Source organism: Pleurodeles waltl, chromosome 12 (assembly GCF_031143425.1).
Source record: "Pleurodeles waltl isolate 20211129_DDA chromosome 12, aPleWal1.hap1.20221129, whole genome shotgun sequence".
Lineage (NCBI taxonomy): Eukaryota > Metazoa > Chordata > Amphibia > Caudata > Salamandridae > Pleurodeles > Pleurodeles waltl.
In genome coordinates, this window is record NC_090451.1 from 118,420,087 (window position 1) to 118,481,943 (window position 61,857).

Sequence of the window (61,857 nt, forward strand, 5' to 3'; positions counted from 1 at the left end):
ATGTGCCCTCTGGGAAAGAGAGGTGGTGTATTAGTCTGAACTGACCAGGTGCTTTCTTTGGCACCACCCCTAGTGGTGAGATAATTAGGTCTGTAGGGAAAGGGGGGGAAAGAGGGCCCTCGATGCGCCCCAACTTCAATTCTTTGCTGATTTTTTGCCGGATAACCAGGGGATGCTCAGCGGCTGATTTCAAGTTCTTTGTGTTCCCCCCAGCTATCTGCCCCGTTATTGGGATAGGGAAACCTTCCTCAAAACCCTTCACAAGCGTGATTGCGTCGCATTTGTTGTGGTATGCGTTGGCTAGCTTCCTCAGGGTGGTTGTATTGATTGGTGATTTGGCTAATTTGAAATTCAACTGGTTGGTCAGCGCTCTGAGGGGGGGGGTGGTCATTAATGCTTCTTTTTCCTATCTTTTTTGTCTGACTTGTGTCTTCTCTTTCTACAAGTGGAAGCTGGGTGATCCCCCCCGCAGGTGGAGCAGCAGTGTTTAAATTTGCAGTTCTGCCCCCAGGAACACTCCTCTGTGTCAAATTTCCAACATATAGCCTGTGATCCCTTTTCGCCTTGTGGTTTCACGCTATGCCAGGTTCTATTCTTCTGGGGCGCTTTAAATTTCTCGTGTCTCCCTTTGCTAAAGCCATTCCGAAAGGGCTGGTCCCCTCTTCCCGCCCATGCGTTAACTTCCCTTGCGACCATCATTTTGTGGATGTAGCTCAATACATCCTCCTGGTTCCACTCCATTTCTGGGTGGGCTTGCATTTTTAGTCTAAAACTTTTATCGTATTCTAGCCAGGCATCCCCGGGGAATTGGCGATGTGCCTCGTGAATCTTGGACTCGTAAAGCCAGAGGTCCGCTGCGCAGTGAGGGAATTTCTCTACTATGACGCAGGCCATTATCCTAAATGCGTCTAGCCAGTTCTCAAAGTTTCTCTCTTTTCTAGCCCTCTTCCTTTCTCTTCTATCATCGTCTTTCTTATCGCATACCGTGAGGTCTATGCCCTCCAGCTGGATTTCTAGCAGTGTAAAAATATCTATGAACTCTTTTCGCATATTCTTTCTTTCACTGGGAATGGGATAGCAGTCGCAAGGCCTGCTGCTTTGGTTGTCATGGAGGCGGGGCCCAATGAGGGCCTTGCGTATGATTCAGGTGGGTTACCTGTATTGGGCGCAGTGGTTCTCGCTGGCGCTCCCCAAGCCGACAAGGGATCGCTTGGGGCGGGGGGCTCTACTGTATTTATTGGGGTGTTTGGATGTCTGCCCATGGGTTGGGTCCTGTCTACATTTGACCCTGCCCCGTCCCCCCGCAACAGCAGTGGCGCCAGTGACTTAAAACATTCTTTGATAATTGCGCTTATATGCTCACCCTCTGCTGGTGCGCTCGTTCCGCCCTCCGTCGGTGACGCCGCTGCCTCGACCTCTGCGTTCTGGATCACGACCCTTGCTTTCTTGGTTGGGTTGCTTGCTTGCTTCCCCTCCGCTCTTCGCCGCCTGCTTGGTTTCTGTGGTGGGAGAGCTGCTCTCTCTGGTGTCTTCTCCGGCGGCGATGTGGTGTCCTCAGTGGGTTCCCTGCTCTCGTCCTCCATCTTGGCGCAAAGCCAATCTTTGCCTCGCTTCAGCGCTTCTGCCCTCATGTGCGCTATCATGCTTTCCAAATCGTCCTGCTGCTCTGCTGCGTGGTCCTCCTCCATTTCGCTTAACTCAGGTCAAACAGATATGTGCTGGTTTTGGCCCCAGGCTGGGATTCAGCTAATTACTTCTTCTTTGCGTTGCCTTGATACTGGGAAAGTGAGTGCTCGTGCTGCAGGGTCACGTCGCGCTTGTGCGCGGTCCCCTGCAGGCCCTGAAGAGTAAATTTGCCGAGTTTTCCGGCCCCTGGCGTTGTTGTTAGTGCTTGCCGGCACGCTGGGGGTGTGTCCGCTTTTCCGGCCCCTGGCGTTGCTATAGTGATTGCCGGCACGTTGGGGGTGTGATCTTGCCGCTGAGCTAACGCTCCTTGAGCCCGGGGTCGCGTCGCGTTAATACACGCGGTCCCCCGAGGCGAAGGTATTGCTATGTAGTGAGAGCCGTGCGCTCTCTGACAGCCCAAACCGCTTTGAGTCGCGGGTAACCGGTCCTCCTGCTGCCGCTTCGGCCGAAACCTCTTCCGGGGCGCGTTGCAGTTGCGAACGCTGTCCCCCAATGCAATGCTCTTGGTGCCGGGCCGTGCGCTCTCCGCTGGTCTGAACCGCTCTGTTCAGGGGTCGCGTCGCGTCACGACGCTTGGTCTCCCTATGCGATGGTGCTGTCCTGTGGTGCGTGCTGAGCGCACGGTGCCGGCTCTGCACGAGTCTGGCCGCGGACGCGTCACGTACCGTGGTAGGTTCCCCCCAATGCCACACAGCGATGGCGAAGTCCTTCGATGCGAGCCGCGCGCTCGTTGGCGGCTCGGTCGCAACTGCCCGGGGTCGCGTCGCGTTAAAAAACGCGGTCCCCCACGCAGTTGCTGGCGCTGTTCGATAGCGCTGTGCGGTCGGTCTGGCTCGGACTAGCCACCCACCGGGCGTCGCGTCGCGCTGCTGGCGCGGTCCGCCTCGGCAGGGACTCTGGGGTGTAAATGTACCGATTACCGTGGGCTACGATCTGGACGAGGACGCCGGATCTGGGAAGCGAACCCGCGGTGCAACCCTTCGTCCGACTGGCAGAGTTGCGCTTATCCTCGTGGAAAGCAGGTAAGGGGGGGGTGTAACGGCTGCAAGTCACCTCGATGCTTCTTTCTTTGGTGGCGCGCGTCGTCCTGGACCAGCTGGTCCTGAATTTGGGAGGACCTGTAGGGCGCGCTCCTTAAATCCCCATTCTTGACCCCCCCCTCACCTCCCTAGGGAGGTTTCATTGGGGGGTTTGAAAGTTGCAACCCCCCTGCTATTGGAGGGGTCGTACCTGGCCCACTCCCCACTTTATGGTCATCCTGGGGGGGAAGGGGGGTGCGACGCTCCTTTGTTGGGCGCGCCCTCCCCAAACCGGTTAGACCGGTCCCTTTCGGGCCAAGGCGGCCGTTAAGGCGCCGGCCCTTCATGCCCCCTGCGGGGGCGGCCTCTGCACATCCACCTACTCAGAGTCATAAAAGTCACCTTCTTGTCTTTTCCAGGCTGTCCAAAAGTCACAAACAAGGAGTCGGTTTTCTTGAACTGCAGAGGCCTGGTGACATAAATGAAAAGAGCTCTTTAAACATCAAGTGTATTCAACAAATGTTCCTCAGGAGAGGAAGGAGAGGGAATGAAAGAAGGAAGAATTATTTCATAAGATCTATCAAAAATAGACTTAACCTTTGCAGCAAAGGTAGGGCTAGGCCTTAAAGTTACCCCATCTTCCAAAGTATCAAATGAAGAGAGGACAGCATTTTAAGGCTCCCAGCTCCCCAATTGTTCTCAGCAAGGCGATAGCAAATAGGAAAATAACTTTATAGGAGACAATCTTTAATTGTACAGTATCCAGACCTTCAAAGAGATAAAATTGCAAAGCCTATAAAAGAGTAGGAAGATTCTGAGTTGGAGAAAAGGGATTTTTCATTGTTCTTACCATTGACAAAAGATCATAACAGTCTAGACACCAAAGAGTGTAACATCGATGAAAGTTCAGAAAAGTCCCTAAAAGCCTTAATCTCAAACCAATGAGCTTTCAGAGTGGAAAGAGATTCAAGTGAAACCCATTCAGAAGAAAATGCAAAATAGCAGACAAACTACAGGTAGGTGCCAAAAGATCATGAGCAGAACATCACGTCTGAAAGGACTTCCAGTTCTTTGAGTAAGACTTCGAAGTAGAAGGCCTGCTGGAGTGCTGAATTAACTCCACTAAGGAAGAGGAAAGACCCTTTGCTAGCAGTCCAGACTTCTCAACCTCCAAAGCGATAGAGTGAGTTGGAGCAAGAAGGTCAGGGACGACGTTCTGAGAAGAGACACACTTGAGCAGTACCCAAGGAGGTAGAAGAGCCAGGGGTTCAGAAGAGGAAACCATGACATCTCTGGCCAATCAGGGCCAACAAGAATCAAGTTCCCTGCCCCCTGCTGAGACTTGAAGAGGACCATCTGGATCAATAAAAAGGGGGGGAATGTATAAAGGAGACTTCTCAGCCACTTTATCACCAATACGTCCACTACCTAGGCTCCTTGTTCCGGAAACCTGGATCAGAATCGACAAAGATGAGCATTGTCGTTGTTTGAAAAGAGATCCAGAAAGGGTTTCACAAACTCTCGGCATATCTCTCAAAACAACGACCTGGATAACGTCAACTCCAGCAAATTTGGAAACCTCCAGCTGTCTGCCATCACATTGTCGGTGCCCTTGATGTGTACTGCCGACGTATGCAACAGGTTGATCTCTGCCCAATAGCCCAATTGTTCTGCTATTGCATTGAGGGATTTTGAATGCATGCTTCACTGCTGGTTAATATAAAAGACCGCTACCTTATTCTCTGTCTTTACTAGCACATTTTTCTGAGACAGATGATGATGGGAAAACTTCAAAGCCCTGAAGCTTACCATCAACTCCATCTACTTCCATGACCTCCGACTCTCTAGGAAAGACCACTTGAATCGACAGGATCAGTCCAACACAGTAGCTCTCCAGCCAGGTTTGCTGGCATCTGTTGCGAGGAATTCAGGAGGATCCAGGTGTATTAGTGTCCACTTAGACCAGTGGTCTTCAAACTCTTTAATGCCACATCCACCCAAAGGGAAAAAAAACATTGATGCCTACCCTCTGAATTTTCCAGAATTCTTCTATCAAATTGACACTGTTTAAATATGTCTAGACCTATTTAAACATTGCAGTTAAGTTCTGTTACTGTTTTAAAAATGCAATCAAATACATGACCCCAAATATACTATTCTGGTCAGGCAGGCCTTACTAACCAATTGCAGAGTCATGCTCTGCTGAGTAAACTGATCTCACGGCAGTGAGGAATGCACAGGCCGGGTGGTGCCCGGCGCACGAAAGCGCGCCTTCTTGTGTTGTACGTCTCTTTGCGCAAATGCAAACTCAAATTTCCTGCACTGTGGTCGGCAGGAGAGACATGGGAAGGTGCAGTAGGGAAGGCTTGAGCAACAAACCGTTGGCTATGTTTTGTTGTTACTTTGTTGACATGAGCTAGAGTAATTTAAAGCAGAAGGAACGGCCAGACGTAAAAAACAACTCTCTTACCTCCAACGCCGAATAACTACTATAATTAGAATATCTCAAAAGCAGCTGGCCTTGTAAACTTAAGGAGCAAGCAAGCCGGTGCATTTTGGGTTTTGTCGTAAAAGAATACAAATCCTATCCATCCTTTCCTTTTCTTCCGGCAACAACCAATGTTACAAAGGTATCACAGCACACAGTGACATTGACTGAAAGAAGAGGCGCTGAGGCTGGCGTGCAGCACTCAACAGCTCTTGTTATTGCAATCCAGACAGGGGACGGAAGGCGAAAAGTATGAAGGAATTGCGATAGTGAGACCGACTCTTCTGTGTATCTGCATCTCATGGAAAAAGGACAACTCTGTCATTCATGGCTGGTTAGCTCAGTTGGTTAGAGTGTGGTGCTAATAACGCCAAGGTTGCGGGTTCGATCCCCGTACGGGCCAAGTTAATCTTTTTCTCTCAAGTAAACTCTTTTTTTCTCATTTAATCAAACGCTTGTAAATCCATACACTCTGTTGCTCCAGTACATGTTCACTTTCCATTAGTCCTTCTTTTGCCACTTCTGACCAAAGCTCAAGCCGGCAGCGCCAGTAGAACAACAGAAGTGCAAGAGATTGTCTCTCCAAGATGGAGACACTGGCTCAGACTATGTCACGTGAGAGGTGGAGGGAGACCAAGAGCTGATTATTAGATGCGTGGGGATAAGAGGAACATAACTCAGGTGAACAGATTCTGGATAGTCATGCTATAGCTAGGATCAGCAACGTTACAGTGGAAAGGATAGGAAAATAATTAGGTGACAGAAGTATAGAAGTGGCTACAAGGGGGCGTGTCTCTTAACAGGGCCGAAAGATACACTGAAGGCGAAGGTGAAGTGAAAGAAGAAAGAAAGATCAAAGGAAATCAACAGTGATTGAGAGAAAACTCACAAAGGCAAATTGAGCAAAAGACAGGACCTGGGGAGTTAGACTACTTCAATGCAAATTTACGCCGCAGATGAGCATGACAACTGACCCTTGTCCAGTGGTGCTGAAACAATTTTCAGTGTGGGGGTGCTGCCATCAAAGGGCTTCTGAAAATCCAGGAATCATACAAAGAACAAGTCCTGCAGAATGAGCCACGCACATTCAGAAAGAGTGGTGATGCGTTGGTTACTTATTGGTAATCTTCATTAGCCTTAGTCCATTGCGTCCTTGTGACAGTCATTACAAAGTAAAGTGATGTCACCCTCCAAGAGGAAGAAAGAACAGGAGGATTCTTAAATGCTAGCGCCAATCACCCAACCTGGCTGCCAAGCCCTTGCCAAAGGACTGATGGGAAGGTGGGCAGGATGTAATGTTTGTGACAAGGACAAGATGGACTTAGGGTAATGCAGAGTTCAAAACATTGGTACTCAAATGCAAAACAGAAAATTTATTAAGCGATAATGCTTGACAAATGTATGCCCTGATGCCCAAGTAACCACCCTAGGAATTTCCTAGATTGTTACTCACTGGAATTCAACCCAGGAGGTGCCCATTCCTCTCGTAGACCATCCCTGACCTGGAAAATTTTCTAAAAAGCCTTGCAAAGCCAGAAAAATTGACAACTTAATCCACCTACTCAGAGTCATAAAAGTCACCTTCTTGTCTTTTCCAGGCTGTCCAAAAGTCACAAACAAGGAGTCGGTTTTCCTGAACTGCAGAGGCCTGGTGACATAAATGAAAAGAGCTCTTTAAACATCAAGTGTATTCAACAAATGTTCATCCGGAGAGGAAGGAGAGGGAATGAAAGAAGGAAGAATTATTTCCTAAGATCTATCAAAAATAGACTTAACCTTTGCAGCAAAGGTAGGGCTAGGCCTTAAAGTTACCCCATCTTCCAAAGTATCAAATGAAGAGAGGACAGCATTTTAAGGCTCCCAGCTCCCCAATTGTTCTCAGCAAGGTGATAGCAAATAGGAAAATAACTTTATAGAAGACAATCTTTAATTGTACAGTATCCAGATCCTCAAAGAGATAAAATTGCAAAGCCTATAAAAGAGTAGGAAGATTCTGAGTTGGAGAAAAGGGATTTTTCATTGTTCTTACCATTGACAAAAGATCATAACAGTCTAGACACCAAAGAGTGTAACATCGATGAAAGTTCAGAAAAGTCCCTAAAAGCCTTTATCGCAAACCAATGAGCTTTCAGAGTGGAAAGAGATTCAAGTGAAACCCATTCAGAAGAAAATGCAAAATAGCAGACAAACTACAGGTAGGTGCCAAAAGATCATGAGCAGAACATCACGTCTGAAAGGACTTCCAGTTCCTTGAGTAAGACTTCGAAGTAGAAGGCCTGCTGGAGTGCTGAATTAACTCCACTAAGGAAGAGGAAAGACCCTTTGCTAGCAGTCCAGACTTCTCAACCTCCAAAGCGATAGAGTGAGTTGGAGCAAGAAGGTCAGGGACGATGTTCTGAGAAGAGACACACTTGAGCAGTACCCAAGGAGGTAGAAGAGCCAGGGGTTCAGAAGAGGAAACCATGACATCTCTGGCCAATCAGGGCCAACAAGAATCAAGTTCCCTCCCCCTGCTGAGACTTGAAGAGAACCATCTGGATCAATAAAAAGGGGGGGAATGTATAAAGGAGACTTCTCAGCCACTTTATCACCAATACGTCCACTACCTAGGCTCCTTGTTCCGGAAACCTGGATCAGAATCGACAAAGATGAGCATTGTCCTTGTTTGAAAAGAAATCCAGAAAGGGTTTCACAAACTCTCGGCATATCTCTCAAAACAACGACCTGGATAACGTCAACTCCAGCAAATTTGGAAACCTCCAGCTGTCTGCCATCACATTGTCGGTGCCCTTGATGTGTACTGCCGACGTATGCAACAGGTTGATCTCTGCCCAATAGCCCAATTGTTCTGCTATTGCATTGAGGGATTTTGAATGCATGCTTCACTGCTGGTTAATGTAAAAGACCGCTACCTTATTCTCTGTCTTTACTAGCACATTTTTCTGAGACAGATGATGATGGGAAAACTTCAAAGCCCTGAAGCTTACCATCAACTCCATCTACTTCCATGACCTCCGACTCTCTAGGAAAGACCACTTGAATCGACAGGATCAGTCCAACACAGTAGCTCTCCAGCCAGGTTTGCTGGCATCTGTTGCGAGGAATTCAGGAGGATCCAGGTGTATTAGTGTCCACTTAGACCAGTGGTCTTCAAACTCTTTAATGCCACATCCACCCAAAGGGAAAAAAAAACATTGATGCCTACCCTCTAAATTTTCCAGAATTCTTCTATCAAATTGACACTGTTTAAATATGTCTAGACCTATTTAAACATTGCAGTTAAGTTCTGTTACTGTTTTAAAAATGCAATCAAATACATGACCCAAAATATACTATTCTGGTCAGGCAGGCCTTACTAACCAATTGCAGAGTCATGCTCTGCTGAGTAAACTGATCTCACGGCAGTGAGGAATGCACAGGCCGGGTGGTGCCCGGCGCACGAAAGCGCGCCTTCTTGTGTTGTACGTCTCTTTGCGCAAGTGCAAACTCAAATTTCCTGCACTGTGGTCGGCAGGAGAGACATGGGAAGGTGCAGTAGGGAAGGCTTGAGCAACAAACCGTTGGCTATGTTTTGTTGTTACTTTGTTGACATGAGCTAGAGTAATTTAAAGCAGAAGGAACGGCCAGACCTAAAAACAACTCTCTTACCTCCAACGCCGAATAACTACTATAATTAGAATATCTCAAAAGCAGCTGGCCTTGTAAACTTAAGGAGCAAGCAAGCCGGTGCATTTTGGGTTTTGTCGTAAAAGAATACAAATCCTATCCATCCTTTCCTTTTCTTCCGGCAACAACCAATGTTACAAAGATATCACAGCACACAGTGACATTGACTGAAAGAAGAGGCGCTGAGGCTGGCGTGCAGCACTCAACAGCTCTTGTTATTGCAATCCAGACAGGGGACGGAAGGAGAAAAGTCTGAAGGAATTGCGATAGTGAGACCGACTCTTCTGTGTATCTGCATGTCATGGAAAAAGGACAACTCTGTCATTCATGGCCGGTTAGCTCAGTTGGTTAGAGTGTGGTGCTAATAACGCCAAGGTTGCGGGTTCGATCCCCGTACGGGTCAAGTTAATTTTTTTCTCTCAAGTAAACTCTTTTTTTCTCATTTAATCAAACGCTTGTAAATCCATACACTCTGTTGCTCCAGTACACGTTCACTTTCCATTAGTCCTTCTTTTGCCACTTCTGACCAAAGCTCAAGCCGGCAGCGCCAGTAGAACAACAGAAGTGCAAGAGATTGTCTCTCCAAGATGGTGACACTGGCTCAGACTATGTCACGTGAGAGGTGGAGGGAGACCAAGAGCTGATTATTAGATGCGTGGGGATAAGAGGAACATAACTCAGGTGAACAGATTCTGGATAGTCATGCTATAGCTAGGATCAGCAACGTTACAGGGGAAAGGATAGGAAAATAATTAGGTGACAGAAGTATAGAAGTGGCTACAAGGGGGCGTGTCTCTTAACAGGGCCGAAAGATACACTGAAGGCGAAGGTGAAGTGAAAGAAGAAAGAAAGATCAAAGGAAATCAACAGTGATTGAGAGAAAACTCACAAAGGCAAATTGAGCAAAAGACAGGACCTGGGGAGTTAGACTACTTCAATGCAAATTTACGCCGCAGATGAGCATGACAACTGACCCTTGTCCAGTGGTGCTGAAACAATTTTCAGTGTGGGGGTGCTGCCATCAAAGGGCTTCTGAAAATCCAGGAATCATACAAAGAACAAGTCCTGCAGAATGAGCCACGCACATTCAGAAAGAGTGGTGATGCGTTGGTTACTTATTGGTAATCTTCATTAGCCTTAGTCCATTGCGTCCTTGTGACAGTCATTACAAAGTAAAGTGATGTCACCCTCCAAGAGGAAGAAAGAACAGGAGGATTCTTAAATGCTAGCGCCAATCACCCAACCTGGCTGCCAAGCCCTTGCCAAAGGACTGATGGGAAGGTGGGCAGGATGTAATGTTTGTGACAAGGACAAGATGGACTTAGGGTAATGCAGAGTTCAAAACATTGGTACTCAAATGCAAAACAGAAAATTTATTAAGCGATAATGCTTGACAAATGTATGCCCTGAGGCCCAAGTAACCACCCTAGGAATTTCCTAGATTGTTACTCACTGGAATTCAACCCAGGAGGTGGCCATTCCTCTCGTAGACCATCCCTGACCTGGAAGATTTTCTAAAAAGCCTTGCAAAGCCAGAAAAATTGACAACTTAATCCACCTACTCAGAGTCATAAAAGTCACCTTCTTGTCTTTTCCAGGCTGTCCAAAAGTCACAAACAAGGAGTCGGTTTTCCTGAACTGCAGAGGCCTGGTGACATAAATGAAAAGAGCTCTTTAAACATCAAGTGTATTCAACAAATGTTCCTCCGGAGAGGAAGGAGAGGGAATGAAAGAAGGAAGAATTATATCCTAAGATCTATCAAAATTAGACTTAACCTTTGCAGCAAAGGTAGGGCTAGGCCTTAAAGTTACCCCATCTTCCAAAGTATCAAATGAAGAGAGGACAGCATTTAAAGGCTCCCAGCTCCCCAATTGTTCTCAGCAAGGTGATAGCAAATAGGAAAATAACTTTATAGAAGACAATCTTTAATTGTACAGTATCCAGATCCTCAAAGAGATAAAATTGCAAAGCCTATAAAAGAGTAGGAAGATTCTGAGTTGGAGAAAAGGGATTTTTCATTGTTCTTACCATTGACAAAAGATCATAACAGTCTAGACACCAAAGAGTGTAACATCGATGAAAGTTCAGAAAAGTCCCTAAAAGCCTTTATCGCAAACCAATGAGCTTTCAGAGTGGAAAGAGATTCAAGTGAAACCCATTCAGAAGAAAATGCAAAATAGCAGACAAACTACAGGTAGGTGCCAAAAGATCATGAGCAGAACATCACGTCTGAAAGGACTTCCAGTTCTTTGAGTAAGACTTCGAAGTAGAAGGCCTGCTGGAGTGCTGAATTAACTCCACTAAGGAAGAGGAAAGACCCTTTGCTAGCAGTCCAGACTTCTCAACCTCCAAAGCGATAGAGTGAGTTGGAGCAAGAAGGTCAGGGACGATGTTCTGAGAAGAGACACACTTGAGCAGTACCCAAGGAGGTAGAAGAGCCAGGGGTTCAGAAGAGGAAACCATGACATCTCTGGCCAATCAGGGCCAACAAGAATCAAGTTCCCTCCCCCTGCTGAGACTTGAAGAGAACCATCTGGATCAATAAAAAGGGGGGGAATGTATAAAGGAGACTTCTCAGCCACTTTATCACCAATACGTCCACTACCTAGGCTCCTTGTTCCGGAAACCTGGATCAGAATCGACAAAGATGAGCATTGTCCTTGTTTGAAAAGAGATCCAGAAAGGGTTTCACAAACTCTCGGCATATCTCTCAAAACAACGACCTGGATAACGTCAACTCCAGCAAATTTGGAAACCTCCAGCTGTCTGCCATCACATTGTCGGTGCCCTTGGTGTGTACTGCCGACGTATGCAACAGGTTGATCTCTGCCCAATAGCCCAATTGTTCTGCTATTGCATTGAGGGATTTTGAATGCATGCTTCATTGCTGGTTAATGTAAAAGACCGCTACCTTATTCTCTGTCTTTACTAGCACATTTTTCTGAGACAGATGATGATGGGAAAACTTCAAAGCCCTGAAGCTTACCATCAACTCCATCTACTTCCATGACCTCCGACTCTCTAGGAAAGACCACTTGAATCGACAGGATCAGTCCAACACAGTAGCTCTCCAGCCAGGTTTGCTGGCATCTGTTGCGAGGAATTCAGGAGGATCCAGGTGTATTAGTGTCCACTTAGACCAGTTGTCTTCAAACTCTTTAATGCCACATCCACCCAAAGGGAAAAAAAAACATTGATGCCTACCCTCTGAATTTTCCAGAATTCTTCTATCAAATTGACACTGTTTAAATATGTCTAGACCTATTTAAACATTGCAGTTAAGTTCTGTTACTGTTTTAAAAATGCAATCAAATACATGACCCCAAATATACTATTCTGGTCAGGCAGGCCTTACTAACCAATTGCAGAGTCATGCTCTGCTGAGTAAACTGATCTCACGGCAGTGAGGAATGCACAGGCCGGGTGGTGCCCGGCGCACGAAAGCGCGCCTTCTTGTGTTGTACGTCTCTTTGCGCAAATGCAAACTCAAATTTCCTGCACTGTGGCCGGCAGGAGAGACATGGGAAGGTGCAGTAGGGAAGGCTTGAGCAACAAACCGTTGGCTATGTTTTGTTGTTACTTTGTTGACATGAGCTAGAGTAATTTAAAGCAGAAGGAACGGCCAGACCTAAAAATAACTCTCTTACCTCCAACGCCGAATAACTACTATAATTAGAATATCTCAAAAGCAGCTGGCCTTGTAAACTTAAGGAGCAAGCAAACCGGTGCATTTTGGGTTTTGTCGTAAAAGAATACAAATCCTATCCATCCTTTCCTTTTCTTCCGGCAACAACCAATGTTACAAAGATATCACAGCACACAGTGACATTGACTGAAAGAAGAGGCGCTGAGGCTGGCGTGCAGCACTCAACAGCTCTTGTTATTGCAATCCAGACAGGGGACGGAAGGAGAAAAGTATGAAGGAATTGCGATAGTGAGACCGACTCTTCTGTGTATCTGCATGTCATGGAAAAAGGACAACTCTGTCATTCATGGCCGGTTAGCTCAGTTGGTTAGAGTGTGGTGCTAATAACGCCAAGGTTGCGGTTTCGATCCCCGTACGGGCCAAGTTAATTTTTTTCTCTCAAGTAAACTCTTTTTTTCTCATTTAATCAAACGCTTGTAAATCCATACACTCTGTTGCTCCAGTACACGTTCACTTTCCATTAGTCCTTCTTTTGCCACTTCTGACCAAAGCTCAAGCCGGCAGCGCCAGTAGAACAACAGAAGTGCAAGAGATTGTCTCTCCAAGATGGAGACACTGGCTCAGACTATGTCACGTGAGAGGTGGAGGGAGACCAAGAGCTGATTATTAGATGCGTGGGGATAAGAGGAACATAACTCAGGTGATCAGATTCTGGATAGTCATGCTATAGCTAGGATCAGCAACGTTACAGGGGAAAGGATAGGAAAATAATTAGGTGACAGAAGTATAGAAGTGGCTACAAGGGGGCGTGTCTCTTAACAGGGCCGAAAGATACACTGAAGGCGAAGGTGAAGTGAAAGAAGAAAGAAAGATCAAAGGAAATCAACAGTGATTGAGAGAAAACTCACAAAGGCAAATTGAGCAAAAGACAGGACCTGGGGAGTTAGACTACTTCAATGCAAATTTACGCCGCAGATGAGCATGACAACTGACCCTTGTCCAGTGGTGCTGAAACAATTTTCAGTGTGGGGGTGCTGCCATCAAAGGGCTTCTGAAAATCCAGGAATCATACAAAGAACAAGTCCTGCAGAATGAGCCACGCACATTCAGAAAGAGTGGTGATGCGTTGGTTACTTATTGGTAATCTTCATTAGCCTTAGTCCATTGCGTCCTTGTGACAGTCATTACAAAGTAAAGTGATGTCACCCTCCAAGAGGAAGAAAGAACAGGAGGATTCTTAAATGCTAGCGCCAATCACCCAACCTGGGTGCCAAGCCCTTGCCAAAGGACTGATGGGAAGGTGGGCAGGATGTAATGTTTGTGACAAGGACAAGATGGACTTAGGGTAATGCAGAGTTCAAAACATTGGTACTCAAATGCAAAACAGAAAATTTATTAAGCGATAATGCTTGACAAATGTATGCCCTGAGGCCCAAGTAACCACCCTAGGAATTTCCTAGATTGTTACTCACTGGAATTCAACCCAGGAGGTGCCCATTCCTCTCGTAGACCATCCCTGACCTGGAAGATTTTCTAAAAAGCCTTGCAAAGCCAGAAAAATTGACAACTTAATCCACCTACTCAGAGTCATAAAAGTCACCTTCTTGTCTTTTCCAGGCTGTCCAAAAGTCACAAACAAGGAGTCGGTTTTCCTGAACTGCAGAGGCCTGGTGACATAAATGAAAAGAGCTCTTTAAACATCAAGTGTATTCAACAAATGTTCCTCCGGAGAGGAAGGAGAGGGAATGAAAGAAGGAAGAATTATTTCCTAAGATCTATCAAAAATAGACTTAACCTTTGCAGCAAAGGTAGGGCTAGGCCTTAAAGTTACCCCATCTTCCAAAGTATCAAATGAAGAGAGGACAGCATTTTAAGGCTCCCAGCTCCCCAATTGTTCTCAGCAAGGTGATAGCAAATAGGAAAATAACTTTATAGAAGACAATCTTTAATTGTACAGTATCCAGATCCTCAAAGAGATAAAATTGCAAAGCCTATAAAAGAGTAGGAAGATTCTGAGTTGGAGAAAAGGGATTTTTCATTGTTCTTACCATTGACAAAAGATCATAACAGTCTAGACACCAAAGAGTGTAACATCGATGAAAGTTCAGAAAAGTCCCTAAAAGCCTTTATCGCAAACCAATGAGCTTTCAGAGTGGAAAGAGATTCAAATGAAACCCATTCAGAAGAAAATGCACAATAGCAGACAAACTACAGGTAGGTGCCAAAAGATCATGAGCAGAACATCACGTCTGAAAGGACTTCCAGTTCCTTGAGTAAGACTTCGAAGTAGAAGGCCTGCTGGAGTGCTGAATTAACTCCACTAAGGAAGAGGAAAGACCCTTTGCTAGCAGTCCAGACTTCTCAACCTCCAAAGCGATAGAGTGAGTTGGAGCAAGAAGGTCAGGGACGATGTTCTGAGAAGAGACACACTTGAGCAGTACCCAAGGAGGTAGAAGAGCCAGGGGTTCAGAAGAGGAAACCATGACATCTCTGGCCAATCAGGGCCAACAAGAATCAAGTTCCCTCCCCCTGCTGAGACTTGAAGAGAACCATCTGGATCAATAAAAAGGGGGGGAATGTATAAAGGAGACTTCTCAGCCACTTTATCACCAATACGTCCACTACCTAGGCTCCTTGTTCCGGAAACCTGGATCCGAATCGACAAAGATGAGCATTGTCCTTGTTTGAAAAGAGATCCAGAAAGGGTTTCACAAACTCTCGGCATATCTCTCAAAACAACGACCTGGATAACGTCAACTCCAGCAAATTTGGAAACCTCCAGCTGTCTGCCATCACATTGTCGGTGCCCTTGATGTGTACTGCCGACGTATGCAACAGGTTGATCTCTGCCCAATAGCCCAATTGTTCTGCTATTGCATTGAGTGATTTTGAATGCATGCTTCACTGCTGGTTAATGTAAAAGACCGCTACCTTATTCTCTGTCTTTACTAGCACATTTTTCTGAGACAGATGATGATGGGAAAACTTCAAAGCCCTGAAGCTTACCATCAACTCCATCTACTTCCATGACCTCCGACTCTCTAGGAAAGACCACTTGAATCGACAGGATCAGTCCAACACAGTAGCTCTCCAGCCAGGTTTGCTGGCATCTGTTGCGAGGAATTCAAGAGGATCCAGGTGTATTAGTGTCCACTTAGACCAGTGGTCTTCAAACTCTTTAATGCCACATCCACCCAAAGGGAAAAAAAAACATTGATGCCTACCCTCTGAATTTTCCAGAATTCTTCTATCAAATTGACACTGTTTAAATATGTCTAGACCTATTTAAACATTGCAGTTAAGTTCTGTTACTGTTTTAAAAATGCAATCAAATACATGACCCCAAATATACTATTCTGGTCAGGCAGGCCTTACTAACCAATTGCAGAGTCATGCTCTGCTGAGTAAACTGATCTCACGGCAGTGAGGAATGCACAGGCCGAGTGGTACCCGGCGCACGAAAGCGCGCCTTCTTGTGTTGTACGTCTCTTTGCGCAAATGCAAACTCAAATTTCCTGCACTGTGGTCGGCAGGAGAGACATGGGAAGGTGCAGTAGGGAAGGCTTGAGCAACAAACCGTTGGCTATGTTTTGTTGTTACTTTGTTGACATGAGCTAGAGTAATTTAAAGCAGAAGGAACGGCCAGACCTAAAAACAACTCTCTTACCTCCAACGCCGAATAACTACTATAATTAGAATATCTCAAAAGCAGCTGGCCTTGTAAACTTAAGGAGCAAGCAAGCCGGTGCATTTTGGGTTTTGTCGTAAAAGAATACAAATCCTATTCATCCTTTCCTTTTCTTCCGGCAACAACCAATGTTACAAAGATATCACAGCACACAGTGACATTGACTGAAAGAAGAGGCGCTGAGGCTGGCGTGCAGCACTCAACAGCTCTTGTTATTGCAATCCAGACTGGGGACGGAAGGAGAAAAGTATGAAGGAATTGCGATAGTGAGACCGACTCTTCTGTGTATCTGCATGTCATGGAAAAAGGACAACTCTGTCATTCATGGCCGGTTAGCTCAGTTGGTTAGAGTGTGGTGCTAATAACGCCAAGGTTGTGGGTTCGATCCCCGTACGGGCCACGTTAATTTTTTTCTCTCAAGTAAACTCTTTTTTTCTCATTTAATCAAACGCTTGTAAATCCATACACTCTGTTGCTCCAGTACACGTTCACTTTCCATTAGTCCTTCTTTTGCCACTTCTGACCAAAGCTCAAGCCGGCAGCGCCAGTAGAACAACAGAAGTGCAAGAGATTGTCTCTCCAAGATGGAGACACTGTCTCAGACTATGTCACGTGAGAGGTGGAGGGAGACCAAGAGCTGATTATTAGATGCGTGGGGATAAGAGGAACATAACTCAGGTGAACAGATTCTGGATAGTCATGCTATAGCTAGGATCAGCAACGTTACAGGGGAAAGGATAGGAAAATAATTAGGTGACAGAAGTATAGAAGTGGCTACAAGGGGGCGTGTCTCTTAACAGGGCCGAAAGATACACTGAAGGCGAAGGTGAAGTGAAAGAAGAAAGAAAGATCAAAGGAAATCAACAGTGATTGAGAGAAAACTCACAAAGGCAAATTGAGCAAAAGACAGGACCTGGGGAGTTAGACTACTTCAATGCAAATTTACGCCGCAGATGAGCATGACAACTGACCCTTGTCCAGTGGTGCTGAAACAATTTTCAGTGTGGGGGTGCTGCCATCAAAGGGCTTCTGAAAATCCAGGAATCATACAAAGAACAAGTCCTGCAGAATGAGCCACGCACATTCAGAAAGAGTGGTGATGCGTTGGTTACTTATTGGTAATCTTCATTAGCCTTAGTCCATTGCGTCCTTGTGACAGTCATTACAAAGTAAAGTGATGTCACCCTCCAAGAGGAAGAAAGAACAGGAGGATTCTTAAATGCTAGCGCCAATCACCCAACCTGGCTGCCAAGCCCTTGCCAAAGGACTGATGGGAAGGTGGGCAGGATGTAATGTTTGTGACAAGGACAAGATGGACTTAGGGTAATGCAGAGTTCAAAACATTGGTACTCAAATGCAAAACAGAAAATTTATTAAGCGATAATGCTTGACAAATGTATGCCCTGAGGCCCAAGTAACCACCCTAGGAATTTCCTAGATTGTTACTCACTGGAATTCAACCCAGGAGGTGGCCATTCCTCTCGTAAACCATCCCTGACCTGGAAGATTTTCTAAAAAGCCTTGCAAAGCCAGAAAAATTGACAACTTAATCCACCTACTCAGAGTCATAAAAGTCACCTTCTTGTCTTTTCCAGGCTGTCCAAAAGTCACAAACAAGGAGTCGGTTTTCCTGAACTGCAGAGGCCTGGTGACATAAATGAAAAGAGCTCTTTAAACATCAAGTGTATTCAACAAATGTTCCTCAGGAGAGGAAGGAGAGGGAATGAAAGAAGGAAGAATTATTTCCTAAGATCTATCAAAATTAGACTTAACCTTTGCAGCAAAGGTAGGGCTAGGCCTTAAAGTTACCCCATCTTCCAAAGTATCAAATGAAGAGAGGACAGCATTTTAAGGTTCCCAGCTCCCCAATTGTTCTCAGCAAGGTGATAGCAAATAGGAAAATAACTTTATAGAAGACAATCTTTAATTGTACAGTATCCAGATCCTCAAAGAGATAAAATTGCAAAGCCTATAAAAGAGTAGGAAGATTCTGAGTTGGAGAAAAGGGATTTTTCATTGTTCTTACCATTGACAAAAGATCATAACCGTCTAGACACCAAAGAGTGTAACATCGATGAAAGTTCAGAAAAGTCCCTAAAAGCCTTTATCGCAAACCAATGAGCTTTCAGAGTGGAAAGAGATTCAAGTGAAACCCATTCAGAAGAAAATGCAAAATAGCAGACAAACTACAGGTAGGTGCCAAAAGATCATGAGCAGAACATCACGTCTGAAAGGACTTCCAGTTCTTTGAGTAAGACTTCGAAGTAGAAGGCCTGCTGGAGTGCTGAATTAACTCCACTAAGGAAGAGGAAAGACCCTTTGCTAGCAGTCCAGACTTCTCAACCTCCAAAGCGATAGAGTGAGTTGGAGCAAGAAGGTCAGGGACGATGTTCTGAGAAGAGACACACTTGAGCAGTACCCAAGGAGGTAGAAGAGCCAGGGGTTCAGAAGAGGAAACCATGACATCTCTGGCCAATCAGGGCCAACAAGAATCAAGTTCCCTCCCCCTGCTGAGACTTGAAGAGAACCATCTGGATCAATAAAAAGGGGGGGAATGTATAAAGGAGACTTCTCAGCCACTTTATCACCAATACGTCCACTACCTAGGCTCCTTGTTCCGGAAACCTGGATCCGAATCGACAAAGATGAGCATTGTCCTTGTTTGAAAAGAGATCCAGAAAGGGTTTCACAAACTCTCGGCATATCTCTCAAAACAACGACCTGGATAACGTCAACTCCAGCAAATTTGGAAACCTCCAGCTGTCTGCCATCACATTGTCGGTGCCCTTGATGTGTACTGCCGACGTATGCAACAGGTTGATCTCTGCCCAATAGCCCAATTGTTCTGCTATTGCATTGAGGGATTTTGAATGCATGCTTCACTGCTGGTTAATGTAAAAGACCGCTACCTTATTCTCTGTCTTTACTAGCACGTTTTTCTGAGACAGATGATGATGGGAAAACTTCAAAGCCCTGAAGCTTACCATCAACTCCATCTACTTCCATGACCTCCGACTCTCTAGGAAAGACCACTTGAATCGACAGGATCAGTCCAACACAGTAGCTCTCCAGCCAGGTTTGCTGGCATCTGTTGCGAGGAATTCAGGAGGATCCAGGTGTATTAGTGTCCACTTAGACCAGTGGTCTTCAAACTCTTTAATGCCACATCCACCCAAAGGGAAAAAAAAACATTGATGCCTACCCTCTGAATTTTCCAGAATTCTTCTATTAAATTGACACTGTTTAAATATGTCTAGACCTATTTAAACATTGCAGTTAAGTTCTGTTACTGTTTTAAAAAATGCAATCAAATACATGACCCCAAATATACTATTCTGGTCAGGCAGGCCTTACTAACCAATTGCAGAGTCATGCTCTGCTGAGTAAACTGATCTCACTGCAGTGAGGAATGCACAGGCCGGGTGGTGCCCGGCGCACGAAAGCGCGCCTTCTTGTGTTGTACGTCTCTTTGCGCAAATGCAAACTCAAATTTCCTGCACTGTGGTCGGCAGGAGAGACATGGGAAGGTGCAGTAGGGAAGGCTTGAGCAACAAACCGTTGGCTAAGTTTTGTTGTTACTTTGTTGACATGAGCTAGAGTAATTTAAAGCAGAAGGAACGGCCAGACCTAAAAACAACTCTCTTACCTCCAACGCCGAATAACTACTATAATTAGAATATCTCAAAAGCAGCTGGCCTTGTAAACTTAAGGAGCAAGCAAGCCGGTGCATTTTGGGTTTTGTCGTAAAAGAATACAAATCCTATCCATCCTTTCCTTTTCTTCCGGCAACAACCAATGTTACAAAGATATCACAGCACACAGTGACATTGACTGAAAGAAGAGGCGCTGAGGCTGGCGTGCAGCACTCAACAGCTCTTGTTATTGCATCCAGACAGGGGACGGAAGGAGAAAAGTATGAAGGAATTGCGATAGTGAGACTGACTCTTCTGTGTATCTGCATGTCATGGAAAAAGGACAACGCTGTCATTCATGGCCGGTTAGCTCAGTTGGTTAGAGTGTGGTGCTAATAACGCCAACGTCGCGGGTTCGATCCCCGTATGGGCCAAGTTAAGTTTTTTCTCTCAAGTAAACTCTTTTTTTCTCATTTAATCAAACGCTTCTAAATCCATACACTCTGTTGCTCCAGTACACGTTCACTTTCCATTAGTCCTTCTTTTGCCACCTCTGACCAAAGCTGAAGCCGGCAGCGCCAGTAGAACAACAGAAGTGCAAGAGATTGTCTCTCCAAGATGGAGACACTGGCTCAGACTATGTCACTTGAGAGGTGGAGGGAGACCAAGAGCTGATTATTAGATGCGTGGGGATAAGAGGAACATAACTCAGGTGAGCAGATTCTGGATAGTCATGCTATAGCTAGGATCAGCAACGTTACAGAGGAAATGATAGGAAAATAATTAGGTGACAGAAGTATAGAAGTGGCTACAAGGGGGCGTGTCTCTTAACAGGGCCGAAAGATACACTGAAGGCGAAGGTGAAGTGAAAGAAGAAAGAAAGATCAAAGGAAATCAACAGTGATTGAGAGAAAACTCACAAAGGCAAATTGAGCAAAAGACAGGAACTGGGGAGTTAGACTACTTCAATGCAAATTTACGCCGCAGATGAGCATGACAACTGACCGTTGTCCAGTGGTGCTGAAACAATTTTCAGTGTGGGGGTGCTGCCATCAAAGGGCTTCTGAAAATCCAGGAATCATACAAGGAACCAGTCCTGCAGAATGAGCCACGCACATTCAGAAAGAGTGGTGATGCGTTGGTTACTTATTGGTAATCTTCATTAGCCTTAGTCCATTGCGTCCTTGTGACAGTCATTACAAAGTAAAGTGATGTTACCCTCCAAGAGGAAGAAAGGACAGGAGGATTTTTGAATGCTAGCGCCATGCACCCAACCTGGGTGCCAAGCCCTTGCCTAAGGACTGATGGGAAGGTGGGCAGGATGTAATGTTTGTGACAAGGACAAGATGGACTTAGGGTAATGCAGAGTTCAAAACATTGGTACTCAAATGCAAAACAGAAAATTTAGTAAGCGATAATGCTTAAAAAATGTATGCATTGAGGCCCAAGTAACCACTCTAGGAATTTCCTAGATTGTTACTCACTGGAATTCAACCCAGGAGGTGGCCATTCCTCTCGTAGACCATCCCTGACCTGGAAGATTTTCTAAAAAGCCTTGCAAAGCCAGAAAAATTGACAACTTAATCCACCTACTCAGAGTCATAAAAGTCACCTTCTTGTCTTTTCCAGGCTGTCCAAAAGTCACAAACAAGGAGTCGGTTTTCCTGAACTGCAGAGGCCTGGTGACATAAATGAAAAGAGCTCTTTAAACATCAAGTGTATTCAACAAATGTTCCTCCGGAGAGGAAGGAGAGGGAATGAAAGAAGGAAGAATTATTTCCTAAGATCTATCAAAAATAGACTTAACCTTTGCAGCAAAGGTAGGGCTAGGCCTTAAAGTTACCCCATCTTCCAAAGTATCAAATGAAGAGGGGACAGCATTTTAAGGCTCCCAGCTCCCCAATTGTTCTCAGCAAGGTGATAGCAAATAGGAAAATAACTTTATAGGAGACAATCTTTAATTGTACAGTATCCAGATCCTCAAAGAGATAACATTGCAAAGCCTATAAAAGAGTAGGAAGATTCTGAGTTGGAGAAAAGGGATTTTTCATTGTTCTTACCATTGACAAAAGATCATAACAGTCTAGACACCAAAGAGTGTAACATCGATGAAAGTTCAGAAAAGTCCCTAAAAGCCTTTATCGCAAACCAATGAGCTTTCAGAGTGGAAAGAGATTCAAGTGAAACCCATTCAGAAGAAAATGCAAAATAGCAGACAAACTACAGGTAGGTGCCAAAAGATCATGAGCAGAACATCACGTCTGAAAGGACTTCCAGTTCTTTGAGTAAGACTTCGAAGTAGAAGGCCTGCTGGAGTGCTGAATTAACTCCACTAAGGAAGAGGAAAGACCCTTTGCTAGCACTCCAGACTTCTCAACCTCCAAAGCGATAGAGTGAGTTGGAGAAAGAAGGTCAGGGACGACGTTCTGAGAAGAGACACACTTGAGCAGTACCCAAGGAGGTAGAAGAGCCAGGGGTTCAGAAGAGGAAACCATGACATTTCTGGCCAATCAGGGCCAACAAGAATCAAGTTCCCTCCACCCTGCTGAGACTTGAAGAGAACCATCTGGATCAATAAAAAGGGGGGGGAATGTATAAAGGAGACTTCTCAGCCACTTTATCACCAATACGTCCACTACCTAGGCTCCTTGTTCCGGAAACCTGGATCAGAATCGACAAAGATGAGCATTGTCCTTGTTTGAAAAGAGATCCAGTAAGGGTTTCACAAACTCTCGGCATATCTCTCAAAACAACGACCTGGATAACGTCAACTCCAGCAAATTTGGAAACCTCCAGCTGTCTGCCATCACATTGTCGGTGCCCTTGATGTGTACTGCCGACGTATGCAACAGGTTGATCTCTGCCCAATTGCCCAATTGTTCTGCTATTGCATTGAGGGATTTTGAATGCATGCTTCACTGCTGGTTAATGTAAAAGACCGCTACCTTATTCTCTGTCTTTACTAGCACATTTTTCTGAGACAGAGGATGATGGGAAAACTTCAAAGCCCTGAAGCTTACCATCAACTCCATCTACTTCCATGACCTCCGACTCTCTAGGAAAGACCACTTGAATCGACAGGATCAGTCCAACACAGTAGCTCTCCAGCCAGGTTTGCTGGCATCTGTTGCGAGGAATTCAGGAGGATACAGGTGTATTAGTGTCCACTTAGACCAGTGGTCTTCAAACTCTTTAATGCCACATCCACCCAAAGGGAAAAAAAAACATTGGTGCCTCCCCTCTGAATTTTCCAGAATTCTTCTATCAAATTGACACTGTTTAAATATGTCTAGACCTATTTAAACATTGCAGTTAAGTTCTGTTACTGTTTTAAAAATGCAATCAAATACATGACCCCAAATATACTATTCTGGTCAGGCAGGCCTTACTAACCAATTGCAGCGTCATGCTCTGCTGAGTAAACTGATCTCACGGCAGTGAGGAATGCACAGGCCGGGTGGTGCCCGGCGCACAAAAGCGCGCCTTCTTGTGTTGTACGTCTCTTTGCGCAAATGCAAACTCAAATTTCCTGCACTGTGGTCGGCAGGAGAGACATGGGAAGGTTCAGTAGGGAAGGCTTGAGCAACAAACCGTTGGCTATGTTTTGTTGTTACTTTGTTGACATGAGCTAGAGTAATTTAAAGCAGAAGGAACGGCCAGACCTAAAAACAACTCTCTTACCTCCAACGCCGAATAACCACTATAATTAGAATATCTCAAAAGCAGCTGGCCTTGTAAACTTAATGAGCAAGCAAGCCGGTGCATTTTGGGTTTTGTCGTAAAAGAATACAAATCCTATCCATCCTTTCCTTTCCTTCCGGCAACAACCAATGTTACAAAGATATCACAGCACACAGTGACATTGACTGAAAGAAGAGGCGCTGAGGCTGGCGTGCAGCACTCAACAGCTCTTGTTATTGCATCCAGACAGGGGACGGAAGGAGAAAAGTATGAAGGAATTGCGATAGTGAGACTGACTCTTCTGTGTATCTGCATGTCATGGAAAAAGGACAACGCTGTCATTCATGGCCGGTTAGCTCAGTTGGTTAGAGTGTGGTGCTAATAACGCCAACGTCGCGGGTTCGATCCCCGTATGGGCCAAGTTAAGTTTTTTCTCTCAAGTAAACTCTTTTTTTCTCATTTAATCAAACGCTTCTAAATCCATACACTCTGTTGCTCCAGTACACGTTCACTTTCCATTAGTCCTTCTTTTGCCACCTCTGACCAAAGCTGAAGCCGGCAGCGCCAGTAGAACAACAGAAGTGCAAGAGATTGTCTCTCCAAGATGGAGACACTGGCTCAGACTATGTCACTTGAGAGGTGGAGGGAGACCAAGAGCTGATTATTAGATGCGTGGGGATAAGAGGAACATAACTCAGGTGAGCAGATTCTGGATAGTCATGCTATAGCTAGGATCAGCAACGTTACAGAGGAAATGATAGGAAAATAATTAGGTGACAGAAGTATAGAAGTGGCTACAAGGGGGCGTGTCTCTTAACAGGGCCGAAAGATACACTGAAGGCGAAGGTGAAGTGAAAGAAGAAAGAAAGATCAAAGGAAATCAACAGTGATTGAGAGAAAACTCACAAAGGCAAATTGAGCAAAAGACAGGAACTGGGGAGTTAGACTACTTCAATGCAAATTTACGCCGCAGATGAGCATGACAACTGACCGTTGTCCAGTGGTGCTGAAACAATTTTCAGTGTGGGGGTGCTGCCATCAAAGGGCTTCTGAAAATCCAGGAATCATACAAGGAACCAGTCCTGCAGAATGAGCCACGCACATTCAGAAAGAGTGGTGATGCGTTGGTTACTTATTGGTAATCTTCATTAGCCTTAGTCCATTGCGTCCTTGTGACAGTCATTACAAAGTAAAGTGATGTTACCCTCCAAGAGGAAGAAAGGACAGGAGGATTTTTGAATGCTAGCGCCATGCACCCAACCTGGGTGCCAAGCCCTTGCCTAAGGACTGATGGGAAGGTGGGCAGGATGTAATGTTTGTGACAAGGACAAGATGGACTTAGGGTAATGCAGAGTTCAAAACATTGGTACTCAAATGCAAAACAGAAAATTTAGTAAGCGATAATGCTTAAAAAATGTATGCATTGAGGCCCAAGTAACCACTCTAGGAATTTCCTAGATTGTTACTCACTGGAATTCAACCCAGGAGGTGGCCATTCCTCTCGTAGACCATCCCTGACCTGGAAGATTTTCTAAAAAGCCTTGCAAAGCCAGAAAAATTGACAACTTAATCCACCTACTCAGAGTCATAAAAGTCACCTTCTTGTCTTTTCCAGGCTGTCCAAAAGTCACAAACAAGGAGTCGGTTTTCCTGAACTGCAGAGGCCTGGTGACATAAATGAAAAGAGCTCTTTAAACATCAAGTGTATTCAACAAATGTTCCTCCGGAGAGGAAGGAGAGGGAATGAAAGAAGGAAGAATTATTTCCTAAGATCTATCAAAAATAGACTTAACCTTTGCAGCAAAGGTAGGGCTAGGCCTTAAAGTTACCCCATCTTCCAAAGTATCAAATGAAGAGGGGACAGCATTTTAAGGCTCCCAGCTCCCCAATTGTTCTCAGCAAGGTGATAGCAAATAGGAAAATAACTTTATAGGAGACAATCTTTAATTGTACAGTATCCAGATCCTCAAAGAGATAACATTGCAAAGCCTATAAAAGAGTAGGAAGATTCTGAGTTGGAGAAAAGGGATTTTTCATTGTTCTTACCATTGACAAAAGATCATAACAGTCTAGACACCAAAGAGTGTAACATCGATGAAAGTTCAGAAAAGTCCCTAAAAGCCTTTATCGCAAACCAATGAGCTTTCAGAGTGGAAAGAGATTCAAGTGAAACCCATTCAGAAGAAAATGCAAAATAGCAGACAAACTACAGGTAGGTGCCAAAAGATCATGAGCAGAACATCACGTCTGAAAGGACTTCCAGTTCTTTGAGTAAGACTTCGAAGTAGAAGGCCTGCTGGAGTGCTGAATTAACTCCACTAAGGAAGAGGAAAGACCCTTTGCTAGCACTCCAGACTTCTCAACCTCCAAAGCGATAGAGTGAGTTGGAGAAAGAAGGTCAGGGACGACGTTCTGAGAAGAGACACACTTGAGCAGTACCCAAGGAGGTAGAAGAGCCAGGGGTTCAGAAGAGGAAACCATGACATTTCTGGCCAATCAGGGCCAACAAGAATCAAGTTCCCTCCACCCTGCTGAGACTTGAAGAGAACCATCTGGATCAATAAAAAGGGGGGGGAATGTATAAAGGAGACTTCTCAGCCACTTTATCACCAATACGTCCACTACCTAGGCTCCTTGTTCCGGAAACCTGGATCAGAATCGACAAAGATGAGCATTGTCCTTGTTTGAAAAGAGATCCAGTAAGGGTTTCACAAACTCTCGGCATATCTCTCAAAACAACGACCTGGATAACGTCAACTCCAGCAAATTTGGAAACCTCCAGCTGTCTGCCATCACATTGTCGGTGCCCTTGATGTGTACTGCCGACGTATGCAACAGGTTGATCTCTGCCCAATTGCCCAATTGTTCTGCTATTGCATTGAGGGATTTTGAATGCATGCTTCACTGCTGGTTAATGTAAAAGACCGCTACCTTATTCTCTGTCTTTACTAGCACATTTTTCTGAGACAGAGGATGATGGGAAAACTTCAAAGCCCTGAAGCTTACCATCAACTCCATCTACTTCCATGACCTCCGACTCTCTAGGAAAGACCACTTGAATCGACAGGATCAGTCCAACACAGTAGCTCTCCAGCCAGGTTTGCTGGCATCTGTTGCGAGGAATTCAGGAGGATACAGGTGTATTAGTGTCCACTTAGACCAGTGGTCTTCAAACTCTTTAATGCCACATCCACCCAAAGGGAAAAAAAAACATTGGTGCCTCCCCTCTGAATTTTCCAGAATTCTTCTATCAAATTGACACTGTTTAAATATGTCTAGACCTATTTAAACATTGCAGTTAAGTTCTGTTACTGTTTTAAAAATGCAATCAAATACATGACCCCAAATATACTATTCTGGTCAGGCAGGCCTTACTAACCAATTGCAGCGTCATGCTCTGCTGAGTAAACTGATCTCACGGCAGTGAGGAATGCACAGGCCGGGTGGTGCCCGGCGCACAAAAGCGCGCCTTCTTGTGTTGTACGTCTCTTTGCGCAAATGCAAACTCAAATTTCCTGCACTGTGGTCGGCAGGAGAGACATGGGAAGGTTCAGTAGGGAAGGCTTGAGCAACAAACCGTTGGCTATGTTTTGTTGTTACTTTGTTGACATGAGCTAGAGTAATTTAAAGCAGAAGGAACGGCCAGACCTAAAAACAACTCTCTTACCTCCAACGCCGAATAACCACTATAATTAGAATATCTCAAAAGCAGCTGGCCTTGTAAACTTAATGAGCAAGCAAGCCGATGCATTTTGGGTTTTGTTGTAAAAGAATAGAAATCCTATCCATCCTTTCCTTTTCTTCCGGCAACAACCAATGTTACAAAGATATCACAGCACACAGTGACATTGACTGAAAGAAGAGGCGCTGAGGCTGGCGTGCAGCACTCAACAGCTCTTGTTATTGCAATCCAGGCAGGGGACGGAAGGAGAAAAGTAAGAAGGAATTGCGATAGTGAGACCGACTCTTCTGTGTATCAGCGTGTCATGGAAAAAGGAGAACTCTGTCATTCATGGTTGGTTAGCTCAGTTGGTTAGAGCGTGGTGCTAATAACGCCAAGGTCGTGGGTTCGATCCCTGTACGGGCCAAGTTAAGTTTTTTCTCTCAAGTAAACTCTTTTTTTCTCATTTAATCAAACGCTTGTAAATCCATACACTCTGTTGCTCCAGTACACGTTCACTTTCCATTAGTCCTTCTTTTGCCACTTCTGACCAAAGCTCAAACCGGCAGCGCAAGTAGAACAACAGAAGTGCAAGAGATTGTCTCTCCAAGATGGAGACACTGGCTCAGACTATGTCACGTGAGAGGTAGAGGGAGACCAAGAGCTGATTATTAGATGCGTGGGGATAAGAGGAACATAACTCAGGTGAACAGATTCTGGATAGTGATGCTATAGCTAGGATCAGCAACGTTACAGGGGAAAGGATAGGAAAACAATTAGGTGACAGAAGTATAGAAGTGGCTACAAGGGGGCGTGTCTCTTAACAGGGCCGAAAGATACAGTGAAGGCGAAGGTGAAGTGAAAGAAGAAAGAAAGATCAAAGGAAATCAACAGTGATTGAGAGAAAACTCACAAAGGCAAATTGAGCAAAAGACAGGACCTGGGGAGTTAGACTACTTCAATGCAAATTTACGCCACAGATGACCATGACAACTGACCCTTGTCCAGTGGTGCTGAAACAATTTTCAGTGTGGGGGTGCTGCCATCAAAGGGCTTCTGAAAATCCAGGAATCATACAAAGAACCAGTCCTGCAGAATGAGCACCCCACATTCAGAAAGAGTGGTGATGCGTTGGTTACTTATTGGTAATCTTCATTAGCCTTAGTCCATTGCGTCCTTGTGACAGTCATTACAAAGTAAAGTGATGTCACCCTCCAAGAGGAAGAAAGAACAGGAGGATTCTTAAATGCTAGCGCCATGCACCCAACCTGGGTGCCAAGCCCTTGCCAAAGGACTGATGGGAAGGTGGGCAGGATGTAATGTTTGTGACAAGGACAAGATGGACTTAGGGTAATGCAGAGTTCAAAACATTGGTACTCAAATGCAAAACAGAAAATGTATTAAGTGATAATGCTTGACAAATGTATGCCCTGAGGCCCAAGTAACCACCCTAGGAATTTCCTAGATTGTTACTCACTGGAATTCAACCCAGGAGGTGGCCATTCCTCTCGTAGACCATCCCTGACCTGGAAGATTTTCTAAAAAGCCTTGCAAAGCCAGAAAAATTGACAACTTAATCCACCTACTCAGAGTCATAAAACTCACCTTCTTGTCTTTTCCAGGCTGTCCAAAAGTCACAAACAAGGAGTCGGTTTTCCTGAACTACAGAGGCCTGGTGACATAAATGAAAAGAGCTCTTTAAACATCAAGTGTATTCAACAAATGTTCCTCCGGAGAGGAAGGAGAGGGAATGAAAGAAGGAAGAATTATTTCCTAAGATCTATCAAAAATAGACTTAACCTTTGCAGCAAAGGTAGGGCTAGGCCTTAAAGTTACCCCATCTTCCAAAGTATCAAATGAAGAGAGGACAGCATTTTAAGGCTCCCAGATCCCCAATTGTTCTCAGCAAGGTGATAGCAAATAGGAAAAAAACTTTATAGGAGACAATCTTTAATTGTACAGTATCCAGATCCTCAAAGAGATAAAATTGCAAAGCCTATAAAAAGAGTAGGAAGATTCTGAGTTGGAGAAAAGGGATTTTTCATTGTTCTTACCATTGACAAAAGATCATAACAGTCTAGACACCAAAGAGTGTAACATCGATGAAAGTTCAGAAAAGTCCCTAAAAGCCTTTATCGCAAACCAATGAGCTATCAGAGTGGAAAGAGATTCAAGTGAAACCCATTCAGAAGAAAATGCAAAATAGCAGACAAACTACAGGTAGGTGCCAAAAGATCATGAGCTGAACATCACGTCTGAAAGGACTTCCAGTTCTTTGAGTAAGACTTCGAAGTAGAAGGCCTGCTGGAGTGCTGAATTAACTTCACTAAGAAAGAGGAAAGACCCTTTGCTAGCAGTCTAGACTTCTCAACCTCCAAAGCGATAGAGTGAGTTGGAGCAAGAAGGTCAGGGACGACGTTCTGAGAAGAGACACACTTGAGCAGTACCTAAGGAGGTAGAAGAGCCAGGGGTTCAGAAGAGGAAACCATGACATCTCTGGCCAATCAGGGCCAACAAGAATCAAGTTCCCTCCCCCCTGCTGAGACTTGAAGAGAACCATCTGGATCAATAAAAAGGGGGGGGGAATGTATAAAGGAGACTTCTCAGCCACTTTATCACCAATACGTCCACTACCTAGGCTCCTTGTTCCGGAAACCTGGATCAGAATCGACAAAGATGAGCATTGTCCTTGTTTGAAAAGAGATCCAGAAAGGGTTTCACAAACTCTCGGCATATCTCTCAAAACAACGACCTGGATAACGTCAACTCCAGCAAATTTGGAAACCTCCAGCTGTCTGCCATCACATTGTCGGTGCCCTTGATGTGTACTGCCGACGTAGGCAACAGGTTGATCTCTGCCCAATAGCCCAATTGTTCTGCTATTGCATTGAGGGATTTTGAATGCATGCTTCACTGCTGGTTAATGTAAAAGACCGCTACCTTATTCTCTGTCTTTACTAGCACGTTTTTCTGAGACAGATGATGATAGGAAAACTTCAAAGCCCTGAAGCTTACCATCAACTCCATCTAATTCCATGACCTCCGACTCTCTAGGAAAGACCACTTGAATCGACAGGATCAGTCCAACACAGTAGCTCTCCAGCCAGGTTTGCTTGCATCTGTTGCGAGGAATTCAGGAGGATCCAGGTGTATTAGTGTCCACTTAGACCAGTGGTCTTCAAAGTCTTTAATGCCACATCCACCCAAAGGGAAAAAAAAAGATTGGTGCCTCCCCTCTGAATTTTCCAGAATTCTTCTATCAAATTGACACTGTTTAAATATGTCTAGACCTATTTAAACATTGCAGTTAAGTTCTGTTACTGTTTTAAAAATGCAATCAAATACATGACCCCAAATATACTATTCTGGTCAGGCAGGCCTTACTAACCAATTGCAGCGTCATGCTCTGCTGAGTAAACTGATTTCACGGCAGTGAGGAATGCACAGGCCGGGTGGTGCCCGGCGCACGAAAGCGCGCCTTCTTGTGTTGTACGTCTCTTTGCGCAAATGCAAACTCAAATTTCCTGCACTGTGGTCGGCAGGAGAGACATGGGAAGGTTCAGTAGGGAAGGCTTGAGCAACAAACCGTTGGCTATGTTTTGTTGTTACTTTGTTGACATGAGCTAGAGTAATTTAAAGCAGAAGGAACGGCCAGACCTAAAAACAACTCTCTTACCTCCAACGCCGAATAACCACTATAATTAGAATATCTCAAAAGCAGCTGGCCTTGTAAACTTAATGAGCAAGCAAGCCGATGCATTTTGGGTTTTGTTGTAAAAGAATAGAAATCCTATCCATCCTTTCCTTTTCTTCCGGCAACAACCAATGTTACAAAGATATCACAGCACACAGTGAGATTGACTGCAAGAAGAGGCGCTGAGGCTGGCGTGCAGCACTCAACAGCTCTTGTTATTGCAATCCAGGCAGGGGACGGAAGGAGAAAAGTATGAAGGAATTGCGATAGTGAGACCGACTCTTCTGTTTATCTGCATGTCATGGAAAAAGGAGAACTCTGTCATTCATGGCTGGTTAGCTCAGTTGGTTAGAGCGTGGTGCTGATAACGCCAAGGTCGCGGGTTCGATCCCCGTAGGGGCCAAGTTAAGTCTTTTCTCTCAAGTAAACTCTTTTTTTCTCATTTAATCAAACGCTTGTAAATCCATACACTCTGTTGCTCCAGTACACGTTCACTTTCCATTAGTCCTTCTTTTGCCACTTCTGACCAAAGCTCAAACCGGCAACGCCAGTAGAACAACAGAAGTGCAAGAGATTGTCTCTCCAAGATGGAGACACTGGCTCAGACTATGTCACGTGAGAGGTGGAGGGAGACCATGAGCTGATTATTAGATGCATGGGGATAAGAGGAACATAACTCAGGTGAACAGATTATGGATAGTCATGCTATAGCTAGGATCAGCAACGTTACAGGGGAAAGGATAGGAAAATAATTAGGTGACAGAAGTATAGAAGTGGCTACAAGGGGGCGTGTCTGTTAACAGGGCCGAAAGATACACTGAAGGCGAAGGTGAAGTGAAAGAAGAAAGAAAGATCAAAGGAAATCAACAGTGATTGAGAGAAAACTCACAAAGGCAAATTGAGCAAAAGACAGGACCTAGGGAGTTAGACTACTTCAATGCAAATTTACGCTGCAGATGAGCATGACAACTGACCCTTGTCCAGTGGTGCTGAAACAATTTTCAGTGTGGGGGTGCTGCCATCAAAGGGCTTCTGAAAATCCAGGAATCATACAAAGAACAAGTCCTGCAGAATGAGCCACGCACATTCAGAAAGAGTGGTGATGCGTTGGTTACTTATTGGTAATCTTCATTAGCCTTAGTCCATTGCGTCCTTGTGACAGTCATTACAATGTAAAGTGATGTCACCCTCCAAGAGGAAGAAAGAACAGGAGGATTCTTAAATGCTAGCGCCATGCACCCAACCTGGGTGCCAAGCCCTTGCCAAAGGACTGATGGGAAGGTGGGCAGGATGTAATGTTTGTGACAAGGACAAGATGGACTTAGGGTAATGCAGAGTTCAAAACATTGGTACTCAAATGCAAAACAGAAAATTTATTAAGCGATAATGCTTCACAAATGTATGCATTGAGGCCCAAGTAACCACCCTAGGAATTTCCTAGATTGTTACTCACTGGAATTCAACCCAGGAGGTGGCCATTCCTCTCGTAGACCATCCCTGACCTGGAAGATTTTCTAAAAAGCCTTGCAAAGCCAGAAAAATTGACAACTTAATCCACCTACTCAGAGTCATAAAAGTCACCTTCTTGTCTTTTCCAGGCTGTCCAAAAGTCACAAACAAGGAGTCGGTTTTCCTGAACTGCAGAGGCCTGGTGACATTAATGAAAAGAGCTCTTTAAACATCAAGTGTATTCAACAAATGTTCTTCCGGAGAGGAAGGAGAGGGAATGAAAGAAGGAAGAATTATTTCCTAAGATCTATCAAAAATAGACTTAACCTTTGCAGCAAAGGTAGGGCTAGGCCTTAAAGTTACCCCATCTTCCAAAGTATCAAATGAAGAGAGGACAGCATTTTAAGGCTCCCAGCTCCCCAATTGTTTTCAGCAAGGTGATAGCAAATAGGAAAATAACTTTATAGGAGACAATCTTTAATTGTACAGTATCCAGATCCTCAAAGAGATAAAATTGCAAAGCCTATAAAAGATTGGGAAGATTCTGAGTTGGAGAAAAGGGATTTTTAATTGTTCTTGCCATTGACAAAAGATCATAACAGTCTAGACACCAAAGAGTGTAACATCAATGAAAGTTCAGAAAAGTCCCTAAAAGACTTTATCGCAAACCAATGAGCTTTCAGAGTGGAAAGAGATTCAAGTGAAACCCAATCAGAAGAAAATGCAAAATAGCAGACAAACTACAGGTAGGTGCCAAAAGATCATGAGCAGAACATCACGTCTGAAAGGACTTCCAGTTCTTTGAGTAAGACTTCGAAGTAGAAGGCCTGCTGGAGTGCTGAATTAACTCCACTAAGGAAGAGGAAAGACCCTTTGCTAGCAGTCCAGACTTCTCAACCTCCAAAGCGATAGAGTGAGTTGGAGCAAGAAGGTCAGGGACGACGTTCTGAGAAGAGACACACTTGAGCAGTACCCAAGGAGGTAGAAGAGCCAGGGGTTCAGAAAGAAAAAACCATGACATCTCTGGCCAATCTGGGTCAACAAGAATCAAGTTCCCTCCACCTCCTGAGACTTGAAGAGAACCATCTGGATCAATAAAAAGGGGGGGAATGTATAAAGGAGACTTCTCAGCCACTTTATCACCAATACGTCCACTACCTAGGCTCCTTGTTCCGGAAACCTGGATCAGAATCGACAAAGATGAGCATTGTCCTTGTTTGAAAAGAGATCCAGAAAGGGTTTCACAAACTCTCGGCATATCTCTCAAAACAACGACCTGGATAACGTCAACTCCAGCAAATTTGGAAACCTCCAGCTGTCTGCCATCACATTGTCGGTGCCCTTGATGTGTACTGCCGACGTAGGCAACAGGTTGATCTCTGCCCAATAGCCCAATTGTTCTGCTATTGCATTGAGGGATTTTGAATGCATGCTTCACTGCTGGTTAATGTAAAAGACCGCTACCTTATTCTCTGTCTTTACTAGCACATTTTTCTGAGACAGATGATGATGGGAAAACTTCAAAGCCCTGAAGCTTACCATCAACTCCATCTAATTCCATGACCTCCGACTCTCTAGGAAAGACCACTTGAATCGACAGGATCAGTCCAACACAGTAGCTCTCCAGCCAGGTTTGCTTGCATCTGTTGCGAGGAATTCAGGAGGATCCAGGTGTATTAGTGTCCACTTAGACCAGTGGTCTTCAAAGTCTTTAATGCCACATCCACCCAAAGGGAAAAAAAAAGATTGGTGCCTCCCCTCTGAATTTTCCAGAATTCTTCTATCAAATTGACACTGTTTAAATATGTCTAGACCTATTTAAACATTGCAGTTAAGTTCTGTTACTGTTTTAAAAATGCAATCAAATACATGACCCCAAATATACTATTCTGGTCAGGCAGGCCTTACTAACCAATTGCAGCGTCATGTTCTGCTGAGTAAACTGATTTCACGGCAGTGAGGAATGCACAGGCCGGGTGTTGCCCGGCGCACGAAAGCGCGCCTTCTTGTGTTGTACGTCTCTTTGCGCAAATGCAAACTCAAATTTCCTGCACTGTGGTCGGCAGGAGAGACATGGGAAGGTTCAGTAGGGAAGGCTTGAGCAACAAACCGTTGGCTATGTTTTGTTGTTACTTTGTTGACATGAGCTAGAGTAATTTAAAGCAGAAGGAACGGCCAGACCTAAAAACAACTCTCTTACCTCCAACGCCGAATAACCACTATAATTAGAATATCTCAAAAGCAGCTGGCCTTGTAAACTTAATGAGCAAGCAAGCCGATGCATTTTGGGTTTTGTTGTAAAAGAATAGAAATCCTATCCATCCTTTCCTTTTCTTCCGGCAACAACCAATGTTACAAAGATATCACAGCACACAGTGAGATTGACTGCAAGAAGAGGCGCTGAGGCTGGCGTGCAGCACTCAACAGCTCTTGTTATTGCAATCCAGGCAGGGGACGGAAGGAGAAAAGTATGAAGGAATTGCGATAGTGAGACCGACTCTTCTGTTTATCTGCATGTCATGGAAAAAGGAGAACTCTGTTGTTCATGGCTGGTTAGCTCAGTTGGTTAGAGCGTGGTGCTGATAACGCCAAGGTCGCGGGTTCGATCCCCGTAGGGGCCAAGTTAAGTCTTTTCTCTCAAGTAAACTCTTTTTTTCTCATTTAATCAAACGCTTGTAAATCCATACACTCTGTTGCTCCAGTACACGTTCACTTTCCATTAGTCCTTCTTTTGCCACTTCTGACCAAAGCTCAAACCGGCAACGCCAGTAGAACAACAGAAGTGCAAGAGATTGTCTCTCCAAGATGGAGACACTGGCTCAGACTATGTCACGTGAGAGGTGGAGGGAGACCATGAGCTGATTATTAGATGCATGGGGATAAGAGGAACATAACTCAGGTGAACAGATTCTGGATAGTCATGCTATAGCTAGGATCAGCAACGTTACAGGGGAAAGGATAGGAAAATAATTAGGTGACAGAAGTATAGAAGTGGCTACAAGGGGGCGTGTCTGTTAACAGGGCCGAAAGATACACTGAAGGCGAAGATGAAGTGAAAGAAGAAAGAAAGATCAAAGGAAATCAACAGTGATTGAGAGAAAACTCACAAAGGCAAATTGAGCAAAAGACAGGACCTAGGGAGTTAGACTACTTCAATGCAAATTTACGCTGCAGATGAGCATGACAACTGACCCTTGTCCAGTGGTGCTGAAACAATTTTCAGTGTGGGGGTGCTGCCATCAAAGGGCTTCTGAAAATCCAGGAATCATACAAAGAACAAGTCCTGCAGAATGAGCCACGCACATTCAGAAAGAGTGGTGATGCGTTGGTTACTTATTGGTAATCTTCATTAGCCTTAGTCCATTGCGTCCTTGTGACAGTCATTACAATGTAAAGTGATGTCACCCTCAAAGAGGAAGAAAGAACAGGAGGATTCTTAAATGCTAGCGCCATGCACCCAACCTGGGTGCCAAGCCCTTGCCAAAGGACTGATGGGAAGGTGGGCAGGATGTAATGTTTGTGACAAGGACAAGATGGACTTAGGGTAATGCAGAGTTCAAAACATTGGTACTCAAATGCAAAACAGAAAATTTATTAAGCGATAATGCTTCACAAATGTATGCATTGAGGCCCAAGTAACCACCCTAGGAATTTCCTAGATTGTTACTCACTGGAATTCAACCCAGGAGGTGGCCATTCCTCTCGTAGACCATCCCTGACCTGGAAGATTTTCTAAAAAGCCTTGCAAAGCCAGAAAAATTGACAACTTAATCCACCTACTCAGAGTCATAAAAGTCACCTTCTTGTCTTTTCCAGGCTGTCCAAAAGTCACAAACAAGGAGTCGGTTTTCCTGAACTGCAGAGGCCTGGTGACATTAATGAAAAGAGCTCTTTAAACATCAAGTGTATTCAACAAATGTTCTTCCGGAGAGGAAGGAGAGGGAATGAAAGAAGGAAGAATTATTTCCTAAGATCTATCAAAAATAGACTTAACCTTTGCAGCAAAGGTAGGGCTAGGCCTTAAAGTTACCCCATCTTCCAAAGTATCAAATGAAGAGAGGACAGCATTTTAAGGCTCCCAGCTCCCCAATTGTTCTCAGCAAGGTGATAGCAAATAGGAAAATAACTTTATAGGAGACAATCTTTAATTGTACAGTATCCAGATCCTCAAAGAGATAAAATTGCAAAGCCTATAAAAGATTGGGAAGATTCTGAGTTGGAGAAAAGGGATTTTTAATTGTTCTTGCCATTGACAAAAGATCATAACAGTCTAGACACCAAAGAGTGTAACATCAATGAAAGTTCAGAAAAGTCCCTAAAAGACTTTATCGCAAACCAATGAGCTTTCAGAGTGGAAAGAGATTCAAGTGAAACCCAATCAGAAGAAAATGCAAAATAGCAGACAAACTACAGGTAGGTGCCAAAAGATCATGAGCAGAACATCACGTCTGAAAGGACTTCCAGTTCTTTGAGTAAGACTTCGAAGTAGAAGGCCTGCTGGAGTGCTGAATTAACTCCACTAAGGAAGAGGAAAGACCCTTTGCTAGCAGTCCAGACTTCTCAACCTCCAAAGAGATAGAGTGAGTTGGAGCAAGAAGGTCAGGGACGACGTTCTGAGAAGAGACACACTTGAGCAGTACCCAAGGAGGTAGAAGAGCCAGGGGTTCAGAAAGAAAAAACCATGACATCTCTGGCCAATCTGGGTCAACAAGAATCAAGTTCCCTCCACCTCCTGAGACTTGAAGAGAACCATCTGGATCAATAAAAAGGGGGGGAATTTATAAAGGAGACTTCTCAGCCACTTTATCACCAATACGTCCACTACCTAGGCTCCTTGTTCCGGAAACCTGGATCAGAATCGACAAAGATGAGCATTGTCCTTGTTTGAAAAGAGATCCAGAAAGGGTTTCACAAACTCTCGGCATATCTCTCAAAACAACGACCTGGATAACGTCAACTCCAGCAAATTTGGAAACCTCCAGCTGTCTGCCATCACATTGTCGGTGCCCTTGATGTGTACTGCCGACGTATGCAACAGGTTGATCTCTGCCCAATAGCCCAATTGTTCTGCTATTGCATTGAGGGATTTTGAATGCATGCTTCACTGCTGGTTAATGTAAAAGACCGCTACCTTATTCTCTGTCTTTACTAGCACATTTTTCTGAGACAGATGATGATGGGAAAACTTCAATGCCCTGAAGCTTACCATCAACTCCATCTACTTCCATGACCTCCGACTCTCTAGGAAAGACCACTTGAATCGACAGGATCAGTCCAACACAGTAGCTCTCCAGCCAGGTTTGCTGGCATCTGTTGCGAGGAATTCAGGAGGATCCAGGTGTATTAGTGTCCACTTAGACCAGTGGTCTTCAAACTCTTTAATGCCACATCCACCCAAAGGGAAAAAAAAACATTGGTGCCTCCCCTCTGAATTTTCCAGAATTCTTCTATCAAATTGACACTGTTTAAATATGTCTAGACCTATTTAAACATTGTAGTTAAGTTCTGTTACTGTTTTAAAAATGCAATCAAATACATGACCCCAAATATACTATTCTGGTCAGGCAGGCCTTACTAACCAATTGCAGCGTCATGCTCTGCTGAGTAAACTGATTTCACGGCAGTGAGGAATGCACAGGCCGGGTGGTGCCCGGCGCACGAAAGCGCGCCTTCTTGTGTTGTACGTCTCTTTGCGCAAATGCAAACTCAAATTTCCTGCACTGTGGTCGGCAGGAGAGACATGGAAAGGTTCAGTAGGGAAGGCTTGAGCAACAAACCGTTGGCTATGTTTTGTTGTTACTTTGTTGACATGAGCTAGAGTAATTTAAAGCAGAAGGAACGGCCAGACCTAAAAACAACTCTCTTACCTCCAACGCCGAATAACCACTATAATTAGAATATCTCAAAAGCAGCTGGCCTTGTAAACTTAATGAGCAAGCAAGCCGATGCATTTTGGGTTTTGTTGTAAAAGAATAGAAATCCTATCCATCCTTTCCTTTTCTTCCGGCAACAACCAATGTTACAAAGATATCACAGCACACAGTGAGATTGACTGCAAGAAGAGGCGCTGAGGCTGGCGTGCAGCACTCAACAGCTCTTGTTATTGCAATCCAGGCAGGGGACGGAAGGAGAAAAGTATGAAGGAATTGCGATAGTGAGACCGACTCTTCTGTTTATCTGCATGTCATGGAAAAAGGAGAACTCTGTCATTCATGGCTGGTTAGCTCAGTTGGTTAGAGCGTGGTGCTGATAACGCCAAGGTCGCGGGTTCGATCGCCGTAGGGGCCAAGTTAAGTCTTTTCTCTCAAGTAAACTCTTTTTTTCTCATTTAATCAAACGCTTGTAAATCCATACACTCTGTTGCTCCAGTACACGTTCACTTTCCATTAGTCCTTCTTTTGCCACTTCTGACCAAAGCTCAAACCGGCAACGCCAGTAGAACAACAGAAGTGCAAGAGATTGTCTCTCCAAGATGGAGACACTGGCTCAGACTATGTCACGTGAGAGGTGGAGGGAGACCATGAGCTGATTATTAGATGCATGGGGATAAGAGGAACATAACTCAGGTGAACAGATTCTGGATAGTCATGCTATAGCTAGGATCAGCAACGTTACAGGGGAAAGGATAGGAAAATAATTAGGTGACAGAAGTATAGAAGTGGCTACAAGGGGGCGTGTCTCTTAACAGGGCCGAAAGATACACTGAAGGCGAAGGTGAAGTGAAAGAAGAAAGAAAGATCAAAGGAAATCAACAGTGATTGAGAGAAAACTCACAAAGGCAAATTGAGCAAAAGACAGGACCTAGGGAGTTAGACTACTTCAATGCAAATTTACGCTGCAGATGAGCATGACAACTGACCCTTGTCCAGTGGTGCTGAAACAATTTTCAGTGTGGGGGTGCTGCCATCAAAGGGCTTCTGAAAATCCAGGAATCATACAAAGAACAAGTCCTGCAGAATGAGCCACGCACATTCAGAAAGAGTGGTGATGCGTTGGTTACTTATTGGTAATCTTCATTAGCCTTAGTCCATTGCGTCCTTGTGACAGTCATTACAATGTAAAGTGATGTCACCCTCCAAGAGGAAGAAAGAACAGGAGGATTCTTAAATGCTAGCGCCATGCACCCAACCTGGGTGCCAAGCCCTTGCCAAAGGACTGATGGGAAGGTGGGCAGGATGTAATGTTTGTGACAAGGACAAGATGGACTTAGGGTAATGCAGAGTTCAAAACATTGGTACTCAAATGCAAAACAGAAAATTTATTAAGCGATAATGCTTCACAAATGTATGCATTGAGGCCCAAGTAACCACCCTAGGAATTTCCTAGATTGTTACTCACTGGAATTCAACCCAGGAGGTGGCCATTCCTCTCGTAGACCATCCCTGACCTGGAAGATTTTCTAAAAAGCCTTGCAAAGCCAGAAAAATTGACAACTTAATCCACCTACTCAGAGTCATAAAAGTCACCTTCTTGTCTTTTCCAGGCTGTCCAAAAGTCACAAACAAGGAGTCGGTTTTCCTGAACTGCAGAGGCCTGGTGACATTAATGAAAAGAGCTCTTTAAACATCAAGTGTATTCAACAAATGTTCTTCCGGAGAGGAAGGAGAGGGAATGAAAGAAGGAAGAATTATTTCCTAAGATCTATCAAAAATAGACTTAACCTTTGCAGCAAAGGTAGGGCTAGGCCTTAAAGTTACCCCATCTTCCAAAGTATCAAATGAAGAGAGGACAGCATTTTAAGGCTCCCAGCTCCCCAATTGTTCTCAGCAAGGTGATAGCAAATAGGAAAATAACTTTATAGGAGACAATCTTTAATTGTACAGTATCCAGATCCTCAAAGAGATAAAATTGCAAAGCCTATAAAAGATTGGGAAGATTCTGAGTTGGAGAAAAGGGATTTTTAATTGTTCTTACCATTGACAAAAGATCATAACAGTCTAGACACCAAAGAGTGTAACATCAATGAAAGTTCAGAAAAGTCCCTAAAAGACTTTATCGCAAACCAATGAGCTTTCAGAGTGGAAAGAGATTCAAGTGAAACCCAATCAGAAGAAAATGCAAAATAGCAGACAAACTACAGGTAGGTGCCAAAAGATCATGAGCAGAACATCACGTCTGAAAGGACTTCCAGTTCTTTGAGTAAGACTTCGAAGTAGAAGGCCTGCTGGAGTGCTGAATTAACTCCACTAAGGAAGAGGAAAGACCCTTTGCTAGCAGTCCAGACTTCTCAACCTCCAAAGCGATAGAGTGAGTTGGAGCAAGAAGGTCAGGGACGACGTTCTGAGAAGAGACACACTTGAGCAGTACCCAAGGAGGTAGAAGAGCCAGGGGTTCAGAAAGAAAAAACCATGACATCTCTGGCCAATCTGGGTCAACAAGAATCAAGTTCCCTCCACCTCCTGAGACTTGAAGAGAACCATCTGGATCAATAAAAAGGGGGGGAATGTATAAAGGAGACTTCTCAGCCACTTTATCACCAATACGTCCACTACCTAGGCTCCTTGTTCCGGAAACCTGGATCAGAATCGACAAAGATGAGCATTGTCCTTGTTTGAAAAGAGATCCAGAAAGGGTTTCACAAACTCTCGGCATATCTCTCAAAACAACGACCTGGATAACGTCAACTCCAGCAAATTTGGAAACCTCCAGCTGTCTGCCATCACATTGTCGGTGCCCTTGATGTGTACTGCCGACGTATGCAACAGGTTGATCTCTGCCCAATAGCCCAATTGTTCTGCTATTGCATTGAGGGATTTTGAATGCATGCTTCACTGCTGGTTAATGTAAAAGACCGCTACCTTATTCTCTGTCTTTACTAGCACATTTTTCTGAGACAGATGATGATGGGAAAACTTCAAAGCCCTGAAGCTTACCATCAACTCCATCTACTTCCATGACCTCCGACTCTCTAGGAAAGACCACTTGAATCGACAGGATCAGTCCAACACAGTAGCTCTCCAGCCAGGTTTGCTGGCATCTGTTGCGAGGAATTCAGGAGGATCCAGGTGTATTAGTGTCCACTTAGACCAGTGGTCTTCAAACTCTTTAATGCCACTTCCACCCAAAGGGAAAAAAAAACATTGGTGCCTCCCCTCTGAATTTTCCAGAATTCTTCTATCAAATTGACACTGTTTAAATATGTCTAGACCTATTTAAACATTGCAGTTAAGTTCTGTTACTGTTTTAAAAATGCAATCAAATACATGACCCCAAATATACTATTCTGGTCAGGCAGGCCTTACTAACCAATTGCAGCGTCATGCTCTGCTGAGTAAACTGATTTCACGGCAGTGAGGAATGCACAGGCCGGGTGGTGCCCGGCGCACGAAAGCGCGCCTTCTTGTGTTGTACGTCTCTTTGCGCAAATGCAAACTCAAATTTCCTGCACTGTGGTCGGCAGGAGAGACATGGAAAGGTGCAGTAGGGAAGGCTTGAGCAACAAACCGTTGGCTATGTTTTGTTGTTACTTTGTTGACATGAGCTAGAGTAATTTAAAGCAGAAGGAACGGCCAGACCTAAAAACAACTCTCTTACCTCCAACGCCGAATAACCACTATAATTAGAATATCTCAAAAGCAGCTGGCCTTGTAAACTTAATGAGCAAGCAAGCCGATGCATTTTGGGTTTTGTTGTAAAAGAATAGAAATCCTATCCATCCTTTCCTTTTCTTCCGGCAACAACCAATGTTACAAAGATATCACAGCACACAGTGAGATTGACTGCAAGAAGAGGCGCTGAGGCTGGCGTGCAGCACTCAACAGCTCTTGTTATTGCAATCCAGGCAGGGGACGGAAGGAGAAAAGTATGAAGGAATTGCGATAGTGAGACCGACTCTTCTGTTTATCTGCATGTCATGGAAAAAGGAGAACTCTGTCATTCATGGCTGGTTAGCTCAGTTGGTTAGAGCGTGGTGCTGATAACGCCAAGGTCGCGGGTTCGATCGCCGTAGGGTTCAAGTTAAGTCTTTTCTCTCAAGTAAACTCTTTTTTTCTCATTTAATCAAACGCTTGTAAATCCATACACTCTGTTGCTCCAGTACACGTTCACTTTCCATTAGTCCTTCTTTTGCCACTTCTGACCAAAGCTCAAACCGGCAACGCCAGTAGAACAACAGAAGTGCAAGAGATTGTCTCTCCAAGATGGAGACACTGGCTCAGACTATGTCACGTGAGAGGTGGAGGGAGACCATGAGCTGATTATTAGATGCATGGGGATAAGAGGAACATAACTCAGGTGAACAGATTCTGGATAGTCATGCTATAGCTAGGATCAGCAACGTTACAGGGGAAAGGATAGGAAAATAATTAGGTGACAGAAGTATAGAAGTGGCTACAAGGGGGCGTGTCTGTTAACAGGGCCGAAAGATACACTGAAGGCGAAGGTGAAGTGAAAGAAGAAAGAAAGATCAAAGGAAATCAACAGTGATTGAGAGAAAACTCACAAAGGCAAATTGAGCAAAAGACAGGACCTAGGGAGTTAGACTACTTCAATGCAAATTTACGCTGCAGATGAGCATGACAACTGACCCTTGTCCAGTGGTGCTGAAACAATTTTCAGTGTGGGGGTGCTGCCATCAAAGGGCTTCTGAAAATCCAGGAATCATACAAAGAACAAGTCCTGCAGAATGAGCCACGCACATTCAGAAAGAGTGGTGATGCGTTGGTTACTTATTGGTAATCTTCATTAGCCTTAGTCCATTGCGTCCTTGTGACAGTCATTACAATGTAAAGTGATGTCACCCTCCAAGAGGAAGAAAGAACAGGAGGATTCTTAAATGCTAGCGCCATGCACCCAACCTGGGTGCCAAGCCCTTGCCAAAGGACTGATGGGAAGGTGGGCAGGATGTAATGTTTGTGACAAGGACAAGATGGACTTAGGGTAATGCAGAGTTCAAAACATTGGTACTCAAATGCAAAACAGAAAATTTATTAAGCGATAATGCTTCACAAATGTATGCATTGAGGCCCAAGTAACCACCCTAGGAATTTCCTAGATTGTTACTCACTGGAATTCAACCCAGGAGGTGGCCATTCCTCTCGTAGACCATCCCTGACCTGGAAGATTTTCTAAAAAGCCTTGCAAAGCCAGAAAAATTGACAACTTAATCCACCTACTCAGAGTCATAAAAGTCACCTTCTTGTCTTTTCCAGGCTGTCCAAAAGTCACAAACAAGGAGTCGGTTTTCCTGAACTGCAGAGGCCTGGTGACATTAATGAAAAGAGCTCTTTAAACATCAAGTGTATTCAACAAATGTTCTTCCGGAGAGGAAGGAGAGGGAATGAAAGAAGGAAGAATTATTTCCTAAGATCTATCAAAAATAGACTTAACCTTTGCAGCAAAGGTAGGGCTAGGCCTTAAAGTTACCCCATCTTCCAAAGTATCAAATGAAGAGAGGACAGCATTTTAAGGCTCCCAGCTCCCCAATTGTTCTCAGCAAGGTGATAGCAAATAGGAAAATAACTTTATAGGAGACAATCTTTAATTGTACAGAATCCAGATCCTCAAAGAGATAAAATTGCAAAGCCTATAAAAGATTGGGAAGATTCTGAGTTGGAGAAAAGGGATTTTTAATTGTTCTTACCATTGACAAAAGATCATAACAGTCTAGACACCAAAGAGTGTAACATCAATGAAAGTTCAGAAAAGTCCATAAAAGACTTTATCGCAAACCAATGAGCTTTCAGAGTGGAAAGAGATTCAAGTGAAACCCAAACAGAAGAAAATGCAAAATAGCAGACAAACTACAGGTAGGTGCCAAAAGATCATGAGCAGAACATCACGTCTGAAAGGACTTCCAGTTCTTTGAGTAAGACTTCGAAGTAGAAGGCCTGCTGGAGTGCTGAATTAACTCCACTAAGGAAGAGGAAAGACCCTTTGCTAGCAGTCCAGACTTCTCAACCTCCAAAGCGATAGAGTGAGTTGGAGCAAGAAGGTCAGGGACGACGTTCTGAGAAGAGACACACTTGAGCAGTACCCAAGGAGGTAGAAGAGCCAGGGGTTCAGAAGAGGAAACCATGACATCTCTGGCCAATCTGGGTCAACAAGAATCAAGTTCCCTCCACCTGCTGAGACTTGAAGAGAACCATCTGGATCAATAAAAAGGGGGGGAATGTATAAAGGAGACTTCTCAGCCACTTTATCACCAATACGTCCACTACCTAGGCTCCTTGTTCCGGAAACCTGGATCAGAATCGACAAAGATGAGCATTGTCCTTGTTTGAAAAGAGATCCAGAAAGGGTTTCACAAACTCTCGGCATATCTCTCAAAACAACGACCTGGATAACGTCAACTCCAGCAAATTTGGAAACCTCCAGCTGTCTGCCATCACATTGTCGGTGCCCTTGATGTGTACTGCCGACGTATGCAACAGGTTGATCTCTGCCCAATAGCCCAATTGTTCTGCTATTGCATTGAGGGATTTTGAATGCATGCTTCACTGCTGGTTAATGTAAAAGACCGCTACCTTATTCTCTGTCTTTACTAGCACATATTTCTGAGACTGATGATGATGGGAAAACTTCAAAGCCCTGAAGCTTACCATCAACTCCATCTACTTCCATGACCTCCGACTCTCTAGGAAAGACCACTTGAATCGACAGGATCAGTCCAACACAGTAGCTCTCCAGCCAGGTTTGCTGGCATCTTTTGCGAGGAATTCAGGAGGATCCAGGTGTATTAGTGTCCACTTAGACCAGTGGTCTTCAAACTCTTTAATGCCACATCCACCCAAAGGGAAAAAACAACATTGGTGCCTCCCCTCTGAATTTTCCAGAATTCTTCTATCAAATTGACACTGTTTAAATATGTCTAGACCTATTTAAACATTGCAGTTAAGTTCTGTTACTGTTTTAAAAATGCAATCAAATACATGACCCCAAATATACTATTCTGGTCAGGCAGGCCTTACTAACCAATTGCAGCGTCATGCTCTGGTGAGTAAACTGATCTCACGGCAGTGAGGAATGCACAGGCCGGGTGGTGCCCGGCGCACGAAAGCGCGCCTTCTTGTGTTGTACGTCTCTTTGCGCAAATGCAAACTCAAATTTCCTGCACTGTGGTCGGCAGGAGAGACATGGGAAGGTGCAGTAGGGAAGGCTTGAGAAACAAACCGTTGGCTATGTTTTGTTGTTACATTGTTGACATGAGCTAGAGTAATTTAAAGCAGAAGGAACGGCCAGACCTAAAAACAACTCTCTTACCTCCAACGCCGAATAACCACTATAATTAGAATATCTCAAAAGCAGCTGGCCTTGTAAACTTAATGAGCAAGCAAGCCGATGCATTTTGGGTTTTGTTGTAAAAGAATACAAATCCTATCCATCCTTTCCTTTTCTTCCGGCAACAACCAATGTTACAATGATATCACAGCACACAGTGACATTGACTGAAAGCAGAGGCGCTTAGGCTGGCGTGCAGCACTCAACAGCTCTTGTTATTGCAATCCAGACAGGGGACAGAAGGAGAAAAGTATGAAGGAATTGCGATAGTGAGACCGACTCTTCTGTGTATCTGCATGTCATGGAAAAAGGAGAACTCTGTCATTCATGGCCGTTTAGCTCAGTTGGTTAGAGCATGGTGCTAATAATGTCAAGGTCACGGGTTTGATTCCCGTGCGGGCAAAGTTAATTTTTTTCTCTCAAGAAAACTCTTTTTTTCTCATTTGATCAAACGCTTGTAAATCCATACACTCTGTTTCTCCAGTACACGTTCACTTTCCATTAGTCCTTCTTTTGCCACTTCTGACCAAAGCTGAAGCTGGCAACGCCAGTAGAACAACAGAAGTGCAAGAGATTGTCTCTCCAAGATGGAGACACTGGCTCAGACTATGTCACGTGAGAGGTGGAGGGAGACCAAGAGCTGATTATTAGATGCGTGGGGATAAGAGGAACATAACTCAAGTGAACAGATTCTGGATAGTGATGCTATAGCTAGGATCAGCAACGTTACAGGGGAAAGGATAGGAAAATAATTAGGTGACAGAAATATAGAAGTGGCTACAAGGGGGCGTGTCTCTTAACAGGGCCGAAAGATACACTGAAGGAGAAGGTGAAGTGAAAGAAGAAAGAAAGATCAAAGGAAATCAACAGTGATTGAGAGAAAACTCACAAAGGCAAATTGAGCAAAAGACAGGACCTAGGGAGTTAGACTACTTCAATGCAAATTTACGCTGCAGATGAGCATGACAACTGACCCTTGTCCAGTGGTGCTGAAACAATTTTCAGTGTGGGGGTGCTGCCATCAAAGGGCTTCTGAAAATCCAGGAATCATACAAAGAACAAGTCCTGCAGAATGAGCCACGCACATTCAGAAAGAGTGGTGATGCGTTGGTTACTTATTGGTAATCTTCATTAGCCTTAGTCCATTGCGTCCTTGTGACAGTCATTACAATGTAAAGTGATGTCACCCTCCAAGAGGAAGAAAGAACAGGAGGATTCTTAAATGCTAGCGCCATGCACCCAACCTGGGTGCCAAGCCCTTGCCAAAGGACTGATGGGAAGGTGGGCAGGATGTAATGTTTGTGACAAGGACAAGATGGACTTAGGGTAATGCAGAGTTCAAAACATTGGTACTCAAATGCAAAACAGAAAATTTATTAAGCGATAATGCTTGACAAATGTATGCATTGAGGCCCAAGTAACCACCCTAGGAATATCCTAGATTGTTACTCACTGGAATTCAACCCAGGAGGTGGCCATTCCTCTCGTAGACCATCCCTGACCTGGAAGATTTTCTAAAAAGCCTTGCAAAGCCAGAAAAATTGACAACTTAATCCACCTACTCAGAGTCATAAAAGTCACCTTCTTGTCTTTTCCAGGCTGTCCAAAAGTCACAAACAAGGAGTCGGTTTTCCTGAACTGCAGAGGCCTGGTGACATTAATGAAAATAGCTCTTTAAACATCAAGTGTATTCAACAAATGTTCTTCCGGAGAGGAAGGAGAGGGAATGAAAGAAGGAAGAATTATTTCCTAAGATCTATCAAAAATAGACTTAACCTTTGCAGCAAAGGTAGGGCTAGGCCTTAAAGTTACCCCATCTTCCAAAGTATCAAATGAAGAGAGGACAGCATTTTAAGGCTCCCAGCTCCCCAATTGTTCTCAGCAAGGTGATAGCAAATAGGAAAATAACTTTTAGGAGACAATCTTTAATTGTACAGTATCCAGATCCTCAAAGAGATAAAATTGCAAAGCCTATAAAAGATTAGGAAGATTCTGAGTTGGAGAAAAGGGATTTTTCATTGTTCTTACCATTGACAAAAGATCATAACAGTCTAGACACCAAAGAGTGTAACATCAATGAAAGTTCAGAAAAGTCCCTAAAAGCCTTTATCGCAAACCAATGAGCTTTCAGAGTGGAAAGAGATTCAAGTGAAACCCAATCAGAAGAAAATGCAAAATAGCAGACAAACTACAGGTAGGTGCCAAAAGATCATGAGCAGAACATCACGTCTGAAAGGACTTCCAGTTCTTTGAGTAAGACTTCGAAGTAGAAGGCCTGCTGGAGTGCTGAATTAACTCCACTAAGGAAGAGGAAAGACCCTTTGCTAGCAGTCCAGACTTCTCAACCTCCAAAGCGATAGAGTGAGTTGGAGCAAGAAGGTCAGGGACGACGTTCTGAGAAGAGACACACTTGAGCAGTACCCAAGGAGGTAGAAGAGCCAGGGGTTCAGGACAGGAAACCATGACATCTCTGGCCAATCTGGGCCAACAAGAATCAAGTTCCCTCCCCCTGCTGAGACTTGAAGAGAACCATCTGGATCAATAAAAAGGGGGGGAATGTATAAAGGAGACTTCTCAGCCACTTTATCACCAATACGTCCACTACCTAGGCTCCTTGTTCCGGAAACCTGGATCAGAATCGACAAAGATGAGCATTGTCCTTGATTGAAAAGAGATCCAGAAAGGGTTTCACAAACTCTCGGCATATCTCTCAAAACAACGACCTGGATAACGTCAACTCCAGCAAATTTGGAAACCTCCAGCTGTCTGCCATCACATTGTCGGTGCCCTTGATGTGTACTGCCGACGTATGCAACAGGTTGATCTCTGCCCAATAGCCCAATTGTTCTGCTATTGCATTGAGGGATTTTGAATGCATGCTTCACTGCTGGTTAATGTAAAAGACCGCTATCTTATTCTCTGTCTTTACTAGCACATTTTTTCTGAGACAGATGATGATGGGAAAACTTCAAAGCCCTGAAGCTTACCATCAACTCCATCTACTTCCATGACCTCCGACTCTCTAGGAAAGACCACTTGAATCGACAGGATCAGTCCAATACAGTAGCTCTCCAGCCAGGTTTGCTGGCATCTGTTGCGAGGAATTCAGGAGGATCCAGGTGTATTAGTGTCCACTTAGACCAGTGGTCTTCAAACTCTTTAATGCCACATCCACCCAAAGGGAAAAAACAACATTGGTGCCTCCCCTCTGAATTTTCCAGAATTCTTCTATCAAATTGACACTGTTTAAATATGTCTAGACCTATTTAAACATTGCAGTTAAGTTCTGTTACTTTTTTAAAAATGCAATCAAATACATGACCCCAAATATACTATTCTGGTCAGGCAGGCCTAACTAACCAATTGCAGCGTCATGCTCTGCTGAGTAAACTGATCTCACGGCAGTGAGGAATGCACAGGCCGGGTGGTGCCCGGCGCACGAAAGCCCGCCTTCTTGTGTTGTACGTCTCTTTGCGCAAATGCAAACTCAAATTTCCTGCACTGTGGTCGGCAGGAGAGACATGGGAAGGTGCAGTAGGGAAGGCTTGAGCAACAAACCGTTGGCTATGTTTTATTGTTACATTGTTGACATGAGCTAGAGTAATTTAAAGCAGATGGAACGGCCAGACCTAAAAACAACTCTCTTACCTCCAACGCCGAATAACCACTATAATTAGAATATCTCAAAAGCAGCTGGCCTTGTAAACTTAATGAGCAAGCAAGCCGATGCATTTTGGGTTTTGTTGTAAAAGAATACAAATCCTATCCATCCTTTCCTTTTCTTCCGGCAACAACCAATGTTACAAAGATATCACAGCACACAGTGACATTGACTGAAAGAAGAGGCGCTGAGGCTGGCGTGCAGCACTCAACAGCTCTTGTTATTGCAATCCAGACAGGGGACAGAAGGAGAAAAGTATGAAGGAATTGCGATAGGGAGACCGACTCTTCTGTGTATCTGCATGTCATGGAAAGCGGATAACTCTGTCATTCATGGCCGGTTAGCTCACTTGGTCAGAGCATGGAGCTAATAACGCCAAAGTTGCGGGTTCGATCCCCGTACGGGCCAAGTTAAGTTTTTTCACTCAAGTAAACTCTTTTTTTCTCATTTAATCAAACGCTTGTAAATCCATACACTCTGTTGCTCCAGTACACGTTCACTTTCCATTAGTCCTTCTTTTGCCACTTCTGACCAAAGCTCAAGCCGGCAGCGCCAGTAGAACAACAGAAGTGCAAGAGATTGTCTCTCCAAGATGGAGACCCTGGCTCAGACTATGTCACGTGAGAGGTGGAGGGAGACCAAGAGCTGATTATTAGATGCGTGGGGATAAGAGGAACATAACTCAGGTGAACAGATTCTGGATAGTGATGCTATAGCTAGGATCAGCAACGTTACAGGGGAAAGGATAGGAAAATAATTAGGTGACAGAAATATAGAAGTGGCTACAAGGGGGCGTGTCTCTTAACAGGGCCGAAAGATACACTGAAGGAGAAGGTGAAGTGAAAGAAGAAAGAAAGATCAAAGGAAATCAACAGTGATTGAGAGAAAACTCACAAAGGCAAATTGAGTAAAAGACAGGACCTGGGGAGTTAGACTACTTCAATGCAAATTTACGCCGCAGATGAGCATGACAACTGACCCTTGTCCAGTGGTGCTGAAACAATTTTCAGTGTGGGGGTGCTGCCATCAAAGGGCTTCTGAAAATCCAGGAATCATACAAAGAACAAGTCCTGCAGAATGAGCCACGCACATTCAGAAAGAGTGGTGATGCGTTGGTTACTTATTGGTAATCTTCATTAGCCTTAGTCCATTGCGTCCTTGTGACAGTCATTACAAAGTAAAGTGATGTCACCCTCCAAGAGGAAGAAAGAACAGGAGGATTCTTAAATTCTAGCGCCATGCACCCAACCTGGGTGCCAAGCCCTTGCCAAAGGACTGATGGGAAGGTGGGCAGGATGTAATGTTTGTGACAAGGACAAGATGGCATTAGGGTAATGCAGAGTTCAAAACATTGGTACTCAAATGCAAAACAGAAAATTTATTACGCGATAATGCTTCACAAATGTATGCATTGAGGCCCAAGTAACCACCCTAGGAATTTCCTAGATTGTTACTCACTGGAATTCAACCCAGGAGGTGGCCATTCCTCTCGTAGACCATCCCTGACCTGGAAGATTTTCTAAAAAGCCTTGCAAAGCCAGAAATATTGACAACTTAATCCACCTACTCAGAGTCATAAAAGTCACCTTCTTGTCTTTTCGAGGCTGTCCAAAAGTCACAAACAAGGAGTCGGTTTTCCTGAACTGCAGAGGCCTGGTGACATAAATGAAAAGAGCTCTTTAAACATCAAGTGTATTCAACAAATGTTCTTCCGGAGAGGAAGGAGAGGGAATGAAAGAAGTAAGAATTATTTCCTAAGATCTATCACAAATAGACTTAACCTTTTCAGCAAAGGTAGGGCTAGGCCTTAAAGTTACCCCATCTTCCAAAGTATCAAATGAAGAGAGGACAGCATTTTAGGGCTCCCAGCTCCCCAATTGTTCTCAGCAAGGAGATAGCAAATAGGAAAATAACTTTATAGGAGACAATCTTTAATTGTACAGTATCCAGATCCTCAAAGAGATAAAATTGCAAAGCCTATAAAAGAGTAGGAAGATTCTGAGTTGGAGCAAAGGGATTTTTCATTGTTCTTACCATTGACAAAAGATCATAACAGTCTAGACACCAAAGAGTGTAACATCGATGAAAGTTCAGAAAAGTCCCTAAAAGCCTTTATCGCAAACCAATGAGCTTTCAGAGTGGAAAGAGATTCAAGTGAAACCCAATCAGAAGAAACTGCAAAATAGCAGACAAACTACAGGTAGGTGCCAAAAGATCATGAGCAGAACATCACGTCTGAAAGGACTTCCAGTTCTTTGAGTAAGACTTCGAAGTAGAAGGCCTGCTGGAGTGCTTAATTAAATCCACTAAGGAAGAGGAAAGACCCTTTGCTAGCAGTCCAGACTTCTCAACCTCCAAAGCGATAGAGTGAGTTGGAGCAAGAAGGTCAGGGACGACGTTCTGAGAAGAGACACACTTGAGCAGTACCCAAGGAGGTAGAAGAGGCAGGGGTTCAGGACAGGAAACCATGACATCTCTGGCCAATCTGGGCCAACAAGAATCAAGTTCCCTCCCCCTGCTGAGACTTGAAGAGAACCATCTGGATCAATAAAAAGGGGGGGAATGTATAAAGGAGACTTCTCAGCCACTTTATCACCAATACGTCCACTACCTAGGCTCCTTGTTCCGGAAACCTGGATCAGAATCGACAAAGATGAGCATTGTCCTTGATTGAAAAGAGATCCAGAAAGGGTTTCACAAACTCTCGGCATATCTCTCAAAACAACGACATGGATAACGTCAACTTCAGCAAATTTGGAAACCTCCAGCTGTCTGCCATCACATTGTCGGTGCCCTTGATGTGTACTGCCGACATATGCAACAGGTTGATCTCTGCCCAATAGCCCAATTGTTCTGCTATTGCATTGAGGGATTTTGAATGCATGCTTCACTGCTGGTTAATGTAAAAGACCGCTATCTTATTCTCTGTCTTTACTAGCACATTGTTCTGAGACAGATGATGATGGGAAAACTTCAAAGCCCTGAAGCTTACCATCAACTCCATCTACTTCCATGACCTCCGACTCTCTAGGAAAGACCACTTGAATCGACAGGATCAGTCCAACACAGTAGCTCTCCAGCCAGGTTTGCTGGCATCTGTTGCGAGGAATTCAGGAGGATCCAGGTGTATTAGTGTCCACTTAGACCAGTGGTCTTCAAACTCTTTAATGCCACATCCACCCAAAGGGAAAAAACAACATTGGTGCCTCCCCTCTGAATTTTCCAGAATTCTTCTATCAAATTGACACTGTTTAAATATGTCTAGACCTATTTAAACATTGCAGTTAAGTTCTGTTACTTTTTTAAAAATGCAATCAAATACATGACCCCAAATATACTATTCTGGTCAGGCAGGCCTTACTAACCAATTGCAGCGTCATGCTCTGCTGAGTAAACTGATCTCACGGCAGTGAGGAATGCACAGGCCGGGTGGTGCCCGGCGCACGAAAGCGCGCCTTCTTGTGTTGTACGTCTCTTTGCGCAAATGCAAACTCAAATTTCCTGCACTGTGGTCGGCAGGAGAGACATGGGAAGGTGCAGTAGGGAAGGCTTGAGCAACAAACCGTTGGCTATGTTTTATTGTTACATTGTTGACATGAGCTAGAGTAATTTAAAGCAGATGGAACGGCCAGACCTAAAAACAACTCTCTTACCTCCAACGCCGAATAACCACTATAATTAGAATATCTCAAAAGCAGCTGGCCTTGTAAACTTAATGAGCAAGCAAGCCGATGCATTTTGGGTTTTGTTGTAAAAGAATACAAATCCTATCCATCCTTTCCTTTTCTTCCGGCAACAACCAATGTTACAAAGATATCACAGCACACAGTGACATTGACTGAAAGAAGAGGCGCTGAGGCTGGCGTGCAGCACTCAACAGCTCTTGTTATTGCAATCCAGACAGGGGACAGAAGGAGAAAAGTATGAAGGAATTGCGATAGTGAGACCGACTCTTCTGTGTATCTGCATGTCATGGAAAGCGGATAACTCTGTCATTCATGGCCGGTTAGCTCACTTGGTCAGAGCATGGAGCTAATAATGCCAAAGTTGCGGGTTCGATCCCCGTACGGGCCAAGTTAAGTTTTTTCACTCAAGTAAACTCTTTTTTTCTCATTTAATCAAACGCTTGTAAATCCATACACTCTGTTGCTCCAGTACACGTTCACTTTCCATTAGTCCTTCTTTTGCCACTTCTGACCAAAGCTCAAGCCGGCAGAGCCAGTAGAACAACAGAAGTGCAAGAGATTGTCTCTCCAAGATGGAGACACTGGCTCAGACTATGTCACGTGAGAGGTGGAGGGAGACCAAGAGCTGATTATTAGATGCGTGGGGATAAGAGGAACATAACTCAGGTGAACAGATTCTGGATAGTGATGCTATAGCTAGGATCAGCAATGTTACAGGGGAAAGGATAGGAAAATAATTAGGTGACAGAAATATAGAAGTGGCTACAAGGGGGCGTGTCTCTTAACAGGGCCGAAAGATACACTGAAGGAGAAGGTGAAGTGAAAGAAGAAAGAAAGATCAAAGGAAATCAACAGTGATTGAGAGAAAACTCACAAAGGCAAATTGAGTAAAAGACAGGACCTGGGGAGTTAGACTACTTCAATGCAAATTTACGCCGCAGATGAGCATGACAACTGACCCTTGTCCAGTGGTGCTGAAACAATTTTCAGTGTGGGGGTGCTGCCATCAAAGGGCTTCTGAAAATCCAGGAATCATACAAAGAACAAGTCCTGCAGAATGAGCCACGCACATTCAGAAAGAGTGGTGATGCGTTGGTTACTTATTGGTAATCTTCATTAGCCTTAGTCCATTGCGTCCTTGTGACAGTCATTACAAAGTAAAGTGATGTCACCCTCCAAGAGGAAGAAAGAACAGGAGGATTCTTAAATTCTAGCGCCATGCACCCAACCTGGGTGCCAAGCCCTTGCCAAAGGACTGATGGGAAGGTGGGCAGGATGTAATGTTTGTGACAAGGACAAGATGGACTTAGGGTAATGCAGAGTTCAAAACATTGGTACTCAAATGCAAAACAGAAAATTTATTAAGCGATAATGCTTCACAAATGTATGCATTGAGGCCCAAGTAACCACCCTAGGAATTTCCTAGATTGTTACTCACTGGAATTCAACCCAGGAGGTGGCCATTCCTCTCGTAGACCATCCCTGACCTGGAAGATTTTCTAAAAAGCCTTGCAAAGCCAGAAATATTGACAACTTAATCCACCTACTCAGAGTCATAAAAGTCACCTTCTTGTCTTTTCGAGGCTGTCCAAAAGTCACAAACAAGGAGTCAGTTTTCCTAAACTGCAGAGGCCTGGTGACATAAATGAAAAGAGCTCTTTAAACATCAAGTGTATTCAACAAATGTTCTTCCGGAGAGGAAGGAGAGGGAATGAAAGAAGTAAGAATTATTTCCTAAGATCTATCAAAAATAGACTTAACCTTTTCAGCAAAGGTAGGGCTAGGCCTTAAAGTTACCCCATCTTCCAAAGTATCAAATGAAGAGAGGACAGCATTTTAGGGCTCCCAGCTCCCCAATTGTTCTCAGCAAGGAGATAGCAAATAGGAAAATAACTTTATAGGAGACAATCTTTAATTGTACAGTATCCAGATCCTCAAAGAGATAAAATTGCAAAGCCTATAAAAGAGTAGGAAGATTCTGAGTTGGAGAAAAGGGATTTTTCATTGTTCTTACCATTGACAAAAGATCATAACAGTCTAGACACCAAAGAGTGTAACATCGATGAAAGTTCAGAAAAGTCCCTAAAAGCCTTTATCGCAAACCAATGAGCTTTCAGAGTGGAAAGAGATTCAAGTGAAACCGAATCAGAAGAAACTGCAAAATAGCAGACAAACTACAGGTAGGTGCCAAAAGATCATGAGCAGAACATCACGTCTGAAAGGACTTCCAGTTCTTTGAGTAAGACTTCGAAGTAGAAGGCCTGCTGGAGTGCTTAATTAACTCCACTAAGGAAGAGGAAAGACCCTTTGCTAGCAGTCCAGACTTCTCAACCTCCAAAGCGATAGAGTGAGTTGGAGCAAGAAGGTCAGGGACGATGTTCTGAGAAGAGACACACTTGAGCAGTACCCAAGGAGGTAGAAGAGGCAGGGGTTCAGGACAGGAAACCATGACATCTCTGGCCAATCTGGGCCAACAAGAATCAAGTTCCCTCCCCCTGCTGAGACTTGAAGAGAACCATCTGGATCAATAAAAAGGGGGGGAATGTATAAAGGAGACTTCTCAGCCACTTTATCACCAATACGTCCACTACCTAGGCTCCTTGTTCCGGAAACCTGGATCAGAATCGACAAAGATGAGCATTGTCCTTGATTGAAAAGAGATCCAGAAAGGGTTTCACAAACTCTCGGCATATCTCTCAAAACAACGACATGGATAACGTCAACTCCAGCAAATTTGGAAACCTCCAGCTGTCTGCCATCACATTGTCGGTGCCCTTGATGTGTACTGCCGACGTATGCAACAGGTTGATCTCTGCCCAATAGCCCAATTGTTCTGCTATTGCATTGAGGGATTTTGAATGCATGCTTCACTGCTGGTTAATGTAAAAGACCGCTATCTTATTCTCTGTCTTTACTAGCACATAGTTCTGAGACAGATGATGATGGGAAAACTTCAAAGCCCTGAAGCTTACCATCAACTCCATCTACTTCCATGACCTCCGACTCTCTAGGAAAGACCACTTGAATCGACAGGATCAGTCCAACACAGTAGCTCTCCAGCCAGGTTTGCTGGCATCTGTTGCGAGGAATTCAGGAGGATCCAGGTGTATTAGTGTCCACTTAGACCAGTGGTCTTCAAACTCTTTAATGCCACATCCACCCAAAGGGAAAAAACAACATTGGTGCCTCCCCTCTGAATTTTCCAGAATTCTTCTATCAAATTGACACTGTTTAATTATGTCTAGACCTATTTAAACATTGCAGTTAAGTTCTGTTACTTTTTAAAAAATGCAATCAAATACATGACCCCAAATATACTATTCTGGTCAGGCAGGCCTTACTAACCAATTGCAGCGTCATGCTCTGCTGAGTAAACTGATCTCACGGCAGTGAGGAATGCACAGGCCGGGTGGTGCCCGGCGCACGAAAGCGCGCCTTCTTGTGTTGTACGTCTCTTTGCGCAAATGCAAACTCAAATTTCCTGCACTGTGGTCGGCAGGAGAGACATGGGAAGGTGCAGTAGGGAAGGCTTGAGCAACAAACCGTTGGCTATGTTTTATTGTTACATTGTTGACATGAGCTAGAGTAATTTAAAGCAGATGGAACGGCCAGACCTAAAAACAACTCTCTTACCTCCAACGCCGAATAACCACTATAATTAGAATATCTCAAAAGCAGCTGGCCTTGTAAACTTAATGAGCAAGCAAGCCGATGCATTTTGGGTTTTGTTGTAAAAGAATACAAATCCTATCCATCCTTTCCTTTTCTTCCGGCAACAACCAATGTTACAAAGATATCACAGCACACAGTGACATTGACTGAAAGAAGAGGCGCTGAGGCTGGCGTGCAGCACTCAACAGCTCTTGTTATTGCAATCCAGACAGGGGACAGAAGGAGAAAAGTATGAAGGAATTGCGATAGTGAGACCGACTCTTCTGTGTATCTGCATGTCATGGAAAGCGGATAACTCTGTCATTCATGGCCGGTTTGCTCACTTGGTCAGAGCATGGAGCTAATAATGCCAAAGTTGCGGGTTCGATCCCCGTACGGGCCAAGTTAAGTTTTTTCACTCAAGTAAACTCTTTTTTTCTCATTTAATCAAACGCTTGTAAATCCATACACTCTGTTGCTCCAGTACACGTTCACTTTCCATTAGTCCTTCTTTTGCCACTTCTGACCAAAGCTCAAGCCGGCAGCGCCAGTAGAACAACAGAAGTGCAAGAGATTGTCTCTCCAAGATGGAGACACTGGCTCAGACTATGTCACGTGAGAGGTGGAGGGAGACCAAGAGCTGATTATTAGATGCGTGGGGATAAGAGGAACATAACTCAGGTGAACAGATTCTGGATAGTGATGCTATAGCTAGGATCAGCAACGTTACAGGGGAAAGGATAGGAAAATAATTAGGTGACAGAAATATAGAAGTGGCTACAAGGGGGCGTGTCTCTTAACAGGGCCGAAAGATACACTGAAGTCGAAGGTGAAGTGAAAGAAGAAAGAAAGATTAAAGGAAATCAACAGTGATTGAGAGAAAACTCACAAAGGCAAATTGAGCAAAAGACTGGACCTGGGGAGTTAGACTACTTCAATGCAAATTTACGCCGCAGATGAGCATGACAACTGACCCTTGTCCAGTGGTGCTGAAACAATTTTCAGTGTGGGGGTGCTGCCATCAAAGGGCTTCTGAAAATCCAGGAATCATACAAAGAACAAGTCCTGCAGAATGAGCCACGCACATTCAGAAAGAGTGGTGATGGGTTGGTTACTTATTGGTAATCTTCATTAGCCTTAGTCCATTGCGTCCTTGTGACAGTCATTACAAAGTAAAGTGATGTCACCCTCCAAGAGGAAGAAAGAACAGGAGGATTCTTAAATGCTAGCGCCATGCACCCAACCTGGGTGCCAAGCCCTTGCCAAAGGACTGATGGGAAGGTGGGCAGGATGTAATGTTTGTGACAAGGACAAGATGGACTTAGGCTAATGCAGAGTTCAAAACATTGGTACTCAAATGCAAAACAGAAAATTTATTAAGCGATAATGCTTCACAAATGTATGCATTGAGGCCCAAGTAACCACCCTAGGAATTTCCTAGATTGTTACTCACTGGAATTCAACCCAGGAGGTGGCCATTCCTCTCGTAGACCATCCCTGACCTGGAAGATTTTCTAAAAAGCCTTGCAAAGCCAGAAAAATTGACAACTTAATCCACCTACTCAGAGTCATAAAAGTCACCTTCTTGTCTTTTCCAGGCTGTCCAAAAGTCACAAACAAGGAGTCGGTTTTCCTGAACTGCAGAGGCCTGGTGACATAAATGAAAAGAGCTCTTTAAACATCAAGTGTATTCAACAAATGTTCTTCCGAAGAGGAAGGAGAGGGAATGAAAGAAGGAAGAATTATTTCCTAAGATCTATAAAAAATAGACTTAACCTTTGCAGCAAAGGTAGGGCTAGGCCTTAAAGTTACCCCATCTTCCAAAGTATCAAATGAAGAGAGGACAGCATTTTAAGGCTCCCAGCTCCCCAATTGTTCTCAGCAAGGTGATAGCAAATAGGAAAATAACTTTATAGGAGACAATCTTTAATTGTACAGTATCCAGATCCTCAAAGAGATAAAATTGCAAAGCCTATAAAAGAGTAGGAAGATTCTGAGTTGGAGAAAAGGGATTTTTCATTGTTCTTACCATTGACAAAAGATCATAACAGTCTAGACACCAAAGAGTGTAACATTGATGAAAGTTCAGAAAAGTCCCTAAAAGCCTTTATCGCAAACCAATGAGCTTTCAGAGTGGAAAGAGATTCAAGTGAAACCCATTCAGAAGAAAATGCAAAATAGCAGACAAACTACAGGTAGGTGCCAAAAAATCATGAGCAGAACATCACGTCTGAAGGGACTTCCAGTTCTTTGAGTAAGACTTCGAAGTAGAAGGCCTGCTGGAGTCCTGGATTAACTCCACTAAGGAAGAGGAAAGACGCTTTGCTAGCAGTCCAGACTTCTCAACCTCCAAAGCGATAGAGTGAGTTGAAGCAAGAAGGTCAGGGATGATGTTCTGAGAAGAGACACACTTGAGCAGTACCCAAGGAGGTAGAAGAGCCAGGGGTTCAGAAGAGGAAACCATGACATCTCTGGCCAATCAGGGCCAACAAGAATCAAGTTCCCTCCCCCCTGCTGAGACTTGAAGAGAACCATCTGGATCAATAAAAAGGGGGGGAATGTATAAAGGAGACTTCTCAGCCACTTTATCACCAATACGTCCACTACCTAGGCTCCTTGTTCCGGAAACCTGGATCAGAATCGACAAAGATGAGCATTGTCCTTGTTTGAAAAGAGATCCAGAAAGGGTTTCACAAACTCTCGGCATATCTCTCAAAACAACGACCTGGATTACGTCAACTCCAGCAAATTTGGAAACCTCCAGCTGTCTGCCATCACATTGTCGGTGCCCTTGATGTGTACTGCCGACGTATGCAACAGGTTGATCTTTGCCCAATAGCCCAATTGTTCTGCTATTGCATTGAGGGATTTTGAATGCATGCTTCACTGTTGGTTAATGTAAAAGACCGCTACCTTATTCTCTGTCTTTTCTTGCACATTTTTCTGAGACAGATGATGATGGGAAAACTTCAAAACCCTGAAGCTTACCATCAACTCCATCTACTTCCATGACCTCCGACTCTCTAGGAAAGACCACTTGTATCGACAGGATCAGTCCAAGACAGTAGCTCTCCAGCCAGGTTTGCTGGCATCTGTTGCGAGGAATTCAGGAAGATCCAGGTGTATTAGTGTCCACTTAGACCAGTGGTCTTCAAACTCTTAAATGCCACATCCACCCAAAGGGAAAAAAAAACATTGGTGCCTCCCCTCTGAATTTTCCAGAATTCTTCTATCAAATTGACACTGTTTAAATATGTCTAGACCTATTTAAACATTGCAGTTAAGTTCTGTTACTGTTTTAAAAATGCAATCAAATACATGACCCCAAATATACTATTCTGGTCAGGCAGGCCTTACTAACCAATTGCAGCGTCATGCTCTGCTGAGTAAACTGATCTCACGGCAGTGAGGAATGCACAGGCCGGGTGGTGCCCGGCGCACGAAAGCGCGCCTTCTTGTGTTGTACGTCTCTTTGCGCAAATGCAAACTCAAATTTCCTGCACTGTGGTCGGCAGGAGAGACATGGGAAGGTGCAGTAGGGAAGGCTTGAGCAACAAACCGTTGGCTATGTTTTGTTGTTACTTTGTTGACATGAGCTAGAGTAATTTAAAGTAGAAGGAACGGCCAGACCTAAAAACAACTCTCTTACCTCCAACGCCGAATAACCACTATAATTAGAATATCTCAAAAGCAGCTGGCCTTGTAAACTTAATGAGCAAGCAAGCCGATGCATTTTGGGTTTTGTTGTAAAAGAATACAAATCCTATCCATCCTTTCCTTTTCTTCCGGCAACAACCAATGTTACAAAGATATCACAGCACACAGTGACATTGACTGAAAGAAGAGGCGCTGAGGCTGGCGTGCAGCACTCAACAGCTCTTGTTATTGCAATCCAGACAGGGGATGGAAGGAGAAAAGTATGAAGGAATTGCGATAGTGAGACCGACTCTTCTGTGTATCTGCATGTCATGTGTAGGAAGTTGGCTCTGTATGTGCTATTTCAAAGTAAGGAATAGCATGCACAGAGTCCAAGGGTTCCCCTTAGAGGTAAAATAGTGGTAAAAAGAGATAATACTAATGCTCTATTTTGTGGTAGTGTGGTCGAGCAGGAGGCTTATCCAAGGAGTATTGTTAAGCATTTGTTGTACATACACATAGACAATAAATGAGGTACACACACTCAGAGACAAATCCAGGCAATAGGTTTTGTATAGAAAAATATCTTTTCTTAGTTTATTTTAAGAACCACAGGTTCAAATTTAACATGTAATATCTTGTTTGAAAGGTATTGCAGGTAAGTACATTAGGAACTTTGAATCATTTCAATTGCATGTATACTTTTCAAGTTATTCACAAATAGCTATTTCAAAAGTGGACACTGCAATTTTCACAGTTCCTGGGGGAGGTAAGTTTTTGTTAGTTTTACCAGGTAAGTAAGACACTTACAGGGTTCAGTTCTTGGTCCAAGGTAGCCCACCGTTGGGGGTTCAGAGCAACCCCAAAGTTACCACACCAGCAGCTCAGGGCCGGTCAGGTGCAGAGTTTAAAGTGGTGCCCAAAACGCATAGGCTTCAATGGAGAGAAGGGGGTGCCCCGGTTCCAGTCTGCCAGCAGGTAAGTACCCGCGTCTTCGGAGGGCAGACCAGGGGGGTTTTGTAGGGCACCGGGGGGGACACAAGCCCACACAGAAATTTCACCCTCAGCGGCGCGGGGGCGGCCGGGTGCAGTGTTAGAACAAGCGTCGGGTTCGCAATGGAAGTCAATGAGAGATCAAGGGATCTCTTCAGCGCTGCAGGTAGGCAAGGGGGGGCTTCCTCGGGGAAACCTCCACTTGGGCAAGGGAGAGGGACTCCTGGGGGTCACTTCTGCAGTCAAAGTCCGGTCCTTCAGGTCCTGGGGGCTGCGGGTGCAGGGTCTTTTCCAGGCGTCGGGACTTAGGTTTCAGAGAGTCGCGGTCAGGGGAAGCCACGGGATTCCCTCTGCAGGCGGCGCTGTGGGGGCTCAGGGGGGACAGGTTTTGGTACTCACAGTCGTAGAGTAGTCCGGGGGTCCTCCCTGAGGTGTTGGTTCTCCACCAGCCGAGTCGGGGTCGCCGGGTGCAGTGTTGCAAGTCTCACGCTTCTTGCGGGGAGATTGCAGGGTTCTTTAAAGCTGCTCCTTTGGATAAAGTTGCAGTCTTTTTGGAGCAGGTCCGCTGTCCTCGGGAGTTTCTTGTCGTCGTCGAAGCAGGGCAGTCCTCAGAGGATTCAGAGGTCGCTGGTCCCTTTGGAAGGCGTCGCTGGAGCAGAGTTCTTTGGAAGGCAGGAGACAGGCCGGTGAGTTTCTGGAGC

General features: G+C 44.4%; 9 non-coding genes across 9 annotated transcripts; all 9 read left to right on the forward strand.

The window, feature by feature from the left end:
• Positions 1 to 5,522: 5,522 nt before the first annotated feature.
• TRNAI-AAU (transfer RNA isoleucine (anticodon AAU)) lies at positions 5,523 to 5,596 on the forward strand. The gene has a single exon. It is a non-coding gene; the product is annotated as a tRNA-Ile (tRNA).
• Positions 5,597 to 9,188: 3,592 nt separating this feature from the next.
• TRNAI-AAU (transfer RNA isoleucine (anticodon AAU)) lies at positions 9,189 to 9,262 on the forward strand. The gene has a single exon. It is a non-coding gene; the product is annotated as a tRNA-Ile (tRNA).
• A 7,258-nt stretch (positions 9,263 to 16,520) lies between these two features.
• On the forward strand, positions 16,521 to 16,594 carry TRNAI-AAU (transfer RNA isoleucine (anticodon AAU)). The gene has a single exon. It is a non-coding gene; the product is annotated as a tRNA-Ile (tRNA).
• Positions 16,595 to 20,186: 3,592 nt separating this feature from the next.
• TRNAI-AAU (transfer RNA isoleucine (anticodon AAU)) lies at positions 20,187 to 20,260 on the forward strand. Its single transcript has one exon. It is a non-coding gene; the product is annotated as a tRNA-Ile (tRNA).
• Positions 20,261 to 23,853: 3,593 nt separating this feature from the next.
• Positions 23,854 to 23,927, forward strand: TRNAI-AAU (transfer RNA isoleucine (anticodon AAU)). Its single transcript has one exon. It is a non-coding gene; the product is annotated as a tRNA-Ile (tRNA).
• A 7,264-nt stretch (positions 23,928 to 31,191) lies between these two features.
• On the forward strand, positions 31,192 to 31,265 carry TRNAI-GAU (transfer RNA isoleucine (anticodon GAU)). Its single transcript has one exon. It is a non-coding gene; the product is annotated as a tRNA-Ile (tRNA).
• A 3,593-nt stretch (positions 31,266 to 34,858) lies between these two features.
• TRNAI-GAU (transfer RNA isoleucine (anticodon GAU)) lies at positions 34,859 to 34,932 on the forward strand. The gene has a single exon. It is a non-coding gene; the product is annotated as a tRNA-Ile (tRNA).
• A 3,593-nt stretch (positions 34,933 to 38,525) lies between these two features.
• Positions 38,526 to 38,599, forward strand: TRNAI-GAU (transfer RNA isoleucine (anticodon GAU)). Its single transcript has one exon. It is a non-coding gene; the product is annotated as a tRNA-Ile (tRNA).
• A 3,597-nt stretch (positions 38,600 to 42,196) lies between these two features.
• On the forward strand, positions 42,197 to 42,266 carry TRNAI-GAU (transfer RNA isoleucine (anticodon GAU)). The gene has a single exon. It is a non-coding gene; the product is annotated as a tRNA-Ile (tRNA).
• Positions 42,267 to 61,857: the final 19,591 nt, after the last annotated feature.